This window comes from Protomyctophum parallelum, assembly GCF_964188405.1.
Source record: "Protomyctophum parallelum genome assembly, chromosome: 17".
NCBI lineage: Eukaryota > Metazoa > Chordata > Actinopteri > Myctophiformes > Myctophidae > Protomyctophum > Protomyctophum parallelum.
In genome coordinates this window covers 12,171,122-12,242,910 of record NC_139719.1, presented here as the reverse complement: position 1 = coordinate 12,242,910, position 71,789 = coordinate 12,171,122, and the positions used below count along the sequence as shown (strand labels likewise).

General features: G+C 43.9%; 3 protein-coding genes across 4 annotated transcripts in view; all 3 read left to right on the top strand.

Moving 5' to 3' along the window:
* LOC310874602 (ankyrin repeat and SOCS box protein 3-like) overlaps nt 1-4,078 on the top strand; it is a gene marked incomplete at its 3' end in the record, with an annotated part of 5,725 nt that extends 1,647 nt beyond the window's left edge. Inside the window, exons 3-9 of the mRNA XM_083787461.1 lie at nt 558-728; nt 833-945; nt 1,032-1,164; nt 1,465-1,642; nt 2,021-2,245; nt 3,349-3,645; nt 3,913-4,078. Coding sequence (XP_083643587.1) covers nt 558-728; nt 833-945; nt 1,032-1,164; nt 1,465-1,642; nt 2,021-2,245; nt 3,349-3,645; nt 3,913-4,078 — 1,283 coding nt within the window. The remainder of the gene's footprint in view (nt 1-557; nt 729-832; nt 946-1,031; nt 1,165-1,464; nt 1,643-2,020; nt 2,246-3,348; nt 3,646-3,912) is intronic.
* A 14,545-nt stretch (nt 4,079-18,623) lies between these two features.
* Nucleotides 18,624-26,924, top strand: LOC310875198 (ankyrin repeat and SOCS box protein 3-like). The gene is made up of 10 exons (XM_083788342.1): nt 18,624-18,692; nt 19,888-20,093; nt 20,787-20,957; nt 21,058-21,170; nt 21,257-21,389; nt 21,706-21,883; nt 22,261-22,485; nt 23,600-23,896; nt 24,165-24,298; nt 26,310-26,924. The coding sequence occupies exons 1-10, from the start codon at nt 18,673-18,675 to the stop codon at nt 26,510-26,512; spliced, it is 1,680 nt and encodes a 559-aa protein (XP_083644468.1). The 5' UTR covers nt 18,624-18,672; the 3' UTR covers nt 26,513-26,924.
* Nucleotides 26,925-27,386: 462 nt separating this feature from the next.
* Nucleotides 27,387-67,197, top strand: abca5 (ATP-binding cassette, sub-family A (ABC1), member 5). Of its 2 annotated transcripts, XM_083787148.1 has the most exons (38): nt 27,387-27,510; nt 29,194-29,354; nt 34,942-35,131; nt 35,383-35,556; nt 36,092-36,189; nt 36,899-37,125; nt 38,053-38,194; nt 39,667-39,855; nt 40,378-40,525; nt 40,611-40,791; nt 41,243-41,301; nt 42,853-43,139; nt 43,535-43,654; nt 44,039-44,180; nt 44,419-44,509; nt 44,820-44,959; nt 46,071-46,190; nt 51,124-51,337; nt 52,026-52,198; nt 53,838-53,965; nt 55,657-55,794; nt 55,922-56,035; nt 56,659-56,829; nt 57,574-57,687; nt 58,219-58,356; nt 59,181-59,249; nt 59,475-59,566; nt 60,007-60,130; nt 61,033-61,150; nt 61,255-61,346; nt 61,700-61,875; nt 62,438-62,513; nt 62,947-63,041; nt 63,141-63,260; nt 63,911-64,063; nt 64,184-64,263; nt 64,464-64,519; nt 64,894-67,197. In XM_083787148.1, exons 1-38 carry the CDS (start codon nt 27,498-27,500, stop codon nt 65,032-65,034), a joined length of 5,064 nt encoding a protein of 1,687 aa, XP_083643274.1. In that variant the 5' UTR covers nt 27,387-27,497; the 3' UTR covers nt 65,035-67,197. The 2 variants fall into 2 exon arrangements, with proteins under 2 accessions (XP_083643274.1, XP_083643275.1); XM_083787149.1 differs by lacking the exons at nt 27,387-27,510; nt 29,194-29,354; nt 34,942-35,131; nt 35,383-35,556 and adding an exon at nt 35,589-35,616.
* Nucleotides 67,198-71,789: the final 4,592 nt, after the last annotated feature.

Sequence of the window (71,789 nt, the reverse complement as noted above, 5' to 3'; positions counted from 1 at the left end):
TTTGTTTTACATCACGATTACATCACCGTCCTAATCAACATGAGTTAGACTTTAATATATTAGCGCCCCTCACTTCACACAGGTGTGATTTTTATTTGTACGTATGCCCCCAATTATGCCTGTTTATTCTTCCCACTGCTTGCAACTGCAGTTGAACCACCATATCCTACTTTACCCCTGTGCCACGACACGAGTACCCTATGGCCACCGGGGTTGAACCGGTTCAGGTCTTTTTTCCCCGCCTAATATTGAACCAGTTCAGAGTGTTTCCACTGAAAATGAATTGGTTCAGAACCCTAAAAGCTGAATCAGAACTGGAACCGAAAAATGGCCGCCGGTTCCATGAAAGCGCCACGGTTCCAAGAATCTAGAACGGAACCCGTTCTAGAACCAAAGTTATTTTGGTGGAAAAGGGGCCTTTTATTATCAATAGGTGGTCTCAAATACTTCCGCAAATTATTGCTCATGGCTCATGTCCGTCGTATGGCACAGTATTAGGTTTCAGTGGCTAAAGACGGCCTTTGCTCTTACTGCTTTTTTTCTGAATTGCTAAGCAGCAGGCTCATCGCACGGCCATCGCGGCTACGTGAACTCTTTGACTCACGAGGGAGAGTCTGCACTGTACCTGGCGGCACGGCAAGGGAACCTGCCGGTGGTACGAACCCTTCTGAAAGCACACGGCAACATTAACCAGCCAACCAACGATCTGTCCTGTCCTCTTTTTGCAGGTACTGTATGTAACGAACGCATTCAGTCATTGTTATTGTCATTGTGGTACTTAAATCTGTATATATTATGTGATATTTATCAGTTGTGTTCCTATATACTGTAGCTGTGGATGCTGGGCATAAAGGGATTGTGGAATTGCTAGTCCGTAAAGGTGCAGAAGTCAACGGCACACATACTGCCTCCTGTTGGTCCTGCCTTCACCAAGCTGTTTATAAGGTAATATTTTAACACACACACAGAGATGTACAGTTTACATTTTATACCATGAATCATGTCACACTTTTATTATTTTCTTTCCCAAGGGTCACAGTGACATTTTACGCACACTGGTTGGTGTGTGTCACCTGGAGGCACTCGATGACCACAAGATCACTCCTGTGTTTTTAGCCTCACAGTACGGACAGCAACAGTGCCTGGAGATTCTTATTGATGCAGGTCAACCAATTTTCCTTAATGTGTTTTTGTGACGATCATCATCATCGTCTTATTGTTATTATTACTAGGGTCGGCCCACAGGCTGGTCCTCTCTTCTTTTTTTTTAAGATATTTTGGGGGGCTTTTCTGCCTTTAAAGATACACACACACACACACACACACACACACACACACACACACACTATTTCTATAATATAAGACTCGCGTCAGTGCAACCACACGCAATTCCCCAGAATTGCACCTTTCTAGTTTATTACTGTTGTTATTAGGTGTTCACATGTGTTTTCCACTGTACTGTAGGAGCCAACGTGAATGCCCAGGTAGAGGACTTGGCCACGCCGCTGTTTATTGCAGCTCAAGAGGGTTATGAAGGATGCGTGGAGCTTCTTTTAGAGCGTGGCGCTGATCCTAACCTACCATGCAGCTCTGACTGGCCCCAGCTCCCCATTCACGCTGCCGCTCAGTTGGGCCACATCAGGTACCTAGTACTGATCCATAAGATGTTTCTCTGTGATATATAACTGTATATACACAGTACACTGCAGTACGCTGCATGTCATTATAAAACGTGTTGTGAGATTGTAGATTGGCAATATTCACTATTCAAACTGGTGAAATTTTAAATTGATTTAATAAAAATCACACCTGTGTGAAGTGAGGGGCGCTCTTATCATCGTACATCATCATACATCATCTCATTCCGGCCAATCAGAATTTGCATCCTCACCTTCGTCTTCAATGTTTGTTACACAATGTGTGTCGTAGCGTGATCCTAATATCGTGATTTGAATCATATCGTGATTTTTAGTGAATCATTGAGTATACTGAGAAATGTTTCTCACTTCTGTGCTTCCAGCATCCTCAAGAGGCTGATAGCTGTGACGGAGCGTGTGTGCGACCGCGGCGAAGCCATGGTGAGTCCTCTGTACGTCGCTGTGAATCAGAAGCGGCAGCAGAGTGTGGAGCTGCTCTTGCAGGAGGGCTACAGTCCAGACGCTCAGGACTGCAGTCTCAAGCTGGGTCATCAGTCACCACTGGTCTATGCCATGTCTATAGCGTGTGACGATGACCACCCGTGCAGGTTTGTACACAAACTCATTTAACAAAAACAAAAAAACCCCGAAGTGGACTGGCTCACTAGTAAAATACAGAATAGATTCTAAAATACTGCTCACCACCTATAAGGCCCTGAACAACCTCTACGACCTCATACATCACCATGCCCCTGGTGGTGCCCACCACCTGGTGGTCCCCAGGACAAAGCGCTGAACCTGGGGGGGGTCAGGGCCTTCTCAGTTCTCACTACGAGCTGCCTGTCGGCTATTTTCGTCACCTTGCGCTATTGAAACGCCAATGTACAAGATACAATATGTACAAGATGTAGGCTAACACAGATAAAGTAATGCGTCACTCAGAAAGTTAACGTAATTTCTGATACAGATGGATCAGAATTGGATCAATTCAAGACGCTCATCAGGGCAGGCTAATCTTATCATCCTATCCTTGTTGATATTGATATATAACGCCATTTAGGTCGAACTCATGATATAACTTTATGTTATGATGATAATATAGCAGCAGCAGAGAGACCTGCGGATGGCAGATTTAGCCACGGTTAACCGCAGTTTAGGGTGGATTTGGGTCATTCAATTATATTATAAATTAAAAACATTGAAAACATGCGGGAAATAAATTAATGGCATCTATCTATAGGCTTATTATAGCTTTTAAATCTATAAATTGGAATAATGAATTAATGTGGTCGGATAACAGGCAGATTATTAATATGCACATGCATATGGTCATCCGCAGGTTTCTAATGCCAGTCAACTGCCTTCCCTCTTCCGTGTGCGACCCTCCACCACCACCACACCACAGTGACCACATGCACATGCGCTGTTGGATGAAATAAAGTCAAAGATAGCGAGCGGTGCCGGCGATACGAACGGTTAATGGGGCGGGCAACGGGTCCATTATTTGACGGGCAGGACGGGCCTGTTTTGCATTTTTATATAATCGTGGGTAGCGTGTCGGAACGCGGTTCTGATTATTGATCGTTGTTAAAATTGGACCCGTGCAGGACTCTGCCACATGCTAGAGGAGTCTAACGCCTGTGTAAATTTTAAATACAGTTTTTCTCCTGTATGACATGGCTGAAATATACAACTAAATCTCTTCTTTCAGTGAAACGGTGAAGTTGCTGCTGGCCGCAGGAGCCACTTTGACTGAGGGTGTGTGGATGTTTGCCTTGCCCATTAAACCAGAGCTGCTGCCGCTGATACTGCAGCACAGACGTATCCCCAAGATCCAGAATATGAGCCGGGCCCTTTCTTCCATACCGGACCAGAGAAGAACGTTGAGGCACGCTGAATTGAGGGCACTGCTCTGTGTAGCACTCGACAATGTGAAGTTTGCCTCCTGCTGGCTGCCCGTGCTCCTACAGGCTGACCTGGAGCCGTCTTTACTGCTGCAGCCCATCATGTAAGCTTTTAGCTTTTTCATTGCATAAATGTGTCATGTTTAGTTTAGTGATAAAATTTGACACTGTACAAAATCTACAAATGGGTTAGAGCAGTGATTCTCAATCCTGGCTCGATATGACCTTTTTTTTGCATCCCTATGACTTAATTTGTACACTGTTACGGTAACACTTTGGTTCATACTCCCTAGCTATCAATTATTTAGCTGGGGACCCCCTGTACTAGCTCCGTCAAGGACACCACATTGAGCTTGTGATTGTTTTCATAGGCTGGAAAAGGCAGACAGCGAGGTGTTGAACTACCTACTGGCATTCGTGAACTGGTCGACCCTGTCACAAGATCTGAGAAACATTCTGCTCCGGAGACTGGATGAGAAGACCTGGACACCACTGGCCTGTTTTGGTAAGGCCACGCATGATCAAGTCAGTCATTAGGACAGAATTAGGACAAAACCACGGACAGTGCCGTAGAATCAGAGTAAACTAGAAAAAGTGCCCTTCTGGGCACAGGTCTCCACCAGGATAGGAATGTAGGACATTGCAGCTTGCCTAGGAGTTGGCATACAAAGTTATCCACAGATCCGTGCAGTTAGAGGTAAAAACACTTTTCGGCCAGTTATAGCGCCACCTTGAGGCTGAGTTGAAATTGTTCATGTGGCATTTCGTCCTCGGCCTAGTGGGAATGTGGGTGCACAATTTCACAGAAATCACGCGATGTGTTCATGATTTGCTATATATTGCTACAATTCAGATAAATCTACTCACTTGGATATTATACCCACTTCTCTCTCTCTCTCTCTCTCTCTCTTCAGGGTTTCTGTGGAATTGTTAAAATCCTGGCACCACTGTGTTCTTTAGCTCGCTACGACACAAAGGAGAAGACAGCCTTGTATCTGGCAGCAGAGCATGGTCATGACCATTGTTTGAAAATATTAGCTGAAGCAGGTATTAGTATTAGTTAGCTTTTTTAAATACAGTATATATAAAACAATCCAGAATGAAAAGACAGGTGCTTGTCAAACAAGAGTGAAATACAATGAAGAAATCCTGCTTGGTAATCAGAAAATACATTTTCATGTGTTGCCAATTTTCTGCCAATCAGAAAAGACTACCCATCTATCACCTTTGGATCAAAATAGGTACTGTACATCACTTCCTGAAGATGTATTTTCTGTTTCCTAAAGAGCTGGAGAGATGGGGAGACTCCTGTTACTGGACAATCTATAGCAATGATTACTAGTATCAGCATGTGAAGCCCAGTTTTGGTTTGTTTTTGAGGGGCGCTAGCCCCTCTTATATATAGCTTTTTGTCATAACTCTTGTCACATTTTCCAATGACAATGAAAGGAGAATTTACGTCATGTGTCTGAGCAAATCGGCTTTATGTGCCAACACAACATGAAAGGCCATTGACAATGAAAGGAGAATGTATGTCATGTGAGCAAATCAACATGTTACGGTGATGGACGATGATAAGAGCGCCCCTCACTTCACACGGGTGTGATTTATTTTAAACTGGGAGGTTTTTCATCCAAAAGTTGAAAGAGTTGACAATGAAAATACAGTCGAATGGAAAGAGTACTATGCATTCATCCTACCCGGTTTCATCAGTGCATACCAATGTGGGACCGTCAGTCAGATTATGTACATTATTGACAAAATAATTTGCTGGGCCAGATATCATGCCCAGCCTGATGCCTAGTGCCTAGTACCAATGGTCTAGGATAATGGTCCACAGCACATACAAGCAGAACATGCTTACAGAACATTTATCAGTGTGGATGTTCACATCATTATCGATATACCGGTCCGGTTGACATCTTTATAGTTCTCATTCTTGGTGTTGTAGTAGAGTAGACAACCCTTTATTACTATAATATATAGCGTAACCCATTTTAAGACTTGACTTGCAGGTGCATGTGTGAATACCCGGGCAGCTGACTTCACTACCCCGTTGATGGCTGCTACAAAGAACGCGTGCGACAAGTGTGTGGAGGTGTTGCTGAACCACAAGGCCGACCCAAATCTTCACTGCAGCCGTGTTTGGCCACAGCTGCCCATTCATGCCGCTGCCAAGGGTCTAAACGAAAAGTATGTCCAATGTATTTGTATTTGGTTGATAAAGTTAACATAACTATAACGAAATGCATTTGAAATTAAATAAAAACTTTTCAGGATTCCAATTAAAAAAGAGCGCAAAAGAAATCAGGATTTCAATTCAAATATAGCAAAAATAGCTACAAGCTCAAAACGCGTCGCACTGCGACGGGTTTTGAGCTTGTAGATATGCAATTTGTCAAAGATGTCCTCCACTCTGCCAACACAGTTTTGTTGTGGTATAACTTTTGTGTACTTTCTTCTCGCCAGCATCCTTAAAAGGCTCATTGCTGTGACAGACCGCGCTGTTGACCGTGGTGAGGGAATGGTGAGTCCAGTGTACGAGGCCGTGGACAATCCACCCATGCTGAAGGTCCTGCTCAGTGAGGGCTTCAGTCCTGAAGGCCAGGACTGCAGGAACCTCTACGAGATGGACTCACCACTCGCCTTAGTCCTGTCTCAAGACGATACATATGAACTGGAATCCGTCAGGTATGAACCACTTGGCATCTGTATTTCATCTATATCTATAAATGTCTCCACGTAACTTGAGAACCCACATGTTCCACACCACCACAGGGTGTGAAACCATAGTGCCTGGCCTTGAGTTGGTGGGATACACTGTTGTCCAGAAACACCACAAAAGCCTCTGCCCAGCTCTGGACAGGGCCCAAATTTGCCAATTGATCACACCTGATCACCCCAAGATTATCCATATATGGGGCTGGCCTGTTCTGACAAACATGACATCACAATGTTGTTCTGACATCTGTATAGACTTCATATTTGGGTATGCCTATATGGGCATAAAAGGTGGGGCATTCATTACATCATTCCAAGTAGGCCAGTGCCCAACGGGCACCGCTCTAGTTCATTCATAAATAAAATAGCCTATCTGGCCAGCTCACAACGTGATGTGGTGTGTTAATGTAGCCTGGTTAATAAACCAGACCGAATCAGCCGTTAGTCTGGTTTATTAACCAGGCTAGTGTTAATGAGCTCATAGAATGGCTGTTTTCACTGCGCAACACCATCCTTAGTATAAGAATCCAAAGTACAAAATAAGCATCTAGTCTGCATTAAGATAATCTAGCAGGGCCTCTAAAACTAAAGAAGATATTTTAGTGAGTAATGCAGTTAAGTGAAATAATGCAATGACACTGACAAGCCAGCCCCTAATTTGTCCGATCTGGTGCCCATACCAGGCTAATCATGTCCAAAAAGAATTTCAAAGTAGCGCCATTCATTACAAACCAATAACATATTATACTGTAACTGCAATTTAATACAGAATGATATTTTTTTACACTTCATTGACCGCTCTATATCGGCTCTCATTCACAGACATCCGTTGCAAATGTTGCTGGCTGCAGGAGCAAGCGTGACCAGGGACTCCTGGGACGCGTGTCTAACAGACACCGTGCTTCTGTCACCACTGATCCACTATAGAGGGTATACCAGAAGAAAACGCCAATGGCGGACTGAGGGGCTTTTTGGCCCCAGTGAGCTCCAGGCGTTGCAGAGTGTTGCCGCCCAAAACGCAGAAGAAGCAGAATTTTGGCTCCCCACCCTCTTGAGGGTTGGACTGGACCCCTCTGTGTTCCTGCTGCCTAACTTGTAAGAGAGATTTTTGAGGGGCTCCTATATACAGCTTTTGTCCCCACAAAATGTCTGCAACACAAACATTAAATGCCATTAATAATCCATCGCGTTCATATTTTGAACGAGAGGCAGTTGAGAAGTCAGAAATGAAGAGCTTAGTATATCCATCAGATCAAAACCACGGAGAGCGCCCTAGATTAGGAGAGACGAGATTCTTTCTGCAGCGGTAAACAGGGAAGTGACTGAACCGTGCATGAACGAAAAGTGAAGCGTATGGTGGCCTTGGAGTCCAACTCAAAAATAAAAAAAGGAAAGAATTCAGAATATTCGTCTCTCATTTGATATCTTTGAAGATGCGCTAGGACGTGTACACACGTCCTTTGAATCCGTCGGTTGGATTGCTTATGACGTGTGGGCACATCGGATGGACTGAACCGGTTAAACATCTCCATTACCTAATTTACTTAATTAAGACTACACATCTGAGGACCCTATAGAAGGAAAGATTACCTGTCATCTCTCCTAATGGTACCAACATCAATCCAGCACGGAATTGTGGACAAAATCCTATCCAACGACAACAAAATATTCTAGGTTTTGGGTCTGAGAGGCTAAATCTCATCAAACGGTGGTTCGGCTCTAATGCAGAATAAATAAATAATGGACCTTGATGTGAAAAAGGTTGAAAGCCACTGTGCTAGAGATGATGTTGATGTTCATAATCGTGACTCGACTGATAAATCGTTCTGATCGCTGCTGTGTTTTTGTCGTCATTCATGCCACACAGTTTCAGAGCGGCAGACGACAAGGTTCTGAACTACCTGCTGGAGATGGTGAACTGGTCGACGCTGTCGCCGGCCCTGACGGAAGTTCTGCAGCAGCGTCTGAGAAGCAAGACCTGGATACCTGCTTGTCCCGTCGGTGTGTACGACACATTCACTTATGATATATTTAAACGTTTTATGTTCTGTCGGAAATGAATGCCCTGTTTCATCGTGATGCACAAAGGTACGCAATGCATAATGTTGTGAGCTCTTCAGAATACGACGTGATGGACAAACACACATTGATTAACATTTGTTACTTTGTGGAAATGCACTTAAAATATGCACAACATAGGGATTGTTTGGGATTTCCTGCAGTAAGTGGTGATCACCACAGGGTGTCAGTAACTCACCCAGGTTTGGTGTTCTAGGGTTAAAATATTTTGGGCGTGAAAAATGGGTTACAAAATCGTGGGATAAAAAATATATTTAAAAAAAAATATATATATTTTGGGCGGGAACCCCTTTTGGTGTTAGCATCATGTTATGCTTTAGCTATAAACTAAAGAATGACTGAGATAGAAACATAGCTTTTTCAGAAAGCTGTCAGGATGTAGAAGACACTTTAAGAATCTGATCTCAGGTCAAAATGGGTTAAGATATTTTTGGGGGGCTTTTGCCTTTATTGATAGATCACAGTAGACTGAGAGGTAATGGGGAGAGTGAAGGGGACTGACACGCAGTGCAAAGGTTGTTCGAACCCGCGACACGCCGCGCCGCCAGGCTGGGTGCCCGGACCGCTAACCCTAGCTGTCCGGGCCATAGTTTACTTTTCTTTGTGTATGTGTTTCTGGAAAAAATCAATAGGTTTGTGTGTGTGTGTGTGTGTGTGTGTGTGTGTGTGTGTGTGTGTGTGTGTGTGACGTAGATGGTTTCCCCTCTCTGCTTCACCTGTGCAGGCTGAAAATCAGGGACATACTGGGAAGTGACGTCCTTATGAGAACCAATGCTGTTGAGCGGCTGCCGGTTCCAACTCTGCTCCGTACCTTCCTCACGTTTTCCGACATCTCATCACCTCGATCTTGATCTCAGGTCTACTGTTTATGGCACAAATTTGTCTGCTATTATTTTTTTCATCACTTCCAATTGCAGTGGTGGATAAAGTACTACTTCTTTTTTTGACTTAATTAAAAGTATCAATATCAAATGTAGAAATACTCCGTTACAAGTAAAAGTCCAAAGATTCTAAATTTACTTCAGTAAAAGTACAAAAGCATTGGTATCAAAATGCTAAAAGTACTAATTATACAGAATGTCCCATTTCAATGTTTTTAATTGTATAAAATGTCTTACAATCCTTTGAAAATGTGACACATTGTGTTGTAGATTGGCTATTTTCGAATGGCTAATGTTTTGTAATATTAATCAAAATCTGTAAAGTAACTAGTAACTAAAGTTTTTGAAAGTATCCAAAATTGGAAATACAAAAAGGGCCAAATAGTTTAGCAACTTCCGTCACCTCATACTGTAGCTGTCATTGTTATTTTTCATGGCTGTGTTGTTGAACACATACAAAGCTTAACGTCGGGAAAGGTACACGTCTGAGCCACCCAGGTGATGGCAATAATACCAATGACCGTACTCTTACCGTGCAACATGAAAACTCCCGTCGTACGGTCATTAAAGTTGATTGTTGGATACTGTTTCCTCGTATTTCTAGCTTATTGAAATAATGTCATGCACATTTGCCCATGAGTGCATAGCCTACTGCAGGCCTGGTTGACTAGATTTAGAAGACATTATGAAGGTTTTTTGAAGTGGTATGGAAAATAAAAATTAACACAATAATGAAAAACGGGAATTGTTTTTATTCTTTTTAAGCTGTAGTATATACATGATTACAAGAACGATATCTGACAATATGAAAATCACATTCTGATAATTCTATTCTATTCTAGTCCAGCAGCCGGGGGTGTGGCCGCTGGCGAGTGCGATATTTGGGATATAGTTGATTTTTATTGGCCTAAAATATTGTCAATAGATATACATACTTGAATCCACTTGCTGACCGGCGGTATTTCTTTTATAGGGATTTATGTGACCATACCATTAACATCCTATATAAGGGAACATTTTAAAAAGGTCATTATGCTTTAAGTAGCATGTGACAAAAAGGGGGTTTTCATGATTCCAAGCATTAGTTTTGCACAACAAACACTCATTGGGTTCAAAACAGCCATAGCCGTCATCACAAATGTGATGAGGTCAGCACATTTTGGGCAAGTGGTCCAGAGTGACTTAGGGCCGATTCATACTCCTATTTTAGAGCCGAATAAAAGTCGGTTCGGCGCTGTAGAGCCTACTACAATGTGACGCCATTTGAGGTTCGGGGGGGCAGGTACCGTCCAAAAGTCGGCTCTATTACATAACTATTTACATTTCATATTTCAGGCACCACTTTACAAACACATTAGGCATATAATTAGAAAATCTGCAATATAAAACAGGAACAAACACTACAGCACTTGGCACCTCCCAATCAACAGGAGGATTGCCAGCACTGGAGAGGAGTCAGGACAGGTGACGTGATGTCATGTAAACAGTAAACACACCACACCACATGGCTGATGGAAATAAATAATTTCATTGCGCATTACGGATTGTAATTACGGTAAGATCTGCTCAGTGGCCCGCAGTGGTGGTTCAACAAACGTAACGTATGTCACTTTAATAAAAGTAAATAAACGAGCGTTCGTACCTTTAAACTTAAATATTTTCTCCTAAAACGGACGTGTCACTTAATTAAAACAAAAATAGCAATTGCAACACGAAAATAAAAACACAAAACAATTTGTTACATTACGCGACGATAGCTACTGTTGAACTTTTGAACTATGGCATCTTACGTTGACATTCAATCTGACCAATCACCGGCCGGTGTCAGCTCACAGCTGACCAATCAACGACGAGGGGCTCGAGCAGACCACTGCAGGTATTTAAACCTCACCGCGCGGAGTTTCTCCTCTGAATGCTTCCAGACCTTGATCGGACCAGTCGCATTCTACTCGCTTCACAGCATCAATACCTGCCTAACAGCAAACCAATAACCAACCTACCAGACCATCGCTAAACAGGATACTGTACATCGCCAACTAGAGGAACCAGCGTTTTGCAGCAGTATTATTTGTTGCTCTTAACCAGCTTTTCCTCTACAAACGGTGAGTTTATTTTCGAAATTCTCGTGGAGTCGTGCAACGGTAGCTCCGTTTGGAACATCTATCTACGCTGCTAGTACGCTTTAGCTCCGAGCGTAGCAGCCTAGATATGAGGTCCGTTGGGGGTTCAGGGCCAACTGACATTTCAATGCTATGCAGTTTAAAATGCTCATTTATTGATGTGTTCTTAGCGTGGGTTACCTGCAAGGTCGGTCGTCGGTTAGCCCCTCTCGGAACCCCCTGGGTCAGCCCAATCCGAACCGGGCTGATGTCAGAAACTTCAGTACCATTGGGTTCTGCTTGTGGGGTAGTCGTCGGTGTGGCTACTCCGTTACCGTGGCTGTCATCGGTACATGATGTGATGATGCAACTTAATTGCACCGTTTATGTAACTAATGTGTTTTTCAAAAACCCCAACGGTGGAAATGTCATTTAAATAGGCTGTCGGTTGCCGTTGTAAGTTGTAGTGGGCCATCACGTAACGTGATGCCCGGTTATGTATAGTTTGATTCAAACGTGATTCACATTTGAATCAAACTAGTAACAACGGATTGAGCAGTCGTTCAAATTTCAAATCGGTCAGACTCACCATGCATCTAGTCTCACTGTTGTGAAAAAAATCATAGAGATATTACCAGCAACCAATTCGTTGGAACTTGGGAGATTTAGTTTTTTTCAAATTTGGCTCGCTCATCTGGTCACTCACTACTACATGACCTAGCTCTGCTCCAGAGCTAGCCCCTTTCGGGACCCTACATAAAGCTTTTCTGAAATTTTAGCATTGGGTTCTGCTTGGAGGGCTACTCCAGAGCCTTACTGCCCTGCAGATGGAAGCAGTAAGGCTATGGACCAGAGCCCAATAAGGACCTAATAAGCCAGAGTGCATGGGAGCAAATCAACAGTTAAAGTAATTATATGCAAAATATGCATGGAATTATTTGAATTTGTGTATAAAGTATTTTACTACAGTGGCCTACCTCAAAATTGTACTTAATTCGGCTACAGTTAGTAATAAATGTTTAGTTACTTTCCTCTACCACTGACATAATAAACTGACCTCTCTCTCTCTCTCTCTCCTTCACAGGTGCCAGATCTCTGCAAAGCTCTCAGCTCTCTCACTCTCTCTCTCTCTCTCAGAACCCCCCCCCCCTCTCTCTCTCAGCACCCCCCTCTCCCCCCTCTCTCTCAGCACCCCCCCCCCCCCCCCCCCCCCTCTCCACAACAGCAGAATGGAGCGGTGCCACATCACGTTGATCAACGAGCTGTCTTCAACCTCTGGGCGTGCAAGTAAGTTATTGATCAATTACTGTATTGTTAGACTTTTAGCTCATTCACCTCACTGGATCTGCAAAATATTTCAATCCAATTTGGAATTTAACAATCACACCCGTGTGATACTATACTATTCATACATCTCATTCTGGCCAATCACAATTTGCACCCTCACTTTTGGCTTCCATGTTTGTGTTTACACAAACACTCAAAGCTGGGCATAGGAGGGGCTCCTCAACAAACATTTCAGTTAAGAACGCTAACGGTAAACTAACGTTGTGTTTTGCATTGCAGGAGCTTTTTCCAGAAGGCAGATCAACGTCCATGTGGACAACCTGAGGAACCGCCCGCTGACCGAGGACGACATGGAGGCCATCGCAGCGTGTGTCCCTGAGCTCTACCGGCGTGTGGATCAGGAAAGTGACCTTTCCTCTCTGACAGTAGTCGACGAGCAGCTCCTGAGACCTCCGAAGGACTTCACACCTGCTGTTCACCTGAACAGACCCTGTGAGTGTGTCTATGACCGTCTCACTAAGGAGTGGAGGCCGATGTACCGACGCTATGACCGGCGTACTAAGCGGTTGAGCCCGGCGTTCAGACCCGAGTACCGCCGCTGTGTCTGTGTGCAGTATGACCCCCCTACTAAGAAGTTTGTGCGGGTGCGCCGTCCTATTCCACGCCCAGCAGTAGTGACAACCCAAAACAACATTCTTTTCCAGGAATTCTCCAGGTCCCTGGTGACTCCGCCCCACCCTGACACCCTAACACCCCCCTTCAGGTAGGAATTTGTCCACCATTTATTTGCTACATTTCCATTTCTTTATTATATCATGATGAAGCATCATACTCTGATGAAGGCTGCATAGCCGAAACGCATATACTGGATTTGGGTTTAGCACTCCACTGAAAACCATTGCTGATGCGTAACCTCTTTTTCTCATTTACCCCCCTTCAGGTGTTATAACGCCCGCAGCGGCAACCAGCATGACCTCGTGGAGGTGAACGGTCAACAGCTGGCCAGAGTCATCTCCGGTGTCTCCGCCACATGGGAACTGGGTGGACGCGTCGTCCCACGCCAGTGGAGGGTGACCGTCTACAGGACAGATGGACAGATGCAGCTGTCGGTGTTCTGTAGCTTCCCTGAGGAGAAGGTACGGAGGTGTCTCACCTTCACAGACGGGCCGACGGAGCGCCTTCCCCTTCAGACCATCGCCAGAGGTCCTCCTCGAAGCATGACGGGTCTAAGACTGTAAGATCAACGAGCCGTTGTCTACCTCGGACGTGCAAGTAAGTATTATGGCAAGTAAGCTTAATTGGTAAATTAATATTTTGTAACTAATGTATTGTAATGAGATGTATAAAGTATTTTACTTACATATTACTACAGTGGCCTACCTCTAAACATTTACTACTAACTGTAGCCTAATTAAGTAAAATTTTGTTACTTTACTCCACCACTGACATAATAAACTGACCTCTCTCTCTCTCTCTCTCTCTCTCTTCACAGGTGTCAGATCTCTGCAAAGCTCTCTCCCTCTTTCTCTCTCTCTCCACAGAACAGCAGAATGGAGCGGTATCACATCAAGTTGAGGAACCCCCTGACCGAGGAACCGCCCCCTAACTGAGGAACCTGAGCCCCCTGACCAAGCAACCTGAGGAATCCCCTGACCGATGACATGGAGGCCATCACAGCGTGCATCCCTGAGCTCTACCGGCGCGTGGATCAGTAAGTAGTATGGCAAGTAAGTATTATTGATCAATTACTGTAATACATTTTGTTAGACTTTTAGCTCATTCACCTCACTGGATCTACAAAATATTTCAATCCAATTTGGAACTTTACAATCACACCCGTGTGAAGTGACGGGAGCTCTTCATTTCAAATGATGATACATTAAACTAAATTCAATTTGAAGTTTTATAGTCTTCATGAGGACGACGGGTGTGTGTGGAACCTGCAGTTTTAGAGGATGCCTGTGATGTCGGTGATAGGATCAGGTTGGCTGATACCAATGCGTGTCCTCGCCTCTGGGGCACACCGCTGCTCCATTGTTATAATATTGATAAGTCATTTTAAGGTTAAGTTAAGGGGTGGTTGACTTTTCTTTTTTTCCTATTAGCTGACTACTTTAGAAATGATGAAAAAAGTGGGGAGGGTGATCTATGTTGTGAGGGTTGGTTTGGTGCCTTCAGCAGGAAGTGGATCTGGGAGGGATTCCATGTTCCTCCACATGTGCTGGCCCTCCCAGAGAGACTTGACACTATCGCACTGTTTTATAATAATAATAATAATAATAAAACTTTATTTGTATAGCACCTTTCATGACATGGCAATATTTCTAAGGTGAAAAAAGGCAATCTTGGTAACATGATTAATGACGTGTGAATTAAAATTCAATTCAGAATCAATAATAACCCCCAGGTTCTTTACTGTACTGTTACTTTCTACAGTCAGGTTGCCAAGTCTGCTTATTATTGATTCTTTCTGCTCACTAGAACCGATTATGAGAACTTCTGTCTTATCCTCATTTAGCTTGAGAAAGTTCTCCCTCATCCAATTTTGACTTTTAATATAAAGTAATGATGACTGAAATTAACGAAGTGTCTTGTTTGCCTTTATCTTTTCTGCAGTATGTTCAGTTCACAGGTTTCTACCGACTGAGTCTTGCGTGCTGCTGCTCTGTGTCATCTTCACCAGTCAGTTGGCCTTGCATCTGGCGGAGGTGCCATTCAACCCTGTGAATGCTCTAGGTTGCGTCTTGCACCTGAGCGTTTGTCTGTTGTCTGTCTTGTCTGTCTGTGGGGCGTCTGGGTGTGGTAAGAGGTAAAGTACTCGCCCACCACTGCAGCAGAAAGCTGGGTTCAACGCCCAGGTGTAACTGCAGTGCTTCCAGCTTGGCCTGGCGCTCCATCACACAATTGGCCGTGTGTACGGGTGGGAACTTAAGCTGGCGATGGATCAAGTGACCGTCCCTTTTGCTGCACTGCAGAAGCTACTTGCAAGTGTGTATGGGAGGATGCACACAGTAGTTTATACCTCCCCAGCTGTGGGGGTGGTGGTCCCAGCAACAGGGACTCAAAGGACACTTGGGGCAATTGGGAATTGGCGATGACTAAATTGGGACTCCTCCCATGGGTGGTCACCTTGACGTTGGTGGAGGAGCTTGCGAATCGCTTACCCAGAGAGCAGGTCTTGGCAGGGGCCACCATGCCGGACAGCTCAAAGGGTAAGGGATCAGACTAAGGACCACCCGTAGATAAAACAAACCTTTTACAGAAATCACCAAGGATCCAAAGTACTCCAGGCAGACGTCCAAGGAGATGCCACCATGGAGCATGCTAGGAGGTGTGTGGTGGGAGACCCTTACAACATACACAACTGAGCAGGGACCCCAGGTAAATCACACACACTTGTCACTCTAGCCCTACAAAATGTCTTCTAAACCACGTGTGTGTGTGTGTGTGTATATAATATATATGTATACTTTTTACTACATGATGTGACTAGGGTTGTCTGTCACAATCATGACATTTTACTTGACATGGAAATTATTGTATTTGGCTTTTAGGCATTGTAAACACAAATTGCACTAGGCAGATTTGACAAATAACTTAGATGCAAAGAGTGCCAATCTAAAGGCTCACAAATCTGTGCAACGCATTGTGTGCTATAATCTGACCTGGTGTCTTGCAGCAATGTAATGCAGTGTTTTGTTTGCACAGGTAAAGCATGCTGTGTGACCCGGGTACGTGAAGGGCTACAAGATAACGGCACACATGTGAGCTGTCTTAGTGGACTGGCTGATCAAGGTTCATCACAGTTTCCAGCTACATCAGGAGACCCATCTCACAGTTGCCATCTTGGATTGTTTTCTGGAGGTAAGAGCAACTTAGATTGCCATTTTATCTGCTCAGCATTTCACAACATGATGAGGCTCACCTGAAACCAATTATGCAGCACATCGCTAAGAGTGACAGTGAGGGGAATGAACATTTCCAGCTGAGTTGGCAGTAGGGATAGGGTTAGTATAAATGTAGGTTAGATGGCATGTTATTTAACCCATTCTGACCTGAGATCAGATTCTAAAAATGTCTTCTATGTCAGTCGCTCTTCGATTTTTCAAAAATAGCAGACCTACAAGCTCGTAGCGCGCCACTCGGTGGCGCTATGAGCTTGTAGATCTGCTATTTTTCAATAGCTAAAGCACGACATGATGCTAACACCAAAATGGGTTCCCGGCCAAAATGGGGTAAGATGGATGCTAGGGTCATTTCTTTACCAGGCATCCTATAGTTTCGATGAACAGATATGTTCAGACCAATTATTCTAGATTACTGAGACACTCTGCATATGATGAGCATCTGCTTAATTCTAACTTGGAGTGAGTATAATGCAGTAAGATGGTGATGTTTACGTGGATAAATATTGAATACTAAATGTCTATACTCCACTAGGGTTAGTAAAATGTAGTATGGAGTTAGATGGGTATGTTTAATACACAAGTTCCTCTCCACTAGGGTTAGTATAATATAATGGAGTAAAATATGTTTAAATACTATAATTCTAATTTAGTTTTCCCTCTCAACTAGGCTGTCAAGGAGAAGTACTCGGAGAGCAAGCTGATGTCACTGGCCTTTCTGAGCTGCAGTCGTCTCTGAAGAGTCTATCTGCTCCCCTGCTTGGCAATCCCTGAGGTGGAATTGGACATTTCATCGACCTTTATATATATATATTTTTTTTTTCTTCTTTTTGATGGGGTGACTAGTGAGAGCCTACTCAAAATGAGAGAGTGATGCAGTTTGGATGGGTGTGACTCGACAGCAAATGGTCAATCTACAAGCTCACGTGTTGTGTTGGGACCTTGTAGACAGCTTTTCTGTCTACTTGTCATGTAGGCTACATAACATACTACATGTTTGTTGTGCGAAAGACAATGTAACTTCAATTATGTAAATTTTCTGTGTACCATCATTATGTTTGACATGAGACCTTTGCTATTTACATATTTATGAATTATCAATGTAAATGGAAAGTTCTCACATTTTTGTAAATATCTGCATTTTGTAAATAATAAATATAATACGTTTTGAATTGGTGGTATAATTTCCTTTCAGAAGTATGGTAATGTTTAAAAGGAAGTTGTAATGCCCTTCACCTGGTTTATTTACTAATGTACTTTTTCTAAGAAATTGATTGAATAGACAATTGGTTCCTGTTTGTGTGACAGGCATGCATTATTGCAATATACTGTACTATAACATTTTCATGTTTACATAAGTATTTTCTGCACACCCAGTTTCCCCATGCAGAGGCAAAAAAATGATATACCCACAAAGAATTTTAACAACTAAGGAATTTATTTTCCACCCCAGACAAAAGATCTACAAGCTCATTGTGCCATACTGAGCTTGTAGATCGTCTATTTCACTATAAATACAGGTATGAGATTTTGACTTGTCTCTTGGTGTTGGCCACACAGTGAAAAGCTCTGCTCTGGAATAGACTGCAGAGGGCAACCAGATGTGTGGTACAGTATAGGCTACTGTCTACTCTGTACCACTTGCATTCATAGTACTCGGGTTCTCAACACCAGGGGTCCAATATATGAACCCTTACCAGAGTTTATGAATAAAAGTGTAGATTTGGGGACTAGATGACAAATTGTATAACTAGAGTTTTTTTTGGAATGAAAAGTGTTTAGAATCTGGTATAGTGAACTCTCACTCCTCTGAGGATGCAGGTGGAATTTGTGGATGTAGCAGCATTAAGTTAAAACTGACAAACCTTGAAAGACCTTTTAAAGCTGACCTTTGCATCATGACTTGAAGTTAACGGTATTTGCCAATTGCCATAGTTGATTTAAATCTGAAGTTGCAGTGGAATTCAGATTAGCCACTAGGGGGAGCCTCTCGCCCAATCTAGGTTTTTGCACCCACAATAATTGGTCTGTTACGGATCATGTCACAGGGGCTTTTCTGTTGACCAATCGCAGCAGTAGCTGCCGTGTGTGTACGGAAGTAAAGTGAACTGGTAAAATGGTCCTCTTTGCTGAAACTGGCACTCGATATACATTTATAAATGGACCAAATGCCCACAGGGTAGGAACCTTCCTCGTTACTACAACCGTTACCGTTACTAATCGTGTATACATGTATTTATATAAATATGTAAAATCATATACTATTAATCATCACTACAGTAGGCTACTACATTTGTTTAAATTGTGTCCTAGCGTAACACTTTAAACTTTAAAGTGTGTGGGGCTGTAGCCATGGTTCATGACTCTCGTATTCATAATAATCATCATGGCAGTCTTGTTCCAGGGCTAGTGGGGCTGGTGGTCCATTGCGTTGGTGAATTGATGAACACCCTCTTGTAATTAAGTGTAATGCTTTATTGGGTCGTCAGTGACGTGAGTTGTGCTTGAATTGTACTGTAATTCGGCAAACTGTTAATACATATATTTCAATCAATTGGACATTTATTTTTATGTTTTCTATTTAGGTTTAAACACGAATGCAGGAATCTATCTTTGCACTGTATTGTATGAACTCTCTCAGTCACACTGTCACAGTCACACAGCAATGACAGAAGAATGCTAGCCTTGGCTCAAGACTATCCAAGTCTGACTAATACTTTCGTATTTCTCTATGCAAATGTCAAAAGACATCTATGATAGTCTTGAATTGATCCAATTGAGGCTATGCAAGCACCCCTTCCTTGTAAATTATCTTCTGACGGTCCTGGCAAATGTAGGGCAAGTTAATTAGCTAAATGTTTTTCACAATTAACGTGTATATCCACGGCTTCCCAATTTTGGAAAGGTTTTATCACAGTCCAATCACAGATCAGCTGGGTAGCTCTGATCCATAGCCCTAATGCTTCTCATAGAACCATTACCAGAGCTAAGATCAGGGGTGCAGCAAGAGAACTAATCGATTTAATCATAAAAGTAATTGATATCAATAATTTAATAAAACAGTCCCTATTTTGTGCATGTCATAGGTGAGAAGTTTCAAGAAACGTTACAATTCTTCAAAAATAGTGACAATATCAGATCAACAAGCCGACAACACTTTGCTATGCAACTCGTTGTGAGCTTGTAGATCTGCCATTTCCATTATTTTTTTGCACAACATGTGCGACAAAGTATACAATTATGCTTAAGGGTGGAAAATTACTCTAGTTAAACTTGTTGTTCCCTCTCTCCATTAAGGTATTCATAGGTGAGGGAAAAAAAACATAAACTTCCCAGTTCCTGTATGTATTATTGTACATCTTTCCAACACTTAGAAAGGCGATGGACTTCACTGAGTGTTACGGGGACACTGTGTCCAGCATTGCGGCAGCAGCTCGCTCCGGGTGCAGAGAGCGCGTTCGGAAGCTGATCCACAAAGGCCTCAGCATAGACAGCAGAGACAACCGTGGCTGGAACGCCCTGCACGAGGCAGCGGCCGCTGGCCACAAGGAGTGCGTGCAAGAGATCCTGTCTGCTGCTGGTAAGCAAGGATTGTATGGCAAACAGTTATGTTCATACATACTTGGGGCAGTTGGGAGGGGGACATAATGTGTCATTTACAGTACGTCATATTGTCTCTTTATTGTTAATGGCGTTTAATGTTTGTATTTGCACCGTTTGTTTTAAATCACGATTACATCACCGTCCTAATCAACATGAGTTAGACTTTAATATATTAGCGCCCCTCACTTCACACAGGTGTGATTTTTATTTGTACGTATGCCCCCAATTATGCCTGTTTATTCTTCCCACTGCTTGCAACAGCAGTTGAACCACCAGATCCTACTTTACCCCTGTGCCACGACACGAGTACCCTATGGCCACCGGGGTTGAACCGGTTCAGGTCTTTTTTCCCCGCCTAATATTGAACCAGTTCAGAGTGTTTCCACTGAAAATGAATTGGTTCAGAACCCTAAAAGCTGAATCAGAACTGGAACCGAAAAATGGCCGCCGGTTCCATGAAAGCGCCACGGTTCCAAGAATCTAGAACGGAACCCGTTCTAGAACCAAAGTTATTTTGGTGGAAAAGGGGCCTTTTATTATCAATAGGTGGTCTCAAATACTTCCGCAAATTATTGCTCATGGCTCATGTTCGTCGTATGGCACAGTATTAGGTTTCAGTGGCTAAAGACGGCCTTTGCTCTTACTGCTTTTTTTCTGAATTGCTAAGCAGCAGGCTCATCGCACGGCCATCGCGGCTACGTGAACTCTTTGACTCACGAGGGAGAGTCTGCACTGTACCTGGCGGCACGGCAAGGGAACCTGCCGGTGGTACGAACCCTTCTGAAAGCACACGGCAACATTAACCAGCCAACCAACGATCTGTCCTGTCCTCTTTTTGCAGGTACTGTATGTAACGAACGCAGTCATTGTTATTGTCATTGTGGTACTTAAATCTGTATATATTATGTGATATTTATCAGTTGTGTTCCTATATACTGTAGCTGTGGATGCTGGGCATAAAGGGATTGTGGAACTGCTAGTCCGTAAAGGTGCAGAAGTCAACGGCACACATACTGCCTCCTGTTGGTCCTGCCTTCACCAAGCCGTTTATAAGGTAATATTTTAACACACACACAGAGATGTACAGTTTACATTTTATACCATGAATCATGTCACACTTTTATTATTTTCTTTCCCAAGGGTCACAGTGACATTTTACGCACACTGGTTGGTGTGTGTCACCTGGAGGCACTCGATGACCACAAGATCACTCCTGTGTTTTTAGCCTCACAGTACGGACAGCAACAGTGCCTGGAGATTCTTATTGATGCAGGTCAACCAATTTTCCTTACTGTGTTTTTGTGACGATCATCATCATCGTCTTATTGTTATTATTACTAGGGTCGGCCCACCGGCTGGTCCTCTCTTCTTTTTTTTTAAAGATATTTTGGGGGGCTTTTCTGCCTTTAAAGATACACACACACACACACACACACACACACACACACACACACACACACACACACACACACTATTTCTATAATATAAGACTCGCGTCAGTGCAACCACACGCAATTCCCCAGAATGCACCTTTCTAGTTTATTGCTGTTGTTATTAGGTGTTCACATGTGTTTTCCACTGTACTGTAGGAGCCAACGTGAATGCCCAGGTAGAGGACTTGGCCACGCCGCTGTTTATTGCAGCTCAAGAGGGTTATGAAGGATGCGTGGAGCTTCTTTTAGAGCGTGGCGCTGATCCTAACCTACCATGCAGCTCTGACTGGCCCCAGCTCCCCATTCACGCTGCCGCTCAGTTGGGCCACATCAGGTACCTAGTACTGATCCATAAGACGTTTCTCTGTGATATATAACTGTATATACACAGTACACTGCAGTACGCTGCATGTCATTATAAAACGTGTTGTGAGATTGTAGATTGGCAATATTCACTATTCAAACTGGTGAAAATTTTAATTGATTTAATAAAAATCACACCTGTGTGAAGTGAGGGGCGCTCTTATCATCGTACATCATCATACATCATCTCATTCCGGCCAATCAGAATTTGCATCCTCACCTTCGTCTTCAATGTTTGTTACACAATGTGTGTCGTAGCGTGATCCTAATATCGTGATTTGAATCATATCGTGATTTGAGTGAATCATTGAGTATACTGAGAAATGTTTCTCACTTCTGTGCTTCCAGCATCCTCAAGAGGCTGATAGCTGTGACGGAGCGTGCGTGCGACCGCGGCGAAGCCATGGTGAGTCCTCTGTACGTCGCTGTGAATCAGAAGCGGCAGCAGAGTGTGGAGCTGCTCTTGCAGGAGGGCTACAGTCCAGACGCTCAGGACTGCAGTCTCAAGCTGGGTCATCAGTCACCGCTGGTCTATGCCATGTCTATAGCGTGTGACGATGACCACCCGTGCAGGTTTGTACACAAACCCATTTAACAAAAACAAAAAAACCCCGAAGTGGACTGGCTCACTAGTAAAATACAGAATAGATTCTAAAATACTGCTCACCACCTATAAGGCCCTGAACAACCTCTACGACCTCATACATCACCATGCCCCTGGTGGTGCCCACCACCTGGTGGTCCCCAGGACAAAGCGCTGAACCTGGGGGGGTCAGGGCCTTCTCAGTTCTCACTACGAGCTGCCTGTCGGCTATTTTCGTCACCTTGCGCTATTGAAACGCCAATGTACAAGATACAATATGTACAAGATGTAGGCTAACACAGATAAAGTAATGCGTCACTCAGAAAGTTAACGTAATTTCTGATACAGATGGATCAGAATTGGATCAATTCAAGACGCTCATCAGGGCAGGCTAATCTTATCATCCTATCCTTGTTGATATTGATATATAACGCCATTTAGGTCGAACTCATGATATAACTTTATGTTATGATGATAATATAGCAGCAGCAGAGAGACCTGCGGAAGGCAGATTTAGCCACGGTTAACCGCAGTTTAGGGTGGATTTGGGTCATTCAATTATATTATAAATTAAAAACATTGAAAACATGCAGGAAATAAATTAATGGCATCTATCTATAGGCTTATTATAGCTTTTAAATCTATAAATTGGAATAATTAATTAATTAATGTGGTCGGATAACGGGCAGATTATTAATATGCACATGCATATGGTCATCTGCAGGTTTCTAATGCCAGTCAACTGCCTTCCCTCTTCCGTGTGCGACCCTCCACCACCACCACACCACAGTGACCACATGCGCTGTTGGATGAAATAAAGTCAAAGATAGCGAGCGGTGCCGGCGATACGAACGGTTAATGGGGCGGGCAACGGGTCCATTATTTGACGGGCAGGACGGGCCTGTTTTGCATTTTGATATAATCGTGGGTAGCGTGTCGGAACGCGGTTCTGATTATTGATTGTTGTCAAAATTGGACCCGTGCAGGACTCTGCCACATGCTAGAGGAGTCTAACGCCTGTGTAAATTTAAAATACAGTTTTTCTGCTGTATGACATGGCTGAAATATACAACTTGAAATATACAACTAAATCTCTTCTTTCAGTGAAACGGTGAAGTTGCTGCTGGCCGCAGGAGCCACTTTGACTGAGGGTGTGTGGATGTTTGCCTTGCCCATTAAACCAGAGCTGCTGCCGCTGATACTGCAGCACAGACGTATCCCCAAGATCCAGAATATGAGCCGGGCCCTTTCTTCCATACCGGACCAGAGAAGAGCGTTGAGGCGTGCTGAATTGAGGGCACTGCTCTGTGTAGCACTCGACAATGTGAAGTTTGCCTCCTGCTGGCTGCCCGTGCTCCTACAGGCTGACCTGGAGCCGTCTTTACTGCTGCAGCCCATCATGTAAGCTTTTAGCTTTTTCATTGCATAAATGTGTCATGTTTAGTTTAGTGATACAATTTGACACTGTACAAAATCTACAAATGGGTTAGAGCAGTGATTCTCAATCCTGGCTCGATATGACCTTTTTTTTTGCATCGCTATGACTTAATTTGTACACTGTTACGGTAACACTTTGGTTCATACTCCCTAGCTATCAATTATTTAGCTGGGGACCCCCTGTACTAGCTCCGTCAAGGACACCACATTGAGCTTGTGATTGTTTTCATAGGCTGGAAAAGGCAGACAGCGAGGTGTTGAACTACCTACTGGCATTCGTGAACTGGTCGACCCTGTCACAAGATCTGAGAAACATTCTGTTCCGGAGACTGGATGAGAAGACCTGGACACCACTGGCCTGTTTTGGTAAGGCCACGCATGATCAAGTCAGTCATTAGGACAGAATTAGGACAAAACAGTAAATAAGTAAATAAGGAAGATTGTCTGCCATAAACCAAGGAAGCTTACAGAAAGAAAGGACATGGTCACGTGACTGGGCTGCACTATTTCTGAATGACTGTGGCCTTTTGTAAAGTAATCGCTTCTGAAAAATAACAAAAGACTTAACACATTATTGTCTGCTGTGTTGCTTTTTGATGTGTGTGTTTTTTGATGTAGCAACGGCCGCTCACGTTTTCTATCATTAAAAAGAACCTAAACGTTTGCCAACAGTATGGAATTGTGAACAAAATCTTATCCAACGACAACAAAATATTCTTTAGTTTTGAGTCTGAGAGGCTAAATCTCATCAAATGTTGTTCTGTGGCTCAATAAAGCAATAAGCCACAAGAGGTCTCAGATTACCTTGTATTTTATAATGGCTGAGAGGTGTGGTGAGGCACGAGACGTGTCTAAAACGGTTACAAACAATTGGCAATATTAAACAATATTAAACTGGAAACTATTCCTACTGGAGAAAGTAGTTACACTTTACAGCTACTTCCTTGTTTACTCGGCCATTCCAGTCAGGCTTTGTTAGTTAATTGTCCATTTTTGCCAAACGAAGTTACATTGACAAACAACATTTATGTGGTGGCAGATTTAGTACAGTATGTGAACATGTCACAAACTCTAGCATGGCTACTTAGCTACATTACGAGGGTGGTCAGCTGTTCACAGGGGAATAGGAGAATCTTGCTGTCTTTACACGCCCGCCCGGAGAGACTCATTCACATGAGCGCGGGTGGTGCTTAGAAGTGTTTTTTGACCAATGACAAAGCTTCTAGGAACATCTTTGAATGGGGATTGTGGCCCCTAGATGTGTCACAGAGACAAAACAAATGGGAGCGTTTTACTCATTGATGATGGCTGTCTAAATGCCAAAAAAACTAATCTAATTCAATCATTCAAATTTTGACATTATTGCTTATAGCAGCTTTAAGGTGTAGATTATTTATCGTGACATTTAGTATGTGGTCTAATCATAAACCAGCCAATCAGAATCAAGTATTGGGAGTTGGGACTAACTGTTTTAGAAATGGCGAATAAATAATGGGTTTTGAATTGAAACAGGTTTATACCCCTGGTATAAAGGGTTGGATTCGGGGTAAGGCCTTGCGACATACTAGCGCCATGTCCAGGGCACGTACAGGTACATCTAGCTCTGGTCCATAGCCTTCTCCTGCTTCTACGATTCTGCCCTGCAGAATAAGGCTATGGGACTTTCGGTTTTAAATCTCAAATCGAAATCAGACCAGCCTCTCCTCTTTAGCGTAAATAAAAAGAACGTTTTTGCTACTCACCAAAACAAAGGCGGGTTGTGTCATTAGAAAGCCTACTTTCCTTAGTGGACGCACTCTGAGCCCCCCACCACACGTATAAACTGTACTTTTTGGCCAAAAGGGGATTTTGTTTCCACCGGGGAAAAAATACTTTTAGTTACTCCTGCGCCCTCTACCGATACTGCCCAGAGAATTGCCTCATAGAGAATATTTTTCCTCCGGTGAAAAAAAATCCCTTTCTGGCCAAAAAGTACCATTTATACGTGTGGTGGGGGGCTCAGAGTGCGTCCACTAAGGAAAATAGACTTTCTACTGACACAACCCGCCTTTATTTTGGTGAGTAGCAAAAACTTTATTTTTATTTACGCTAAAGAGGAGAGGCTGGTCTGATTTCGATTTGAGATTTAAAACCGAAAGTCCCATAGCCTTATACTGCAGGGCAGAATCGTAGAAGCAGTAGAAGGCTATGGACCAGAGCTAAGGTACATCCATCTTCCTCATGCTACAGAAACAGAAGATAGGCTCCCGACCCAACGTTGGATTGAATGGACATGTGCAGAAACAAAGCAGCATTAACGGATTCCACAGTGTGTTCTGAACAATGGAATTTTAACAATCCATCTCTGTTCTCTCTCTCTCTCCCCTTTCCTCTCTAGACTGTGTACCGTCTCTCTTCCACCTCTGCAGGCTGAAGATCAGAGACGTGCTGGGGCATCCGACGCTCATCCAGCAGCTTCCAGTGCCCAACCGACTACATGGCTACCTCCACTTCTCAGACATCCCGCCAATCCCGCCTTTGACAGATCAAAGGCGCACCGATATCGTACACATACACCACCTTCACAGACATGTTCTATAAAGACCCCTCTGCCTCTCTTTATAGTACATTTATATTATTTTGTATCCATGCAATATGACTAAACCTTTTGTACATTATTTCCAACTTATTTTCAAGTGCTGATTACTATTTTTGCTTTCCTTTGAGTTGAGAACACCTGTTCCCTTGTTTCCTGCTCAAAACGCCAGGAGTGGAAAGATTGTTGGTTTGTTTGTTTACTATAGAGGGTATGTGCATGCATTCAGTGAGTGGCAATACAAGTGGCAAAATTAGTTTAACATTGTTTAATTTAATTTAGTATCAGCTAGGACCTTTCTGTTTGAATGTATGGGCTGTCAAGGCCACAAAGTAGTTTATTGCCACTCAGTAGGCGTTCCCCTTTGGGTTTTTTTTATGTCACACGCATACCACTGATGAAGGCTGGATATCTGAAATGTCTGTCATGTTATGGCATTTCTAAGAATAAAAAAATGAGTGTCACCCTACCATGTTTTGATATGTTGAACACTTTACTTTGACAGTGAATATACAGTACCATAGTGGTCAGAGCGCAAACCAAGAGCGGGTCCATTTGGTTTCATATTACACTCCCAAGAGTTAAATTATTGTTAAACATCTGCATGAAGTCTACACAATTACAGAATGTAGAAGAATTCTTATTTTGATCAACGTTTGCCTGTTATCTCTTCTATGGTACCACCAACATCAATACAGCATGGAAATGTGGACATATTCTTTAGTTTAGTTCTGAGAGGCTAAATCTCATTCACCACTTATAATACATTTTAATTACATTGAAATAATAATAATAAAAAACACGTACGCCTACGCGACCAGTGATTGGCCAACGTGACCATTCTGGGGCGTGACCGAATCTGACAGGCGGAAGTAAAGCAGAGAAACAATTTTTACATCTGTTTCATTTACTGACACAAACATATCACCTGAAAGCTGAAAATAAATGCGTGCTCATTGAATCGGACATTTACCAGAAAGACATGGCTTAATGTATTTTATACGTGAGTACCATGGGCGTTTCTTCCATATACTGATGTTATAATAATTATGAGAAGATATTATTGGTGATGGTTGTGTTGGTTAGCTTATGCTGCTAGCTTTATAGTCGATGCTGCTGCAGCTGAAAGCGTCACATTCTTCTCAAAATGTTGACTTTGTGTATTTATAAAGTATAAGGAATATAAATGTATGCGTGGAGCCTGGAGGAAAATGTCACGGCTGATGGCGTGCAGTTGTGTTAGTTAACCCATGGCCACCAGCATCATGCATTCATCGCATATATCGGCAGGTTTAGGTGGTTGGCTATACAGTATAACGTTAAGCTAGCAGCTCCCTCTTAAGACATGTTGTATGGTCGTACGTGGTGCAGATGTTTATTTCTATTTTAAATGTATTTTGACTTTTTGAGGATGAGCCCGCCTTGAGATGCATTATCTCTTTTACGAGGGGGTCCTGAGGGCACAACACAAAACATAGACAAAGCAGTACATCAAACATGTCAAACATCAACTTGACGACATCAACATGGACATACATAATATGAGGCTATCCCATCCACTTAAAAACACCTGCTACCAGTAACATCTGCAATAAACATAAACAATAATATTCAGTAGATTGTCAGTGAGAAAGGGGGGCATCTGTCATGGTGTTACATGTTAATTCTATTGAGATTCTCTGAAAAGATAAGTTGCTCTGCTGGACATTTCTTTTCAGTAGCAAAGCAGTAGCAAGGCCAATCAGTGAACAAAACCTGCAGGGAAAACATTTTCAGAAAATAGTTTTTTGATTGATTGAATTATTTATTAACAGTTTGCAGAATTACAGTACATTTCAAGCACAAACTCAATACAAAGACTGTTAACTGTGAGTGGACGACCCAATAAAGCATTACACTTGTTTACAAGAGGGTCCACCTTGTTCAATTCATCAAAACATTTAGAAACGTACAAATAGACACTTCTATATAGCCAAAGAACAGAACAGGAATTCATCATAAAGGAGGTAAAAAGTGTAAAGAAACATATAAAGTGAGGGGAAAAGGTGGTGGGGGGGGGGGGGGAATTCAGATTTTACGGGGGCCAGTTTTGAATTGCAGCGGTCCGTAGGTGCCCTTTGAGAGCGGTTTTGAAAGAGTCAAGGGATTCGCATGTCTTAATGACTGTTGGTAGGGCGTTCCACATTTTTGTGGCATAAGAGCGAAAATAATGTAGTCCCTTGTTCGTGCCGAATCTGGGTTGTACATGGTTCGTTGCACTACCTCTGGTGTTGTGGGTGTGGACTTCGTTAACATTAAGGAAGTATCTAGACGGGTACATGGTTAGCCCCATATGTGCCCTCCGTCAACTTCTTGTTTATGCCCCCAAAATGACTGGATAAAGTGGATATAAGGGTTTTGTATCAATTGTAGAAACATTAGACCTTAATTGTTGAATATTTAAGCATGATCTAATCATGTATATTTTACTTAAAATTAAATTTCAAATATATATATTTATTAACATTTTGTTAAAAGAAAATGCAATTTAACACTGAGGTGCAAACTGTTCCCTGGTGCCCACTGCCCACATATCTATACTAGGGATGCTCTGATTGTTTTTCTCACGATGGACCGATACCAATCTTAGCGTAACCAGGGGGACGCTTTGAGTATTTCCAAAATGTTGTTTGACTTTACGTTGCAGCATCAGAGAGCTCATCTCTTCCACACCCCGTCGCCCAGATGAGGGAGGCTGGCAGCATGCAGCCCGTCTACAGGAGAAGTGCAGGAGTATGGCACCAGACCAGAAGTCTTCTCTACAAGAACCTGCTGATCAAATGGAGAACCAAACAGCAGAGCCTGCAGGTGTTGTTTCTTAAACCCATTCTGACCTGAGATCAGATCTAAAAGTGTCTTCTACATCCTGACAGTTTTCTGAAAAAGCTATGTTTCTATGTCAGTCATTCTTCGATTTTTCAAAAATAGCAGACCTACAAGCTCGTAGCACGCCACTCGGTGGCGCGCTATGAGCTTGTAGATCTGCTATTTTTCAATAGCTAAAGCATAACATAATGCTAACACCAAAAGGGGTTCCCGCCTAAAATGGGTTAAACCCATTATAAGACCGTAGGACCCGATTCTGCCAAATATCTTCTAAATGCTATTCTGAAAAAAGCAGCGTAACACAATTTCACAGGTGGTTTGTTAGAGTTTTATTAAGGGATAGCCCCTTGAGATTCAGTATCTCATTTTCAACATGAACATAAAACATGAACAAGATACATAGAAACATACAGTACACAGATACAGATACATACATGTGTATTGTGTACATATACACAGATAGCTTGCTCACCCTCTTCCAGCCACCACATCATCAGCTGTTAAACAACAGAGGAAAGAATGGCACAGTGCAAATACATCAGTGTATATGTCATTGCTGGTACTTCAGTCAGTTTAGAAGCATAAACAAGGTGAGACAAGATGTGAGGGATGAGTAGGGAAGTCCTAAGTTTAGTTTATTAAAAGTCGACAAATTCCTATGAACAGCACAGCGGAATGTGTAGAATTGTAGATTTTGCTATGTGTTTAATTCTTTGTAGACCTACGTTTTTGATATTGCAACTCGTGTGCCAGTAGCCCAGTACTTTTGGAACCAGTTGGCACAGTATCTATCTAGTCTAATTGACTGGAATGTGGGTTGACAGTTTACACATTGTGAGCCTGTGAGGTGTGAAAGATGGCCGCAGTAAACCCGGACAATACTGTAGCTTTGTGAGGTGTGAAAGATGTCGGCAGTAAATCTGGACTATACTCTATCTTTAAAGTCATAAGGTCCTTGCAATGCAGACTGCTGCCGTTTTTCAGAAAAATGGCGGAAAAAACGCAGAGACAAATCTTAAAAACGCAGCAGTCCGCAGGGACTTTTAATTGTGTGCAAATTAACTTCTATTATGCGATTTTCGTGTATTTTGTATTCCTCATGTATTATTGTTGGTCTCCCAATAGTAGTATGTACCTCTTACAATAACTATCCCAATAGTGTGCTTTGTGTATTTTTATTGAACAACTTAAAATCCTATACTTTGTTGGCCGGTGTCCCATAGAGGTCTATAATTGGCCGCCTCTTTTTCCCCTTCACACCAAATCTCTTCCCTGGAAATAGCCAATCTTCCCTGAAGTAGCCGACCTACAAGCTAATCGTGCCGTTGCGTTGTGTGATGCATTTTGAGCTTGTAGATCGATTATTGTCATTAAATGTTCACCAATGACCAGAACACAGATTGTTAGTGTTCGTATGGTTAAAACACTGCTCCCAAATACTCCCAACAGTTGAACCAGTATTTAGATGCCCAATTCAACTCACGGCTATTTCACATTCGAAAACGATATTAAGTGTATGTCATTAGTGATATGCTAGTCTCATACGGTATGTGTCATTTTGAATCTAGTGCATTATCATATCTGTTTGTCCAAGTCATCAGTCTCTCTTTCTTATTATGGCTATACCTATTTCTGCTGCAATTCCATGTTAACTAACACACATGTAACCTGCAGTGAGTGAGCAACAGGGGAAATAAAACCCTGATCGATTGATTCTCTCCTCCCGGCAGAGCACTTCAACTGATTTAGGAATTTAGTAAACACTACCATTATGCCCCACCTACCCCCTTTTCTGTCTTTGTAAAACCATGCATTTTTCATTTGGATTTAAGTTGCACCAATGCATATTTAATGCGCGTCTCTGTTTCATCCTTTCTTCCTGGCGGCCTCTTGGACTGTAGCAGCTGAAAAGAATAGTGCAGATATTAGCACTTTTCTGTTCTGCCCTTTCTTCCAGAGATGTCAGTTGCGGTGCAACTGACATTTGATTAAATCAATTTGAAGAAAATTACCGATAAGCGATAATCAATAATTTAATAAAATTATCAATTAACAATCCATCCCTATTTTGACTATTTTTGCATGGCACCATCGTTCGACACATAAGCTTCGAATAAGTGTAAAATAACACCAAGTGGTTAATCAATTTGTTGATATGTGCTTGTGTATGTAAAAAAACAAAAAAACACTCTTATTATTCCAATAATCCAGTAATTAATAGAATAATCTCTAAAAAGAATAATGGCTATTTGCAGCCCTAGATGGCAGTTTGTCATCAGAAGTCTTGACACTGATGCATGTCATCCTTCCAGAAATTGTTAGGTGGGAGTCAGATGAATCATGTCACATGCTCTTCCACAGCACTGTCAACAGCTTTGACAGTAAAGCTATTGATTTGTCTGGGCAGGCTAACACAGTGTTTACCAGATGCAGTTTTGGGTCTGTTCATCATGAGTGTATGACTCATCCCTGCCTTGACCTAAATCTCTAAGAGCCTAAGACCTGTGCTTTTTTGTGTTATTTAGTCCCCGGGATGCTTTTATTTTTTTATACAATTAATTTATAGCCGTGGTTTTCAACCTTTTTCATATCAAGGATGTCAGCTACAGACCACCATTTGATGAGGTTTAGCTTCTCAGACCCAAAACTTAGAATATTGTGTTGTCTTTGGATAAGATTTTGTCCATAATCCCATGCTGTATAGATGTTGGTACCATAGGAGAGATAACAGGCAAACGTGACCAAATAACAATTATTCTACAATTGTGTAAATCATTCTGAAGTAATGCAGATGTTTAACAATAATTTTACTCTGAGAGCGTGAAATGAAACCAAATGGTTTAAATTTACACTCTCAAGAGTTAAAAGATCTATAAGGGTCCATTTTGTTACCAACTCTCCATCATTTAGCTGGTGACCACCTGGAATCCCCTCAAAGATTTATAGTGTACCTAGTAGGTAGAGAGAGAGGTCTTCTGCCTGGGTATAGGAACCCAAAAAGTAAAAATACAGAGATGCAAGATTTCTGCTTGACGGCAATATTATGTCTCAGAAACGCTGAGGAAACGCATCCGTTTCCTTCTGCATTATTTAATGTGACATAGCGTAATTAAGTGCTGATGACTTTAATTTGCTTTCTCTAGAGTTGAGCACAGCAGTGTCCTTGTTTCTTGCTCAAACTAGATTTGACTGTATCAGGAGGAGAAAACAAAATGTGTTTTCTATACAGGCCAGAGAGCATTTGGCAGAAGAGATGCATATCGTTAACCTGACGCTGCCAGATGAGGGCGGTATTGGGTAACCATGTTCCTCAACACAGAACTCATCTGGGATCTCTCAGGGAGTTGAGCTGACAAAAATCCGTTCCGTACCGAACCAATCAGCGTGAGCTAAGGGCGGGATATGTGCGAAACCGGATGTGAAGCTATATAGACACGTCAATATGATTGGTTGTGTTTGCACGCCCACACGGTGATAGACAGACGGTCCCATCCAATCATCTACCAAGTATCTTGAAAAAAAGGGAACAGCCCCGTCATCGAATTTGCTTCCGCGATCCCAGATCCCAATAAGCTGTGAAACAAATTTGTGTAGCAAGCTTCTTGGATCTGGCAGCGTCAGGTTAGCATATCGTTGCTGTCGGGCAGAAACGTCATACTTTCTTTTATTTCTAAATGAATACCCTACAGCAGGGGTTTTCAACTGATTGTGAACCAGGGACCACCACCCTGACTTATATCAACCTGGGGACCACTATTGTGTTGGGTGGGGATATGGGCTAAGATTAGTGCTTTTGTAAGTTAACACTTGCTATGCATCCCATGTGTATACATCCCACTGTTTCTCAACCGTTGACTACTACTGGTAAAATGTCCTAATAATAATGACCAGACAATCCGGTGCACTTCCCCCTTCTTGAGATTCTAACTCCCTTTTTCTGTTGAATTTCTTGAGCTCCAACTTGTCAGTAAATGACTACATGGATGGACTCATCATAGGTCACCAGGTCATTCAGTTCACGGTTTCTCAACTAGTGGAAAGAACATTTAAAACAAATCAACAAATCCTACATTACTAAATGCATGGTCAGGGACCACATGCATTACCTCCACGGACCACCAGTGGTCCACGGACCACCTGTTGAAAACCCATGCCCTACACAGAATCAGAATCAGAATCAATCTTTATTGTCACATCACATTACAAGTAAGGTGGGTGAAAAACGTGGTTGTGCAGGCTCATATTGCAGTTAAAGGTAGAGAGAGAAGAACATAAAGTGCATGACATAACAAAGTGAGTGCAAAATAAATAAAGTTCATCATGGTATGTATGTATACGACTAGGCTATAGCAAAAAGTCCCTACTGAATCAGTTCAGACTGTGCGACAAAACTTAGCTCTTGTTCAGCAATCTGATTGCTGACAAGTAAAAGCCTCGTAGTACAGCTCCTGATGCTCCTGAATCGCTTGCCTGGCCGTGGGTGCGGCAGCGGCTTGAACAGGCTGTGGCTGGGGTGGTGAATGTCCCTGATGATGCTTTCCGCTTTAGCCACGCAGCGTCTCTCATGTATTTCCTGGAGGGGGGAAGCCCCATGCTGTAGAGCTACTTCGTCACTCTACAGTGTCGCACAGAAGTAGCAAAAATCGACGATCTACAAGCAATGCATTTTCCTCTGCTAGTTTTTAATTTGAATCCTGAAAAGTAACAGTTTTGGACATATGAGGTTTCCACCCGACATCATCGACGAATCCAATACGAGAGAGATCTTGTAGGCATGACAATGGGCACTTTCTCCTACGAAGGGGAGGCACTGGTTGGCTGCTGTGTGTGTGCGACTGCACGTGGCTGTCATTTATCATGGGATTTAATGGTGGTGACAGCTGTGTTGGAAGTCCTTGAGCAAGGCCAACATTGGGCCATGGTTATTGTAGAATGGCATAGAAATTCACAGGAATCCTTTCAGGCTCTGTGTGGTACCAGATAAACTAAAGGCAGCATAATGCAGTCAATCTAAAACACTGCATTATAGGGCGGCTGTGGCTCAGGAGGTAGAGCAGGTCGTCCAATGATCCCTGGGTCGGCGGTTCGAATCCCGGCTCCTCCTGTCCACATGTCGAAGTGTCCTTGGGCAAGACACTGAACCCTACATTGCCTCCAATGAGTCGGTCGGTGTAAGCTTTGGTGTGGGTAGTGAGGACGCTGGCGTTGACTGTTCGCCTCTTCACCTCCCAATGTATGAATGAATGAACCATTGTAAAGCGCTTTGAGTACTTGGAAAAGCGCTATAAAAAAACAGTCTGGCCTTCTTGGCTGCTTCCCAAGAGCCAAGGCTACATCTCTGTCGTAGATGAAAAGGGAATTAATTTGAGGTTTTATGCCTGAACCACCTAAGCTGGGTCCTTTCCAGGCGAAGAAGCAGCGATTTACTTTCTGATTATCAGGCAAACAGAAATGTATTCCTTATCAACATGTTCCATTGTTCAATGCCAAAAACAGAATCCTTTGTGTGACAATGAATGTGTAACGGTGACCAGCCCTCCATGTCTCCCTCCCGTGGTGTGTCCTCCAGGAGCTGATCCTGCCGCTGCTGCTGCTGGGCCTGCTGATCCTCATCAGCACGCTGAACCCTCACGTGTACTACGGAGGAATCAGCACCCTGGAGCTGGAGCGGGACGACTACCACTTCCTCAAAGGCCTGGGCTACACGCCCATCACCAACGTCACCACCCACATCATGGAGGAGGTGGCCCAGGAGATGCGTGAGTAGCAAGCGTCACGCCGTTCGTCGTGGACCCGGCATATTAAAGACACGAGGTCGATTCCACGACTACCTTCAAAATCAGTAGTTCTCACACTTTTCAAGATTGTTCAAAAATAGACAGACGTGCCAAGCTCACGGCAGAGATGAAAGGAAACTACCATATGCAATCAGACGGGCGATAAGGGCGCTCGTGTGGAGAATATGTCCTCCGTGTGTACTCATGCTGTCCTCTGTGTGTTCTTTCTCCAGACATGACCGACCGTCTGGAGATGTTCTCCAGCGAGGAGGACCTGGAGAACGCCAGCCTGTACGAGCCGTCGGGCTACGTGGGCGTGGTCTTCCTAGACGCGTCCGCCACGTCCTACCGGCTGCGCTTCCCCTACAACCAGCTGCCCCTGCCCAGCGACTACACGGAGTCTATCGGTAAGGCTTCCTTCCCCTACAACCAGCTGCCCCTGCCCAGCGACTACACGGAGTCTATCGGTAAGGCTTCCTTCCCCTACAACCAGCTGCCCCTGCCCAGCGACTACACAGAGTCTATCGGTAAGGCTTCCTTCCCCTACAACCAGCTGCCCCTGCCCAGCGACTACACAGAGTCTATCGGTAAGGCTTCCTTCCCCTACAACCAGCTGCCCCTGCCCAGCGACTACACAGAGTCTATCGGTAAGGCTTCCTTCCCCTACAACCAGCTGCCCCTGCCCAGCGACTACACCGAATCCATCGGTATAACGGTGGCTTTTATTGTCGTTTTAGTGCCCTCTTCATTGTTCATTTCACCGCTTATTTCTAGGCCTGCGTGATAATGGCGTTTCATTTTTCAGAACACTGGTTGAGAACGGGGTTATTATTACAGAAACAACTGTTTGTACGTTTTGAGGGTTTGTTACTAAAGTAAGGCCATGTTGAGAGGTACAACAGAAGTGTAATAGAAGTGGTCACTGTGTTTCCTCCCCCTCAGCCAACTGCTTTGCCAGCTCAGTGAACTGCAGAGCAGCCAATTACTGGTACTCTGGCTTCATCCGCCTGCAGTCTCTTATCGACGCCGCCATCATCCAGGTAAGATGGGCTGAACGGCAGCAGAATCCTGCTGTCCGGGTGGGCCAAACGGCAGCAGAATCCTGCTGTCCGGCTCACACAGAAATTGTGTATAGCACAAAATGGTGTATAACTTATGGTCAAATGTATGGTCATTTTTGGGGATCTTAGAAACCGCAATATACGCAAGATATATGTAGTTCCCAGCATTCAAACTTTGGAACATGCTTTTGGGCTTCAGGCAATACCACTTAGTAGTGGTCCTTGCTGACCACAGGGTCCACATCGCTTGCATCGTGTATACGGTTGGAGACCACCCACTGCAGATGTGCTATAGTTAAATTGTATTTTAACATAATCTACCATACAGATTGGTCAAAATAGTATTCATTTTTATTGGGACATCCCTAGTATCAATATTATATCCATATCATGATTAGACTGGATATTGTCTGTAATTTTGGATATTGTACATAAATATCGGGTCGGGAAAAATCGGAATCAACAAATTAGATGCTCAAAATCAAGTAATCAGATCGGGAGCAAAAAACGTGATCGGGACAGCCCTACTTAGAGGCCAGCTAATCAGGAATATCTCGTCGCCACTAGTGAGTAATTGTGTGTGTGTGTGTGTGTGTGTGTGTGTGTGTGTGTGTGTGTGTGTGTGTGTGTGTGTGTGTGTGTGTGTGTGTGTGTGTGTGTGTGTGTGTGTGTGTGTGTGTGTGTGTAGATGCAGACCAGGCGTTCGGTGCGTAGCGAGATGGACCTGCGTGTGGTGATGATGGGTCAGCCGGGCTCCGTGGAGGTGCAGAAGTTCCCCCACGCCCTCATCTCCATCTACCTGGTCCTGGCCTTCACGCCCTTCGTCACCTTCCTCATCGTCAACGTGGCGGCCGAGAAGGAGCACCGCCTCAAGGACACCATGAGCATGATGGGCCTCTACGACACCTCCTTCTGGTAAATCAAAGGGTGCATTTATATAGAGCTTTTTGTGCATTACATTGACCATATTCACACACACATTCATACACCGATGGCTAACGCAAGTCAAAAGAGCGTTGTCTCACTGAAAGATGACTACAAATATGGGTGCTTCTGTTCTTTTGGTTGGCGCCACGACCAGCTGAAAATGATCATTATGATTCTAGATAGATGTCATTCCCGCTCCTGCACGCTCCCGTTGACTTTCATTCCCGTCCCGTCCCGATCACGGGATTAATAAAAATGTTAATCCCATCCCACGGGATTCCCGCGGGAATCACGTGACCCACGGGAATCCCGACAAAATGTCACTCTCTAGTGTGTACCTGTATCAGTGAGCACGAGTATGTGACTTATTAATACCAGTAGGGGGCGCCAGAAAGAGAGAGGGGTATTGCTGTGCCTGCTGCCTGCTAATATGAGAGAGAGAGAGAGAGAGAGAGAGAGAGAGAGAGAGAGGGGTGTGGATGGGGGCGGGAATTGCACCACTCAGTTCACACGGGTGTGATTTTTTTTCACCCAGTGTCAATTATCTAATGTAATCCTGGGTGCTACACTTCCTCTGCCAATCTGGGGGGGGGCAGCGGACTGACCTCATGCTTCCTTCTATGCATGAGTAGTCCAAGCTGCTTCTTTTCACCCGACCTTCTAGCTATGAGGCGACGGCACTACCGACTGTGCCACCGTGCCCCGTGTCAGCTATTTCTTTGTATATTTATAAGTTATTTGTCATATCTGCACTGTGCAATTTGTGATTGCTAATGGTGACGTTCCAATGTTCAACGCAAAAAAAACCAATTAAATCATTCATCGCAATTATTTGCGTGACAATAATCTGTAATAACATTTTAGTTAGGTGCCTCTAATTGGTGCGTTCCGTGCATGCGTGCGTGCTCCAAACAGGTTGTCATGGGGACTGCTGTATGCTGCCTTGGTGACCACCATGTCCGTCCTGATGTCCATCATAGCCACCTACACCGCCCTCTTCCCCAACAGTGACTTCTTCGTCGTCTTTTTCCTGATCTTTCTCTATGGTATCTCCTCTGTGAGTATAGATTTTAATTAAGGGATAGCCCCTTGAGGTGCAGCATGTCATTTATTTATTTATTTTTAATATTTTTTATCCCACGATTTTGCAACCCAGTTTTTTCACCCAGTGCCAATTATCTAATGCAATCCTGGGCGCTACACTTCCTCTGCCAACCTGGGGGGGGCAGCAGACTGACCTCATGCCTCCTTCTATGCATGACGAGTCCAAGCTGCTTCTTTTCCCTGGCCAGACGTAGCGTGTGGAAGGAACACGTTATTCCGACCAGTTCCTTTCCCCTCCAACAGGCATCCCGGGTGGCCAGGGGGTTTTAGAGACCAGGATTACTGCATGTTTTTGTGAGGTTACCAACCCTAGGGGACACGGGGAGAACATGTAAACTCCACACAGAAAGGCCCTTTCGCCAACCCCACCTCGGGTATGGGCACTGATGGCGCGGAGGAGGGAACACGCCCACAGCGTCCCCAGCGGGAATCGAACCCAGGACCTTCTAGCTGTGAGGCGATAGCACTACGGACTGTGCCACCGTGCCCTCCAGCATGTCATTTTCAAGAGGGACCCATAAAACATGAACAAGATACATAGAAACATGTACGTACACAGAAACATACATGGGTATTGTGTACATATACACAGATAGCTTGCTCACTCTCTTCCAGCCACCCCACCAGCCATCACATCATCAGCTGTTAAACAACAGAGGAAAGAGACAGTGCAAATACATCATTGTGTATGTCATTACTGCTACTGTCAGTTTAGAAGTATAAACAAGGGTGAGCACACGCAGATCCGACACACCAAATGTCCGACATGCGGAAGCAACGGTCGGACATGTTGTCGAACATGCTGTGCTTGCGGTTATTATTATATTATATTATATTATATTATATTATAATATTCACAATACAATCCTCGGGATTAAAGGAAAACCTCAATGGCGTCGCTAAGTTGTGTGAGGAGATCAATACCAACGATCAGTACTAGCCTACATTCCGTACGCTCAGTGACGTGAGACGCGTAGTTTCACACATTTCACTACATCATCATTTTGTGGAGAAATACATTTAATCCACAATATTCTGTACTAGTATTTTTTGACAAACTATATCACTGATCTCCTCACTTCAGAAATCAGAACAATGGGATATTTTATTTAGGTTGAACATTGGCAGCTTTTACCTTTTAATTTACCTGAGAAACCATTTGGACCTGGGAGGATTTGACCACATTTGTACACTCTTGGAGTGCAAGGCCAGTACTATGCAGCCCTTGGACTACATTTGATATGCCAATACCACAGGCCAGGTTTGAAGTGCCCTGGCCTATGTGGAATCTAATTTATATGTGCTAATTTATCAATTATGGCTAAGAGTGCGGCTAATTTAACTATTTTAAAAGGTGACGTTAACATGGCACAAGTCTTTCTATAATAAAGTGTGTTTTGTTATCTGTGCTCTCTCGGCCAACAGATCTTCTTCTCCTTCATGCTGACGCCTCTGTTTAAGAAGCCAAAGTTTGCCAGCACGGTGGGCTCCATGTTGACGGTGGTGTTTGGATGTCTGTCTCTGTTCACCGTGCTGATGAGAGACTTCCCACAGCCTGCCGTCTGGCTGCTCTGCCTGCTGTCTCCCAGTGCCTTCTCCATCGGCATCGCCCAGGTACGCACGCACACACACACGCACGGGTCGCACGCAAGCACACACACACACAGTTTGTCTTCACTGTTGGACACGCAGAGGCGTTAGAAATAACAAACACACAATGTTTTACCGTTTGCCTTGCTGTGGCCTTGAAGATGTTTTTATCCATTGAAATCCAGGCACGTTTATTTAACGCGTGTCCCTTGTTTGTACCCCTTGCAAACAGCCTTTACATCTCTTGGTAAATGGTGCATTTATATAGATTGTACAACATTGCATTCACCCATTCACACACACATTCATACACCAATGGCGGAGGAAACAATGCCAGGCGCCAATCTGCACATCAGGAGCAATTAGGGGTTCAGCGTCTTTGCTCAAGGACACTTCGACACCAACTCTGGGGGAGCCCGGTATCGAACCGGGAACATCACGGTTCCCATCCGGCTGCTCTACCGGCTACTCTACCCCCATCTTGGACCATGGTGTTTGATCACAGCTGTGTGTGTGTGTGTGTGTGTGTGTGTGTGTGGTCATTAGGTGGTGTACCTGGAGGCGCAGGGAGATGGCGCTGTGTTCTCCAGCCTGACCAACGGACCTCATCCCCTCTACGTCCCTCTGTTCATGTTGGTGTTAGACTCTGTTCTGTACCTGCTGCTGGCTGTGTACCTGGACCAGGTGCTGCCGGGTACGCACGCCCGCACGCACAAGCTTTCATACAGCCATTGAAGTGTATTTTGAATCACATTTTAAAATATTTTTTCACTCTTCAGGTGAGTTTGGGATGAGGCGGTCTCCGCTGTACTTCCTGAAGCCGTCCTATTGGTCCAAACGCAGTAAGCGCTACGTGGAAGTGAGCTCGGTGTACGACGCAGAGATGAACGGCACTAACTCGGGAGGTGACGAGTCTGTCGAGCCCATCTCACCAGAGTTCAGAGGGAAAGAGGCTATCCGGTGAATACCTGCTTTTACACACAAATGACAAATGACTCGTCCAGACTTTTAATCTGTAAATATTAATCGTTTGTTGTGAAAGAATATATGTTTAAAGATTTGCTCACGTTTTCACGATTTTTCAAAAATCGCAGATCTACAAGCTCATAGCGTGGCACTCGGTGCCGAGCTATGAGCTTGTATATCTGCTATTTTTCAACAGCTAATGTGTGGTTAAAATCTAAGGTGACACAGATGCGTTAAAGTGTCAAGTGTCAACCTGATAGAAGTACAGCCCAGTCCAGTTCCACTCATCACATCACATTAGCCTCCTTGACCAGCAGAAGCTCTGTCTGCAGCCACAGTTTCGTTAACTCTTTCATTACATTAGCCTTGACCAGCAGAAGCTCTGTCTGCAGCCATGTTGCAGACCCTGTTGTTTACTCTCCCTCTCCCTCTCCCCCACCGTCAGCATCAACAACATACGTAAGGTCTACAAAGAGAAAGACAGCATGGTGGAGGCTCTGAGAGGTGAGGCCTGTGCACTGCACGTTCTATTGAATGGTTGTTCAGTTCAGGTAGTGCTTTCTCAAATTGCACATAAGCGGTGATATAACAACAAATCAATGAGTTCTTAGAGGAGGACGCCTCAATCGAGTTCATGCAGTAGATAGAGTTGCACTTTGGTTCATCAGCCCAGTTCCTTATTGATCTTAGAACCAAGGTGGAGATGTGTCACTCTGTGGCCTAGAACCTCCCTGGGATGTAGCCAATAGTGACACAGTTTTCTCCTCCACGAAGGGAGGGACATTCGCCCTATAGTTTTACACTGTGACTTGAGCCACGAGAGACGCCACCGAGCGAGTTGCGGTGTTGAACGTTGCGAAGTTAAAATACTAGTATTGATACAATACAATGTTTCCTTCATACTTTTCAGTCATTGGAGAACCTATTATTATTATTAACTTATAATCAGTCAGTAGTTAATTTGGTCAGTGTATCATGTGAGTACATTACTGTTTCAAGTGAGGCAGCCATAATGGGTGCTGATTGGTTGGCTGTCTCCCCCAATGTACCAAACGGTCAACCACTGTGGCCTGTCCATATATGGACTATAGCCCACGGACCGGTACAATTACTTGATTGGCGGATACCTTCCACAGAGACTGAGTCATTCTGCACTTTCTATAGAGCCTTTGATTGCACTCATCGAGTCTGTCACATCTAACTACTGTATAGGATAGTTTGGAACCAAATGTAACTCTGAGAGTGTACAAATGGTTCCATTTTGTACACTCTCATAGTTACATTGATTTGACAATATATCAATTGGGGTCCCCGAGATAGAAATGCCATTAACAGTTTGACTGCGGAAAACGATTTACCAGACTTTTAATCAACCCCCCTTCACTGCCGAGATTGTTGTATTACCTTTAGAGCATACGCTGAATTATTTGGGCTTTTAATCCGCGAAAATCGAGCGAAAAAAGCTTCCCCCGGTTGTTATGAACGGCCGGACCACCCGCCATCTTGGTACACCCGGAAGACGCAGCACAGGACCCTCCTCCATGAGGCGTTGAACCCCATTCGTTTGCATTGGCCTCAATTTCCCAGAAGCCCTAGCAGCCCACAGCATGTGACGATTTCCGGTTTCTTCGTCAAAACAGATGCACCTATTCTCTTTCTCCGCGGCGAAGAAGGATTTTCTATTTATTTTTTACATTGCGGCGGATTAAACACATAAAACAAAAGTCGCGTATGTCCGATATGGCAGCGACATTAACCTGGAGTAATCCATTCAAAACACGGAAACTGTTAAATGGGGGCCTGTAGACTAATGCATGTCAAACTGGGGGTCCTTGAAATTAAACGGGTTGAGAATCACTGCTAGAGCCGTAAAGATCTTCTATCATGGGGGTCCCTGACATATATTTTCAAATGGGGGGGGGGGGATCTGCGGGCTAATTAGTGTCTATTTGGGGGTCCTTGACATGAAAAAGTTTGGGAACCACTGATCTAGAGAGAGAGGTGCATCCTCCCGTTTCGCTCCCCTCTCTGACGGACCCACCGCTGCCCTCTCAGGCCTGACCTTTGACATCTACGAGGGCCAGATCACGGCGCTGCTGGGCCACAGCGGCGCCGGCAAGTCCACCCTGATGAACATCCTGTGCGGCATCTGCCCGCCCAGCGAGGGCTCGGCCACCATCTACGGCACGCCCGTGTCGGAGTTGGCGGACGGCCAGGAGATGAAGCAGCTGGTGGGCGTCTGCCCGCAGTTCAACATCATCTTCGACGTGCTCACCGTCCAGGAGCACCTGAGGATATTCGCCGCCATCAAAGGGATACTGCCGGCGGACATCGACGGCGAGGTTTGTATACTTAACCCCCGTTGAGAGCTGAGGCCAGGTTCTACGAAATGTCTTCTAGGTCACAGTTTTCTGAAAAACCGTCCTACAGTATGTCAGTGGTTCTCAAACTTTTTCATGTCAAGGACCCCCAGAATTTATTTGGCCGCAGACCCCCCCATCTCAAAATATTTTGTTCCAGAACAAATATTTTCAGATGGTGGTCGGCAGGCAAATACATATAATTGCGGGGGTCCTTGACATGAAAAAGTTTGAGAACCACTGATGTAGAAACAGGATTAGGTTTCAGGAGACCTGAAACCTAATCTGCCTCAGGTCTTAACAGCACAATACACAGGATATTCACCATGATGGATCAATGGCTCACTGTGTGGGGGTTTTTTTCCTCCATCTTTTAGGTGAACAAAGTCTTGAAGGATCTGGACTTGGAGAAGATCATGCACGCTCAGGCCAAGAACCTGAGTGGAGGTCAGAAGAGGAAGCTTTCTGTGGGAATCGCCATTTTAGGAGATCCTAAGGTAACGGGAGGGAGCGGACCGTGTCTCTGTGCATCATACAGTAGGAGGAGTCATCTTGGGCTGTAGAAGTCCCATGGAGTTGCCTCGTAATGTATTGGCGTGTGTCAAGAAGATTAACCCATTCTGGGCGGGAACCCCTTTTGGTGTTAGCATTATGTTATGCTTTAGCTATTGAAAAATAGCAGATCTACAAGCTCGTAGCGCGCCACCGAGTGGCGCGCTACGAGCTTGTAGGTCTGCTATTTTTGAAAAATCGAAGAACGACCGACATAGAAACATAGCTTTTTCAGAAAACTGTCATTTTCAAACAGACAAATTTAGAATCTGATCTCAGGTCAGAATGGGTTAATACTAACGTGTCTGTGTGTGTGTGCTGTGCCTTAGATCCTGCTCCTGGACGAGCCCACGGCGGGCATGGACCCCTGCTCCAGACACCAGGTCTGGTCTCTGCTGAGGAGTCGCAGGGCGGCGGGCAGGGTCATCGTTCTGAGCACTCACTACATGGACGAGGCTGACATTCTGGCTGGTACGTATGTATGTACAGTATGTACAGTACAGTATGTCCCTCTTCATGTCAACCCATTGAGACCTGAGGACCACGTTTATTTATCAGTGGTTCTCAAACCATTTCACATCAAGGACCACCAGAAATGATATCACCGTCCATACAGCAAAAACCCATTGTACCTAATATTATTGACTTTGGTCAACTATGCACACACGGTGACCTTTTAAACCACTGACTCTGGTACATTTCGGTCTAGATCGCAAAGCTGTGATCTCTCAAGGTCAGCTGAAGTGTGTTGGCTCATCCCTGTATCTCAAGACCAAGTGTGGCGTGGGATATCACCTCAGGCAAGTAGATAATTAATACCTTGTGGTAATGTGGTATTTCCAAACTGGCGTCCCTGTTTTGGCCTCTGGGCATGTCATTATATGCGAAAGTGTTGCAAAAATAAGCAATTTTCACTATTCATCGTAATTAATTAATTAATTAATAATTATGACAAACAGACAAAGTATAAATATGGGGCTTAAGTGGTTGATTTCAATTATATGATCTTTATCAGATGAAGTTGAGGGAATCTTAATATTACAGAGAATAAAATAAACAGTGTTTGCATGCCTATTTGATGTACTCCTTTCTTCTTTCTCCTGAATCTAGAATGTCTGTCAAAGAGGGATGTGAGGCAGACACAGTCACATCACTGGTCAAGGAGCATGTTCCCAAGGCCCAGCTGTCCAGGCAACAGGAGGCAGAGCTTACGTTTACTCTGCCTTTTGAAAGCATGGACACCTTTGCAGGTCAGATCACAGGAATGCCGCACAATCACAGCAAAGTAATTGTGGTCTGAATGGCTGTAGCGGACAGTACTAAGACCAGAAATGAGTGCATTAGATGTAACTTGGAATTTGTTTTATAACGCCAGAGTGCCAGATGAGAGGTATTTGCCATGTTGCATAATACAATGAGTGTCAAATAGTTTAGGCGAGGACAGCAAAGCATTTTGAAGTCAATCATCCATCGATCAATATTCATTGTCGCATCACAATTCAAGTAAGGCGGATGAAAAACTTGATTATACAGGCTCATCACTACAGTTAAAAAGGTTAAGAGAAGAGCATAATATGATTAATCTACATGATATAATTGTGGGTGCATAATAAATAGATAGGTCATCATGAATAGGAGTGCCTATTAAAACACAAATTCAGTCTGTGCAGTGTCACCAGACTTGGCTCTTGTGCAGCAGTCTAATTGATGACATGTAAGAACTGTTCAAGAGTCTGTCCCGATGCTCTGGTGACGCTTCCCTGGCTGTGGGCGCGAACAGGCCGTGGCTGGGGTGGTGAAGGTCCCTGGTGATACTTTCAGCAGATTGAACAGGCCGTGGCTGGGGTGGTGAAGGTCCCTGGTGATACTTTCAGCAGATTGAACAGGCCGTGGCTGGGGTGGTGAAGGTCCCTGGTGATACTTTCAGCAGATTGAACAGGCCGTGGCTGGGGTGGTGAAGGTCCCTGGTGATACTTTCAGCCTTAGCCACACAACGTAGGAGAAAGAAGGGACACCCGCACGGCGCACACCGCCACTTGCCAGGTTCAAGAGCATTTATTTTTAAAGAGCAGAGAGCAACGTTTCGGTCTTGCGAACTTCCTCAGGCTTTAAGCCTGCCTACCGGGTGTGCAGAAGTCATCTCTCTACAAGCCTTACTAGTCACACAACAACTCTCGTGTATTTCTGGGGAGGGAGCTTCCCTCCCACGATGTAGGGAACATTTACATATGATGGATAAATAACCTTATAACTGATATTATGCTAAACCTCACCTTTTTGGTGACCATAACATCTTGAAACTAATTATTTCACCTCACACCTCATCATCATCATCACATTTAATATGTCCCCTTGCTTCAGGTCTGTTCTCTGAGCTGGACTGCAGGCCAGATCTGGGTATTACCAACTACGGCGTCTCTATGACCACTCTGGAGGACGTGTTCCTACGTCTGGAAGCTGAGGCTGAAGTAGACCAAGCTGGTGAGTGAGAACAATGCTTCCAAGACGCATCCCCAATCAGTGTATAACTGGAGGGGGGAATGTTTGCTGAAGAAAGATGCAAAGAGATATGGTGCAGTATAGGGTTATAACTTCTTGGTGTGGCATTAATTTCCAACTTGCATCATTCCAAGTAGGCCCCAACAGGCACGAAAGTTGTTTGGCATGAGGAGATGCAAATGTTTATCAAAGTTTCATTGCCGACGGTCAAACGGTTCATGAGCTATGCATTTTCAATTGAGTGCTATAGCGCCACCATTTGGTCAATTGTCGTGGGCTTCGCGTCTTCACCGTTTGGCATAGTACTTTACCATATTGCCACGTTTCGCGAAAACCGACCACACGGTTCAGCCAGAACTGCTATTTTTGGCAGAAGGAGAAGAAGAAAACTGGGACCAAGTCCCTTCTGGACTGCTTGGTCCTTTAAAGTAGGGTCAGGCAGTTTGATGTACAAGTGCACCCCTGGACACTACTGTAAAGTTCAAGGTTACTTTATTTTGACATCATCCCAGACGGCAGTCAGTTGGAGCAACGTAATTGGGTGATTCTACGTAATGACATCATCATGTCATGTGACGACATCACAACGTCATCACAAAGATTTATCCCTTAAAATAAAACGTTGACTAAACCAAAAATGTCATTGTGAATAGGGCTGGGCGATATGACAAAATCTCATATCACGATATAGAATTTATTTTATCACGATAACGATATACTCACGATATAGCATATTTTTTACGATACCTATTTTTTTATCTAAAATAATTGATTTTTGTTCAAGTCGAGTACTTTACTGTACTTGGGCTGTACTGTACTGTACTGTACTGTACTGTACTGTACTGTACTGTACTGTACAAGCTCTCCTCCCTGGCCTCTGTCTGTGTTAGGCTGCACAACAGTGACACTTGGTGGTGACAATAGTTATGCTATTTCCGTGCTCGGATACAGGGACAGGGACACACATAGCTGTCTATAATGGTTGCACCACTCAAAAAACAATTAAATTCACATTATCCAGTCTACTTATATGAATATAATACTGATGCCCTTCCCATGCACAGACAGGCCCAAAGCAAGTACAAAAATATTACAAAATAAAATGTATATAATAATAATTAGAGGCTGAACTCAATTGTTCAGCCTCTGTAGACATTTTTAAAGCACAGCTCAAGACCCACTTCTACAACATTGCTTTTAATTGATCTTTTATTTTTTGTTATTCATGTCCTCACTGTATTGCATCACTGCTTGTTTTTTAATGTCGTTGCCTTGCTTTTCTTTTTTTCTCCATTGCTCTGTAAAGCACTTTGAGAGCTGCATTTCATGTCATGAAAGGTGCTATACAAATAAAGTTTTATTAGTATTATTAATAATAATTATTATTATGACAATTAAAAAGAAAAAAGAAAGAAATAAGACGTTGCCATTCAGAGTTCAGACACAGAAGTACAGGCCTGTGTCTGCATTAAATTGGCTTAAGGAAAAAATAAATATCTCATGTCACAGTTTGTCACTACAGTTGTTTCAGTTCATTTAAGCTCTGTATAGGGAATCAACATGTTCTGTTGTAGTTATAGTTTAGTTTGTTAAAGACGTTGGGCAGCTTAACGATGTTTAATTGACTACAGGCGATAGAGTGAGAGAGAGTGAGAGAGAACGCGATCTTGTCGTCACCTCTCCATGCCCAGCTGTGCGTATATGCGAGTCTGGGACGAGTGGGGCTTTTTCTTTTCCTTTTTTTTTGATGATCACAACAAAGTCAGCGTCTTGTGTTGTTGTTGTAAGCTGTTGCTGAATTAAGGACTTTTCAAATGGAATAATTTATTTGGAACAATAAAACAAGACAGGACTGCACAGGTAAGAGGAACGTCTTCGTCTTGGAAGAAGTTTGCAGTGCACCCGACGACGGACAAGCTTATTGTTCAACTGTGTAAAACATGCGTGGCTCACGCAATTTATCAATTTGACCCAACATGAAACCTGCATTTATAACAGTGAATGACCGGTTACTTTAGGGCGCGTTCGGAAATAGCGCACTAGGCGCACTGTGCAATGCAAACTGATAGATGAGTTCGCTCCGGTGTGGTATTTCCGAACGTGCCCCTTACACCGCTCTGAATCTCGTCAGCCATCATCTCCCTTCATGTAATCAAAACCACTTCCATATCCATACAATGGAAGACGTTGCCCCTCTTTTAGGTGCAAGCACCACCTCGGCTTGTGTTGTGGTCGTGTTAGAGTATATAATAGAGAAGACATCCGAAAGGTGTTGGCTCACTGTTTTCAGTGCGCGCGGTGGGCTGCTGGGCATGCCGTATATAAGCGCTGTGACGTAAAATACTGCCGTAAAGCGAAACGGCGATATAGCTTTTTTTTCGTGATAGACATTTTCTATCGAAAATACGATATATATCGTCATATCGCCCAGCCCTAATTGTGAAACCTTTTAACAATAATTCTGTCTGCTTGAAGTAACTTCTGAAGAGTAGTTGCAGACACCACTGAACCGGACCGTCTGCCATGAACCAGAACTTGCGTGGGGCGTGACTGCACTGTCCATCAATTCACCACAACAACCGTTGTTGGCCAAACCCAACTCATCAGCTGTGTGGATTTGCCAGACTTTGGGAGGCATCTGTGCCACCAAACCAACATAAGCAGCAGAGCACACAATTGGGACTCTACTTGTCTATTACGGAGAAAGGCTTAAAATATAGTGTGAGAAATGTTCTGCTGGACGCTGAACTTGAGTGGAGAAAAACTGTGCATAACTTCTGCGGTAGCAGTTGGATACAAGGTGTACTGCTTTACAAGAACGTTTGAGAATCGTATAACAGAGTATAATATACGACATGTGCACATATTATGTGCACATGTCTTTAACACAGTGTCATTGCGCTGGAGGATGCTGCCTTCCGTGACAACGGGTGGAGGAAATTTTTACCACACAGCTGTTCTGATAGAAGATGTCGTTTACCTCTGGGGTGGGTTTCACATCTCTAATCGTGTGTGCCACAACTCCCACAACGTTCTCCATGCATTTGATGTCGACACCCACAGATGGTTTCAACCCAGGGCCTCTTGGACTGTTCCAGAGGGGAGGTGCGACCACTCAGCCTGTGTCTTGGAGAAGGTAATGTTTATCTATGGAGGATGGAACCAGCTGGTTGGACCGCCAGAATGGACTAATGCCATGCACAAGTTGGACACCACCACGATGGTCTGGTCTTTAATTAACCCCGGAGGAACTCCATTGAAGATGAGTCACTGTAAAACCACCATAATTGGGACAAAGATGTTTGTATTTGGGCGTGTGTGGAACCCGTGGAAAAACATGCTTGACAACATCATCCGAATGTTTGACACAGAGACCAACTGCTGGCTGAGAGGGCTTCCCGCACAGCCTCTTCTAGAAGAACATTCAGACTTTGTCTACAATGGAGAGCTGTACATAGTTGGTGGCTACAACAACACCTCCAGTGGTGCGTGGAAATTCAACCCAGAGACCTTCTCCTGGAAGAAGGTTGGGACCAAAGGGAAAGGCCCATCTAAGATGTACGAGATGTGCTATTGCATGGTGGGAGCTTGTGTCATCCTATTGGGAACACCCAATGAACTGTACATCCTAGACTTGAATCCTAGTCTCAAGACGCTGTCCAAGCTAGCAGTGATTCAGTACGGTCTGGAGCAGTCTGGACTCCCACACAACATCAGGTGGGAACTGGCGGCCATGTCTACCAACAGCAACTGAAAACAAAGTCCACAAAACAAGCAACAAACAAACCCATTGGCCCAGATTCATAATCCACAGATCACCCGAGCACAGTCCATGACGTCTGTCTGTATTCTACTGTGGAACCGTGCGTAGCTTATTAAATATATTTTTTAATTATTTATGGAATTTCCCAGATTTGTATGTTTTTAAACCTACATAAAAGTATAAAGAAACATTAATGAAGTGTAAATAAACTATTAAAACTATTGTTTTTCTTTTTTTTTGTATGTATGTGACCGAGTACAGTGGTTTGATAAACAAGGGGGCCATGGTCATTTTTCAGTTTTTTACATATTATGTAAGCTTTCATATGATGTATTGTTCATCCTGGTCCCACGGTCCCCGACATCATTGAAAAGTTTCCAGACATAGTCCTCTCTCCAACCAAAGATCTTTAAAATTATATTCCATGTGGCTACAAGCCACTCTGAGCTTTTGAAAATCCACTTCAAACGCTTGATCGATATGACCAGCAGTTGTGGTAAATCAATCCATTTGTCCTGGCTGAATGGGTACTTTCAGTAAACCTCAATACCTGGCTTCTCTCCTTCTGCGCTGCTCAAAACTTCATAGATAATTTCAACCTGTTCTGGAATCACTCGCCCCTCTTTTCCCCGAGATTGGGGCATCAGCATGCTCCAATATGCTATCTTTTTTTTTCTTTTTTTTTTTACATTTCTTCACATGACATTACACATGTACGCAAGAAAACACACAAACATATACAACCCCCCCTCCCCCTAGGCTAAAACAAAAATCACACCCGTGTGGTGCAACTCCCCCCCCACCCCTCTCTCTCTCTCGGATAAGGCACCTTCCTCTCGGGCAGAGACGATGCACTCTGAGCCATTTCTGACTGGAGAGATATGCGGCCGCTAGAGGCCTTATCTGACCTCCAAAACAGTAACATCTCTTGCACCCTAGAAAGCGCAGATGTTGTACTACATGCCCCCTTAAAAAGCAAAGAATAACAGCCAGATCTATGCTTCAGCTAAAAAACAAGGCCTGGGTTTTAGCAAAAGAATCGGTTGATCCCTCTCATATTGTGTTCATATTGTCTGTGTGTCTCAGACTACAGCGTGTTCATATTGTCTGTGTGTCTCAGACTACAGCGTGTACATATTGTCTGTGTCTCAGACTACAGCGTGTTCAACCAGGAGCAGCAGGTGGAGGAGGAGTGCGACGCGTCCTCCATCTCCACGGACGACACGGACCAGCGGCTGTTGGCCTTCTCGGACGGCCGGGCGTCGGACGCGGCGTCGGGCCACGCGCTGTGGAGGCAGCAGTTCAGCACCGTGGCCTGGCTCCACTTGCTCAACATGCGACGGGAGAGGAAGGCCTTCGTCTACACGTGAGTAACTCTGAATCTGGCTCCACATGCGCAAGGAGACGAAAACCTTCGTCTACACGTGAGTACCCTCGGTGGCCTCGTTCGCATTCGGCTCAAAAATGTAAAGCCTGGGGAAACGCATTCAAAACTCTGGCATAGGAAGTGGGAGTTGACTTGTATTTTGCGAATCAATAACAGTGCAGAGGCACGTTGCTTGTCTGTGTTCTCCGCTGTTTTCTACCGGGGAGGGGACGGGACGGGACGAGCGAGGCATGGCCAAAGCATTTTCGGGGGTCCCCAGCCAAAAACGTTGAGAACCCCTGCTCTAGACCAGAAATCACACAGGCTGGGCCACGCTAACACGTGAGTGCTCTGAATCTATCTATGAAAAAGTGAAATCTCCAACAAAATTGTATACACTATGTAGTGGGGGTCCCTGGCTGCATCATCTCTCTCTCATCTTAGGGGTCCTTGGGCTGAAGAAAAGGTCCAGCAAAGGTCTCTCAGTCCACAAGTGCACAGTGGTGGGTACCGTAACTATCACCAGTAGTCCACCTTAAGGCAGAGTGGTAGACAGTATATAGGCGCTTTAAATGACGTTTTAAAGGGATGGAGCAGCAGACCTATACATAATGTCACCATAGTCCAGGACCGAGAGGAAAGTGGGCTCAAATCTCTCCCCCCTTCCCGTACCTCCCTCTTTTCCCAGGCTGGCGTTGTTGGTGGTGTTTGTGGCCGCTGTGCTGGTCCTGTCTCTGGCCACGGGCAACATCCAGATCCACTCCCCGGACAGACAGTTCCTGCCCAATGTCTACCTCCTCAAACGCCACCAGGGGGCGCCCAGGAAGTACTCCACCAGCTTACTGGTTTGCAACTCCTCAGGTTAGGCTAACATTTAGTTTACCCCCCACCCATCCTTTTTTTCTAGAATCATTTGACCGTGCTATGGAGGCAAATGATCAATATGAATCCTTTGCCTTTGTATTGACTAATACCTTGGTAAGGATTCTATACCTTGAATTTTCTGTTGTGGTTCTTCAAATGACGTTCTGTTTATTAGATTTTAAAGATTTTTTTAACAAATGCAGAAACAAACTAGAAAAAGTGCCCTTCCGGGCACAGGTCTCCACCAGGTTATCCACAGATCCGTGCAGTTAGAGGTAAAAACTCTTTTCGGCCAGTTATAGCGCCACCTTGAGGCTGAGTTAAAATTGTTCATGTGGCATTTCGTCCTCGGCCTAGTGGGAATGTGGGTGCACAATTTCACGGAAATCACGCGATGTGTTCATGATTTGCAGCATTTTGTTTGAAACTGAGCACTCCTGTGAACTTTGGAAGCCAATCTTAACCAATCAGGATGGAGTCTGATAAATCTGAAAGACCCGTTTCGTTGAATGGCTCTAGAGAGACTGTGTACCAATTTGCGTGATGTTTGGACAAAATCTGTAGGTGTACTGTGCAAAAACTTGTTTTGCACAAAGCGGCCTCCTGGTGGCGCTATAACAGGCCGTTCTGGAAAGTTTGGGGCAGAGGTTCATGGGTGGCATCCAGGGAGTGTGTGTGCAAAATATGGCATCGACCGGGTTAACGGTGGCCGAGATTAGCTGTTCACGGACACACGGACGGACACACACACGGACGGACGGACGGACACGCGGACGGACGGAGTGCAAAACATACTCTCCCCACATGCCTTCGGCCTGGTGGAGACAACAACAAGAAAGGTAAACAGTGTAACAAAAACAAAAAAATAAAAATAAAAAATACAATATACAAATATACAAATCAGTTCATGGTCACAAACATCATCCAGGCAAGACAGGCAGGCTAGTCAGGTAACTGCTATTCAGGTTCAGTTGGGGGTACGAGTGTAAGGCGGTCAACATGTGATAGAAAAGGCCGCCATACTTTACTGAATTTGGAAATGGAACCATGCAGAGTATATATTTTTTCCACATTTTAAAAAGTATAATATCCAGAGATCCAACGTGAATTTGACGGAGAGTATGTTTTTTTCCCCCAGTGGATCAGAATAAGACGTCTTGCCAGAAGAGTCGAGCGACGAGATCTGATTGATATTTAGGCAGGGGGATGGTTTCAGGAAGTACACCAAATAAGGAAATAATAGGGGATGGATCTATGGGCAACTGTAATACATCTGAAATAGTATCAAATATGGATGACCAATAAGACTGTAAGGCAGGACAGGTCCAAAAGACCAAAACATATGAAGAAGATTAGCTGTAGCCTGGCGGCATCTTGGACTTCATCTATCTGCTTTAAATCCATGTTTGCTGTATTTAATTGAGCCTGGTTTAAAACTTTGCTGATGAATGGATAATCATGACTATTTAGTTTTGTTCCCTTCTCTGACACAGGTCTTTTCTTCTTCTTTTTTCAATCTCCTTAATTCGGTAGCCCATTTTTTTCCTCCCATTGTTTTTTTCTTATGAAGCTAATTTGTTTAAATAGTTCTAGCTACAGTGTACAGATAAGTGTAACTGTCATTTCTCGACGACAGGCTCGGATATCTCTGACCTGGTCCACAACCTGGAGTCTCAGGACATCCTGGTGGAGATGATGAAGCAGGTGGACTACATGGCAGCGGCTCCTCACAGCGCTGCCCTCAACGTGACGGGATCCAGCAAGGTAATATATTCTTTAAATCGTGAAAATGTGGCGTGAATTTGGAATATATATTCTTTCAGAGCGAACATTTTTAACTCAAATCTTTGCTTCTGGGGGGGTCCCTGGAACAACATAATTACATATAATTCTGGGGGTCCTTGACATGAAATAGTTTGAGAACCACTGACATAGAAACATAATTTTGCATAATCGTTTTCATGTTGAAAACCTTTCATACATTTTCCAAAAACATTGCAGAAATAGCAGATCAACAAGCTCACAACAGAAGTGAGGTTTTGTCGAAGCTTGTCTGCCAAAGCTTGTAAGATCGGCTATTTGTACTTTTGTAGTATAAAATTAGAAATGATGGGTTAGGGTCATTTCTTTGTATATTTAGGTTATTTGCAGTGAACATTTTTAATAGAAAATAAGCCTAACAGGCAAACATAAATTAGGTTTGTATTCATAACGTTCCAATGTTGAATGCCAAAAAGCACAATTAAATCGTTAATTGCCATCATTTCGTAAAATGTCATAATCGTGACAGCCCTAGATTGATACACACAGTTTATTTGATGCTATAAGAATGTAAACGCCATGCGATCCCCTGGCTGTTATCAGGGATAACCCTGAAGAAGGCAGTTGTCTGCCGAAGCGTTGGTTCGTTTATTCTCTCTGTGTCCTAAAATAAATAAACTTTGGCTGTATCAGTGTGTGTGTGTGTGTGTGTGTGTGTGTGTGTGTGTGTGTGTGTGTGTGTGTGGCCACTTTCTTGTCTCTTGAAGACGAGACTTTTTATGTTATCAGAGATCTAACCTTAGTCATGGACTGACATCTTTCCTCGTTGCATTTCCATTTATGTAATCATAGAGTGCACTCCCTCTGAGGGCTACTAAGAGGTCTATTGAAAGCCAGACGTTAAATTCTTTAAAAGGACACTTGTGATCATTGTCCTGGCATGCAGAATGGGCACTGGTGGTGCCCTTTTTTCGTTGCCGTCGGGTCGAAAACGTGTATGTCCAAAACCGTTCCTTTTTCAAATGTAAACGCATTTAGGACTGAGGCCGATTCTAAAAACGCATTCTAAATACTGACCTACGTTTTCGGAAAAATTATTCAAAAAAGTTTTGTTGCTATATACTGCAACAAGAACACCAAAAGGGGTTCCCGTTCTGAAGGGTAAAAACACCAAAAGGGGTTCCCGTTCTGAAGGGTAAAAACACCAAAAGGGGTTTCCGATCTGAAGGGTAAAAACACCAAAAGGGGTTCCCGTTCTGAAGGGTAAAAACACCAAAAGGGGTTCCCGTTTTGAAGGGTAAAAACACCAAAAGGGGTTTCCGATCTGAAGGGTAAAAACACCAAAAGGGGTTCCTGTTTTGAAGGGTAAAAACACCAAAAGGGGTTCCCGTTCTGAAGGGTAAAAAACCCCAAAAGGGGTTCCCGTTCTGAAGGGTAAAAACACCAAAAGGGGTTCCCGTTCTGAAGGGTAAAAACACCAAAAGGGGTTCCTGTTCTGAAGGGTAAAAACACCAAAAGGGGTTCCCGTCCTGAATGGGTTAGTGAGAATAGCCAATCTACATGCTCACAACACGTCGCAATGCACTGTACTGTAGATCGGCTATCTTCAATACTTTTGTGTGACACTGTATGATGATGCATACATTTATATAAAACAGAAAAAAACCTAAAACCTTTTTACTACATTTCAACAGGGTTTCCGGTACAGTGTGGCGTTCAACAGCACCACGGTACACTCACTGCCGATGGCGGTCAATGTCCTCAGCAACGCTCTCCTGCGAGGCCTCAACGGCACCGGGAAGATCCGAACCTGGACCAAGCCTTTTGACTATGTGAGCATTCCCACACACAGTTTTAACTAAGACACATCATGATCTATCAAATGTCAGTTTTACTTGTGTTACTTATGCAGACCTTGGTTCAACGCGTGATGTGTTATGGAAATGATTAATTCTCCAGCAAATCCCAGAAGCCACGTCCTACGCCCTGGTGTACATCGAGGCCATCATACTTGGCATGCTGGCGGCTGGAATGCCAGCTTACTTTGCCATGGAGCACACCCGGGACAGAGAGGTACGTTCATGATCAAGTTAAACACTTTGTTCCTTTCATTGGGGTGGTTTTCAACCAGTGGTCCTTGAGGGGGTTCCAGGTGGTCCCCAGCTAAATGATGGAGAGTTGTTAACCAAATGGACCCTTATGGATCTTTAAAGGGACATTTCACCGCTGGAAGAAACTGCAGTCACTCAATGTTAATAGTATTTGTACTAGTAGATAACAGTAGCATAATTTGAAATTTGTACCCAAAAACAATGGAAGTCTGTGACTGGATTGCTGAATTCCTACAATGCCCATAATGCTTTAGTGCACTTCCCCTCCTTGTGGAGAGGGGGGAGGCTGTATGGGGGTGTGACTGTAGTCCAGGAAGGAAGTGAGACCAAATTTTCATGACAGGTGTTTGGTCATGAACATGGCGTCATGACTAAAATATAAAAAAATAATAAATATTACACACATAAAAATCCCAGGAAAGTTTTTCTTGTGTCCTAAACATCATTAAAATTGCAAAAGGAGTGAAGTGGCCCTTAACTCTTGAGAGCGTAAAATGAATCCAGGTGGACCCTTAACGCGTCCACGGTGCCCTCAGCCTTCCGGCGTGGTCAGATTGAGTGACCTTAACCTTGTTGTGTTTGTAGATCAAGTGTCGCTCCACGCTGCGCATCTCTGGCATGGTGCCGTCAGCCTACTGGTGTGGCCAGGCAGCGGTGGACATCCCCTTCTATTACCTCATCCTGTCCGCCATGACCGTCATCCTCTTCTGCTTCCATACGGGCAGCCTGCTCACCTCCAGCAACCTCACCGCTGTGGTGAGTAGCAGCACCTAGTGGCGGGGGTAAAGCACTGACCAAACAATACTGCAATGTAGAAGGAACTCTGTTAATTTAACAAGATAAAGTCCGGAATGAGTAAAAGTGCCAAACCTATTGGTATAATAAAGAAGCTACACATGCAGAAATGTGTGCATTGTTTAGACATCAAGGGAGAATATAAACAATGGATTGAGCAGCCTCAATTTTGACCTGAGATCAGATTCTAAAAATGTGTTCTACATCCTGACAGTTTTCTGAAAAAGCTATGTTTCTATGTCAGTCGTTCGATTTTTCAAAAATAGCAGACCTACAAGCTCTATGAGCTTGTAGATCTGCTATTTTTCAATAGCTAAAGCATAACATGATGCTAACACCAAAACGGGCTCCCGCGCAAAATGGGTTAACAAGATAAAGTCCGGAATTCAAATTTCACATGAGTAAAAGTGCCAAACCTATTGGTATAAGAAAGAAGCTACAGATGCAGAAATGTGTGCATTGTTTAGACATCAAGGGAGAATATAAACGATGGATTGAGCAGCCCCACAGGTTATTATTAGACATCTTGACTGTGATGAATTACGTGTGTTAACAAAAAAAGTGAGGCTCATGCTCATGCCTGGTAGCTTGCAGCCGCCAGTTAGGCAATGAGTAACTAAACTCGCCGAGCGAGACGCCAAGACTGACGTGAGACACTCATTGATGGGTGCATTGCCATGATATTGCCTCCTCCTCCTCCCCCAGGTGTTGTGCACGGTGGGCTTCGGCCCGGCTATGATCCTCTTCACCTACGTGGTCTCGTTTGGCTTCGCCCGCGTCCAGAGCAACAGGGACTTCTTCTCCGTGGTCTCCATGATGGTGAGACTGCAATTTATGACACGTTCAGAAATGCCTACAGAATATTGTTAAAGAAAACATACACTGGGGTGACAATCCACTGAATACTTTCCGATGTTTTAGGTGTGCGTAGTGTAGTGTCTGCTTCCCTGGTCCAGCTGTCATTAATGAATGTGTTGTCCGTCATGTTCTTTTAACCCATTTTGACCTGAGATCAGATTCTAAAAAATGTCTGTTTGAAAATGACAGTTTTTAAAAAAAGCTATGTTTCTATGTCAGTCGTTCTTCGATTTTTTTTAAAATAGCAGACCTACAAGCTCTTAGCGCGCCATGAGCTTGTAGATCTGCTATTTTTCAATAGCTAAAGCATAACATAATGCTAACACCAAAAGGGGTTCCTGCCCCAAAATGGGTTAAAGGTGTGTGTATTGTCTGCTTCCCTGGTCCAGCTGTCACTAATGAATGTCCTGTTCTTTTAAAGGTGTGTGTAGTGTCTGCTTCCCTGGTCCAGCTGTCATTAATGAATGTGTTGTCCGTCCTGTTCTTTTAAAGGTGTGTGTAGTGTCTGCTTCCCTGGTCCAGCTGTCGTTTGTCAACGACAACCCGAGCCTGACGCGGAACCTGCACAACGCGCTGTGTTTCTTCAACCCTCTGTATCCTCTCATGGGCTGCCTCAACTGCATCACCAAGGTAGGCCCGTTTCTCCGTTCCTCCTGCACCGTTCTACAGTGTATTCATCACAATCGACACACTACACCTTATAGTCAGTACTTTGTTATACAAGGAGTATTGAAAATAGCTAGGGATGCACCGATTCTTGACCGATACCGATGTTTAAAATAACTATTTATCCGATAGCCGATACTGATATATTCAAATACATATTCAATACAAGAAACGAATGTTCAGCTTGGTAGGCTGGGATAAACAGCACTCCAACATAGCCAACGCAAAATGCATGCTTATCAACAACAGATGAATATCAGCTACTGCCATCGGTTAATGTCAGTTCCGATAACGGCAGATATCGGCAGATATGTGGCCGATACATCGGTGCATCCCTGGCACCAGCACATACGCCTAATTTATGCCTCGTCGTATAGAGAGGAAAAAAATATCGGCCAGTATTGTTGTTTTTTTGGCCAGATTTCCAATATCGGTGATATCGCCGCCGTTGAACGGCTGTTGCCGATAATCGGCCGATCCCTAGCATAATGTGTTCAAAGCAAAGATACATCATTTATTTATAAGTATTTTCATACAACTGTTTTTCTTCATAGTAGAGTATTTGTTAACTAAAGCAAAATCAGTGTGGCCAAGTGCAAATCTGCCAAACGCATAATGTAGCGCTTAGAAATAAAGGACAGAGTCGATTTCCGGTGGTCCCCCAAACTGTTATTTGACACGTGTGTGTGTGTGTGTGTGTGTGTGTGTGTGTGTGTGTGTGGGAGTTAGAGAGATACATTCCCAGACTGTACTACAGACCCTCTGTGACGTCTGTCTTTCTCCTCCAGGCTACCTTCCTGCCGTCACTCTACGAAGAGAACTTCCTGTGGAAGAACCTGCTCATCGCTGTCGTGGCCGTATGTACAGTACTAGTACACTACATCAAAACATAGACAACACGTGCTGTAGACGGACACTGTGTGTGACTGTGTGTGTGTGTGTGTGTGTGTGTGTGTGTGTGTGTGTGTGTGTGACTGTGACTGTGTGTGTGTGTGTGTGTGTGTGTGTGTGTGTGTGTGTGTGTGTGTGTGTGTGTGTGTGTGTGTGTGTGTGCGCGTGTGCGTGTGCGTGTGCGTGTGCAGCCCTATCTTCAGTGCATCCTGCTGCTGTTCCTGCTTCGCTGGCTGGAGATCCGCTATGGAGGAAGGACCATGAAGAACGACCAGTTCTGCAGGTGATTCTGTACATGTCGTTTAGACAAATCTTAACACATTTATGAATGTACTTTTAAATGGCTGTTTATTTACCAATGATTATCACTTCACAGCCGACAAAAGCAATTTATTAAGAATAAAATAACTCTAAACCAAATTAGAGTGCTTATTTCCCTTTTTGAGGGGTGCTAACCCCCCAGATGCTTTGTCTGTATGTGTGAACACAAACATTGGCTGATGATTGGCTGATCACCCCATAGCATGCCATTTGATTGGCTGAGAAAAGTACATAATGAGGATAAAGGTGAGGGCAGAAAAGAGAAGACGCCAAAAAGTGATGGGCCGAATGACATTTGGGATGATTTGATTGGTTTAGCACGGAATGTGATGTATGATGATGTATGACAAGAGCGCCCACTCTCACTCACTCACTTCACACATGTGTGATTGTTTTTGTAAGGATCTCATCGAAGGGGAAGACCAAAGTGGAGAGGAACCCAGAGGAGGGGCTTAAGGAGGATGAGGACGTACAGATGGAGAAGGCCAGGGTCAGGGAGGCCATCTCCTGTCAGTGCTGTGAGGAGGTAAGGCGTGCTTGGCAAATGACAGTTTTCTGAAAGTCCTATGTTTCTACATCAGTGGTTCCCAAATAATATCTGTGTTTGGCCACCGACCCCCATCTCAACATATGTTGTTCCAGGGACCTCCCAGAATACATTTTAGAGTTAAACACGTTCGCTGTGGAAGAATATACATTCGAAGATTTGCACCACATTTTCACGATAAAATAACAAAAAGCAGATCTACAAGCTCATAGTGCGGCACTCGATGCAGCGCCATGAGCTTGTAGATCTGCTATTTTTCAATAGCTAAAGTATAAAATAATGGTTAATGTGGTTAAAGGAGCATTCAGTGATTTGGGTGATTTGGAAAACCACCCAGTCCGCCCCGGTAACAAAATGTGCACATGCACACACTCTACAGTAGGGGGAAGTGCAACAGGCCAACAGCATGAGCACCAAGTCCCGCCCCCACTCGATCGTTATTGGAGGAAGGCCCCTCTCATCCTGATTGGATGAAGGCTTTGCCACCCGCCACCAAAACTGAAACTAGGGCTTTTGACCCCAGGGGCTCACTGGGGACAGGTATGAACTCCTTTATATGGTCAGCACACTCTATAGTAGGGAGGATTATCAAAAAAAAAGTGAAATCACTGAATATACCTTTAAACGCTAAAGTGACACAGCTGCGTTCCAGTGAGTTTCTCAATTTCATACGGCTTGTGCACTCAAGACAAGCAGTCAGTTACTGTGAGAAAGTGTACCGATCTTAATGTTTCTCAATACATGCCCATGCACTCGATTGATCCGACCACTTCTGACACTAGACTTTTTCACCTCTAAAGCGGCATTACAGTGTGTGCAGGCTGTGCTTTATCCTACAATCTAATCTAATTCATGTAATCTAATATATCTCCTTTTCTCAGAAACCCGTGGTGGTTGTGAGCAACTTGAGGAAGCAGTACAAGGGCAGGAGGGAAGGATTTTCTTTGACCAAGAGGAGGAAAGTGGCCACGAAAAATATCTCTTTCTGTGTTCGCAAAGGTACGTTCAGAGGACCACACTGTCGTTAGCTGCCTGATAGACAGACATGTTGCGCACATTTCACAATTCCTGATTCACCAATGTTGTCCCTGATGTTCCTTCAGGTGAAGTTCTTGGTTTGCTGGGGCCAAACGGAGCGGGGAAGAGCACTGTTATGCACATGTTGGCTGGTGACACAGACCCTACGGCTGGTCAGGTATTGTCTTTTCAAAGATTTGCGCTCCATTTTCACGATTTTTCAAACAATAGCAGATCTACAAGCTCGATGAACCTCCCTCCCTCCCTCCCCACTAGGTGCAGATGGGTGACTAGTACAGTACAGAGTTGAAATGATGAACCCTCCCTCCCTCCCCACTAGGTGCAGATGGGTGACTAGTACAGTACAGAGTTGAAATGATGAACCCTCCCTCCCTCCCCACTAGGTGCTGATGGGTGACTAGTACAGTAGAGTTGAAATGATGAACCCTCCCTCCCTCCCCACTAGGTGCAGATGGGTGACTAGTAGTACAGTAGAGTTGAAATGATGAACCCTCCCTCCCTCCCCACTAGGTGCTGATGGGGGACTACAGCACAGAGTTCCGTCCCGTGGACAATCCCCTGGAGCACGTGGGCTACTGCCCACAGGTCAACCCTCTGTGGCCCAGGATCACCTTACAGGAGCACCTTGAGATCTACGCTGCCATCAAGGGCATCCGGGCACAGGAGGTGCCAGGTATCATTGAGCGGTATGTTGTTAATGCCCCGCTCACTCACTGGCACTAATGGAACTATCCATTTTCCTCTGCAAAACTGTCTTCATCACAGGTCTGTCTGTGTCAGTGGTTCTTAACCAGTGGTCCAGGGACCACCGTTGGTCCTTGAGGGGGTTCCAGGTGGTCTCCAGTTAAACTTAAATGATGGAGAGTTGGTAACAAAATGTAACAAACCCTTATAGATCTTTAACTCTTGAGAGTGTAAAATGAAACCATTTCATGCTCTCAAGAGTCAAATGATTGTCAAACATCTGCATTACTTCATTTAAGTAATTAGAGAACGTAGAAGAATTGTTATTTTGATCAACATTTGCCTGTTGTCTCTCCTATGGCAGCGACATCAATACAGCTTGGAAATGTGTACAAGATCTTATCCAACGACAACAAAATATTTTGTGTGTAAGAGGCTAAATCTCATCAAATGGTGGTCTGTGACATCTAATGTTGAATAAATAATGGTCCTTGATGTGAAAAGGGTTGAAATCCACTGGTCCATGTGGTTTGCACTTAGTGACAGGTGTTCTTTTCTCTCCAGTGTTGTCAATGCTCTAGAGCTGAAGGACCACCTGAACAAGCAAGCCAAGACACTGTCTGCAGGGATCAAGAGGAAGGTGAGAAGAGCTTCTTCCCGCTAGCTCTTCTGCATAGATTGTCACTTCTTTTTTTGCTCATCAAGGTCCTTTTTTTAAGGTTTTTGCATTATACACAAAAAACGACAAAATGCCCTCAGACCTGTAAAACAAAACCCATCAAAAACAAGACGAGAACAAAACATGCGTGGTATAAATAAAATGTCCAAGTTGTGCGACATCTGTGGACATCTAATAAAACATTATTTTACTCCCACGGCCATCCAGACACCTTTCAGCTTTTGACCTCTAGAGAAGACAAAATAATTTATTTTATTTGTTCATTGTGTACAATTCATTGAGTTCTTTTGAAATTGTTTTTATTTCAGCTCATTTCCCATGTGCAAATTCACACATTCACAGATTAATCATTGCTGTATTTCTGTGGCTGACCCGCCTGTTGTCTTGTTTCCAGCTGTGCTTTGCTCTGAGCATGCTGGGTAACCCTCAGATTGTGTTACTGGACGAGCCCTCGACGGGCATGGATCCCAAGTCTAAACAGCGCATGTGGTGAGACCATAGAAGTTCTTTAAGGAAGGTGTCCAGATGTTGACCTCTGTTGTTACCAACTCTAAAAACGGCTGTATTATCTCTCCCTCTTGTGTGCAGGAGGGCAATTCGTGCTGCTTTCAAGAACAAACAGCGGGGAGCCATCCTGACCACCCACTACATGGAGGAGGCCGAGGCCGTGTGTGACCGTGTAGCCATTATGGTGTCTGGTCAGCTGAGGTTAGAGCATCATTGCATGTGTAACAGAGTGGCTCACAGGTCTAATATCTCCCCTACGGTGTCTGGTCAGCTGAGGTTAGTGCATGATGTGTAACAGAGTGGCACATAGCCTCAGCCTGATGTCTAATAATAACAAGTCTAATATCTCCCCTGAGCCATAATATGCAGGTAATTGCTTTTGGCTTAGTGGTTAAGACGTTGGCTTTCCGACGCAGGAGACCCGGGCACGATTCCCGGGTGTTACAGACGCACACAAGCGTGCCGAACACAGCCGATCGAGTATAGGTTAAAGTATCTGAATCGGGCTTAACAGTTGCAGGCATGCTTTTGTAAGATGGAATGAACTCCCCATTGCAATCAGAACTGCAGACATAGCGCTCTATAGTGTATACTCACTGTACAGATATTCTACTGTTAGACAGATGTTAGGTTCTTAGCTTGTTTATGATTCTTGATGACTATGTATTTGATGTAATTACCATGTGTTGTTCTTGCTTACTGTAAATCGCTCTGGATTAAGAGCGTCTGCTAAATGCTTAAATTGTAACATACATGCTGTAGCTCTCGGTTGGTACGTAGTTAATTTGGCAGCATGTTAAACTTGTCGTGGTTTTAACAGAGATAACAACATGAGCATTTCTCTCTGTCAGGTGTATTGGCTCCATCCAACACCTGAAAGGGAAGTATGGCCGAGGCTACAGCCTGGAAGTGAAGCTCAGAGAGGAGCTGACAGGTCTGCAACAAGTGGCACTGCTGCACAAGGAGATCCTCCGAATCTTCCCTCATGCTGCCCGACAGGAGAGGTGAGACCAAGTCCTAATTTATGTCATTATATACTGTATATAAATTAGATATAACTTTGTATGTGTGTGTCTGTTTTCTAACCAAAATTGTCTTCACTTTTATTCGGCACCGTGTTGCAGCTTTGCCACGCTGATGGTTTACAAGATCCCCATGGAAGACGTTAAATCACTGTCCACGGCATTCTCTCAGCTCGAGAGTGGTAAGTGCTCTCTCTCTCTCACGCACACACACACACGCGCACGCACACGCACACAAACACGCACGCTTGCTCGCACTCACACAAATGTACACACATACGCAAACACATTCATTCACTAGTCATCTGGCTTATGCGTACCGACTCAATTTAATGGATATTTTGATAGCTAAATCATGTGTGTCTTTTCTTTTCACCTCCAGCAAAGCAAAGCTTCAACTTTGAAGGGTACAACTTTTCACAGTCTACGTTAGAGCAGGTACGTTCCAGTTGTTCGGAGACGTCCGATGTGGCGTTGGTTGCGTTGTCCGACTATTACTAACCCTAAATCTAACCATAACTGTAACCCTAATCTCATTCTTAACCGGCCACGTAAGTCCCCTAACCTCACATCAGTCTTAACCGGCCACGCAAGTCAGTTTCACAATGTTTCCTAATCGCAGCTAGTATACATGCAGTAGCCTGCTGGCTCCATTGCATTCGAGTGATAATAACCTACTGGTGATTATCAGTTGTTAACAATAAAAGCGGGTGTTTCAATTAGGTCAACATCACCTGCTGCAACGCTCGCTAAACCTCCTCTCCCCCTTCCTTCCGCTCCTCCCTCCCTCCGTCCGTCCGTCCGTCCTCCAGGTGTTCATGGAGTTTGCCAAGGAGCAGGACAACGAGGAGGAGGAGGTGGGCTCTCAGAGCACCACCTTCCAGTGGCAGAGGCTGCGTCAGGACGGCCCCGCGCCCACCAACCACACGGACAGCATCGTACACCAGCTGTGATCCCCGTCCACCCACCAGGGGGATGGCGGCGGCCATCAACTAATACTGACCAGCCGGGTGCAGCTGCCTGCCAGCGGGGCACGACCACATGCTAGCACTACTCGCCCCGCTCCACACGCGCCTAGCACCCACCACCCCCTCCGTGTGGACGAGACACACCTCTTCTTCTACGGGGCTGGACCCTGGCTGGAGGGGATGGTGACGGTATCACTACATGGGGCCGATCTGTGTGTGTGTGTGTGTGTGTGTGTGTGCGTGCGTGTTGGGGTGGTATTAAGGCTCCCTGTCTGCGGGGCTGAGGTGCTTGCGTCGTCTATAACCCGTGTATTTGTGTGTTTTCTGACTTGCACTGACCGTGGAGCCTACAGACGATTCACTAACTAACGCGATACCTACTTTTTTTATTATCTACACGCGGAGTTGGGTAAAATATATCTTTGCTGTCGTGCGTGCAGAAACCTCATATCTACATATTTTAGGTTTTTGAGAGTTTTTCTTCCGTAAATTAATGCCCTACTACTTGATCATCCTAAGCATCACACAAAAGCTGCAAAAAACTGTTTTCCACCCGATCGAGAAAATAAATATATATATAAAGTGTACAGTACATGTGTGTATGTATATAAATACACACGCGATAATTTATAATTTGTAAACCTTTCCATCCATTCTCCACATTACAGTAAGCGTGTCAGCCATTGTTTTTGTGAAACTCTATAGTGGTTTATTCGTAGGTGTTTATTAAAAAACTACCAGTAGTGGGAACCGTTCACTATGGAACCAAAGCAGCACATTTCTAAACTACACACTACACACTCATACACTACACACTCATACTCTACACACTCATACACTCCTGTGCACACTAGTGTGAGAGGCACTTTTCTTTGTCGTGTCGGTAGCATGTGGATAAAACTGCGTAATATCTCTAATGCGTTCGCACGGGCAGATGCAAAGATACAGTCTACCATTCATTGTCAATGGAAGCCAGCGACGTGAAGCTACCAAGCAAATCTGACGTTTGTAGTTGCTGCAAAAGATACAAAGCTAAGCTGAGCTGGGGTCAACTTCCAGATGCAAAGCTACAACTGTAGCTGCAATTTCATTTTTATAACCCCTCCCGCATTTTTTCACCCTGTTCCGGCTGACAAAAAACTTGACTTCTAGTCCGTTTCCATTGTTTCCAGTGCATATTAATAATGCCTAGGTCCAAAAGGGCTCGCAGTTGAGACTCCATGCTAGATTGTTGTCGCTGATTTTCAATCATTACGGACGCACGCTTGATGACCTCAAAGACCATCTGAGCAACAGATGTACAAAGCAACAAATATGCTGTGATATTTGCATCTTTGCATATGCCTCGTGTGAACGCCCCGCCAATGGGAGGAGGCAGAGTGCATATGCCCCTTTGCTGCACAGATGCATGAAGCATACTGTTGTGGAGGAGAGATGCCATTTTATGTTGTACAGGAATAAGAGTACCCCTTCTCACAGTACCCCCCCCCCCCCCCCACCCCCTAGAGTGTCCCCCAAATGAAGTACTGGTGAACGCCTCACGGCTCAGCAAAGATGTCGCTACTTCTTGTTTTTCTCTGAGCTTGGACATAATTTCCTCTCCTCTTTCATTACTCCCAGCATGCATGCTGAAGAAGGAAGTCTTTTAGAATGTGACAGCTGGACATTCATTGGGTGATGTTTTATTTTGGACATGTGCCCACTGCCCCGTGGCCTTTCTCTCTGTAGGTTTAAGCTTCAGAATTTAAATTGCCTGATAATGTACTAGTCTAGATAGAATAATGCACTCCAGTAGTACATGTAGCACGCCATTCTCATCAAACACTCGGCACGGGCACTGACCTCAGACGTGGCAGGCAGCTGTGTCACATTTGAATCAATATATGTATGTATGTATGTACATATGGTAATTGTATGTATGTATGTATATACATACGGTAATTTTCTCAAGACAATATTTTAAAAGTTTTTTTTTTTCTCAATCAAGTTTTATGGGGCTGTGGATATTTCTGACCTTAGATTGTGAATGTATATGTTGGGCCTCCAAAGAGAAGGGCGGGAGTGGAGTTGTTGTGGCTATAACTGCATAATAATACTGGTATGGAAAGAAATCTATGGAGCTCCAATGTCACTTAAACCTGATTTGTGTGCCGGTGCCGTGCACCGAAGATGGCAGGGCTACAAGCTCACAACGTGTCACGTTGAGATGCGTTGTGAGCTTGTAGATTGATGTTTTTGGTGCGTGACACCGTAAAGGCCTATTACTCATACTCCAGTTTTAGGTGATAAGGTGACCACCAAAAGCTACAACATGACACTACGCCGCGGTGACAAGCGACTCGCAGCTCACCTTAACGCATCACTAACCAATGTTTCGGTGATCACCTCATCACCTAAATGGATTTATAACACAGGCTTTACACTTTGGTGCCACTTTTATTCATAGAAAGACCATTTGTTAGATTCCTCTCTAGCCTATTTAGTATTTAGTGTGTTTATTGTATACAGTATGTATGTGTTTGTACAGGTGGCGACTATTTGCGTGGGGGGTGAGTGGGATGGTAGGGGTATACCATATATGCCTGTATAGGCTAGTACTGCCAGCCTGTATAGATACCGAAAATGCATTTTTGGTGCAATATCTGCAACCCGTTGAATTGTAATTTAACCTAACCTATTATTATATGCAGGTGAGAGGAGGAGTAGGTGTTGTTAGGAATTTCAAGTGTTCAGTATTCACTTGAATGAATCTGTTTTTTTTACACGTGCTGCATTTGCCAGTCCTTAAAAAGTATGACAATTATTGCCTCTGGCTTTCCGCAGGAAGTTGCAGCAGAGCAGACACGATTTACATTATGAAGTGGCGTCCATTTGGTTCCATTTGTACACTCGGAGTGAGTGAATTTGGAAGCTACAATCAATACGTTTTACGTCCTGTCACGACTTATAGAGAGGTAGTAATTGAAACGGTAACCTGGTAATTCGAACCTGCGGTCTCTGGGAAAACCAAACAATCTAAGAGGGAATCTGCCCTTGGCCTGCTGGGACGATATTGAGCTTATTAGCTTCAGGCAGGGCTGCTTGTGCTTCCAGACACCACCAGGGTCTACAGTACATTTCTCAATGGAGTGAATGGACCACCTCCAACCACTGCAGATGTGCTAGAATAGATATTGTATTAATGTACTCTACCATAGAGATTGGTTTCAAAAAGAGAAAAAAAAATATATATACTGTACATTCTTTTTATTAATTAATATAAGTTCCCGATCGCAGCTTTAACACTAACGATTTTACTGTGTACACACCTGTCTCTTAAAGCTAAAAATCTTTCTTCGTGCATCAAACTCCCAACATTTCAAATGCCAACACTGACTTGTACTAGTTGTCCTAGTATCCTAAAAATCATTCATTTAAGTCTGGGTCTTTTTTTTTTTAAATAATTATTACAAGTGTTTGGGTTAAGTGGTTTAGAATGTCTTTTTGTTTAATGGATTTTATGGGCTCTTATTTTTATTTTATTTTTACTGTCACTGATGAGCGAAGAGAAGCTATTTTACTACCCTTAACCACTTAACCCTTATATACTTGTTGTAGATCAAATAGTGAAAGCTATTTTAGCCGAATGTTCGATTATTATTTTCCCCCGAATGTTTGCCTATTAGGACAGGGACACTAGAATGCATGTGGTTAGGCATCCCATTGTGTCATGCTGAAGTCATGTTTTAGCACATTTTCAAACAAGTTGTCTGGTTATGAATATTCTGAGAGGGATGTTTGTCTTCAAACATATTGCTTTTTTTTTCTTCAATGTTTTATTTTCTATTTTGGAAACATTTGTACTAATTTGTCACGAGCTAGTTTGTATCAAGTTAATATAACAGAGGTGTTTGGGGGACAGTTTCCAAAAGGTCATTTATTTAACCTCACACACACAAGTGAGGAAGTTGAATGACCTTTATTTTACTTGAGATATGTATATATATTTTTGCACACATGTAGCCTTGTGCACTTGAATGTGGCACATACATAGAGTAGACCAGTGGTTCTCAAAGTGGGGTGGAGGTCCCTAGCTAAATGATAAGATAGTATAGCAACCAAATGGACCCTTATGGGTCTGTATAACTCTCAACAGGTCCATTTGGTTCCATTTGTACCCTCTCTGAGTTAAATTTACATTTATTTTACAATATAAATTGGGGCCCCAGAGATAGAAATAGGGATTTCTATCATTTCTACATATAATGGGGATTCGTAGCCTAATGCATGTCAAATGGGGTTCCTTGAAATTAAAATGGTTGAGAATCACCGCTAGAACCGTAAAAACGTCTCTAATGGGGCTCCTTGACATAAAAATGTTTGAGAACCGCTGGAGCAGACTAACTTTCTTACAGTTGGGTTGGTATTTGCGTGTGACTGGGATAGGTGAGAGATGGTTACTCTGACAGTGTACACTACATACAGATACTGTGTAGAAGATACATGCATGGGGTTATCACTACAAACATTTATTTAACATGAATGTTGTCAACTACTGCAATATCCATGTGTTTGTTGTGGTTTTAAGTGTCATTCGCAGTCAAATGTAGCCATCTAAAATAACATCTGCTTTCTTTTTGCACTTTTCTAATACCGGCTACCAGATTGGAAAAATATATATATATTTAAGCCTAGAGTCTTTCACCTGGAACAGATTTTTGGCTCTGTATATAATTATAGACATTTGATATGGCAATCTTTGTTTTTGTTTATTTCCTGGTGGTGGTATAATTGCACTATTTCTGGGAAATGTTAAACCTTTTCTGTATATTATGCAATCTTTGTAAGATTATTTATGCACTGATTTTACTTTATAAAGACTGTGTGGTGTAGCAGTGTGCTGTGATTTGCTCCTACAACGCCCCTATTGAAAATGAACACAGACAGGTCGTCATTAAATTCTCCCCTACCCCTATGCCACATTCTCATGAATAAAATATTAAATAAAATATAGTCTTTATCTTTTTATTATTATTACTTTTTACTCGGTCATAGTGAGTAAATTGTTTGAATTGTGTCCACCAGGGTCATCAGACAGGTATCCCCTATTTTATAAAAGGTAGGAGGGACTTGAAAGGGGCTGCAGAGCTGCCATGTCTCACCCTTTGAGTGTGACAGTCACGCAATTTAACCCTTTACCACGCACCACGCCACACATGCCATTTCACACGCATTATAATGATAAATAACAATTTTCTCTGCGGCTCCGCCGCGTAATAACGCACGAACGGTAAAATAGCCGATCTGCATGCAGCGCTGATATATGCAGGAGGGACCAAATCGTCAGCAGGGTCCATGACTGTGTGACGCATGGAAATGAGCCTGTTTGTTTATTAGCACTTGCCACTTATAGCAGTATAACTTAGCGGTATTTTTGTGTCAAAGACAAGAAGTCCACAAGATGATCACATATTTCGTCAGGTCACCAATTTCACCGTAACAATAGCTGCCAGCCATGTCACACACACACACACACACACACACACACACACACACACACACACACACACACACACACGGCTGATGGAAATACATAATTTCATTGCGATCAAAAATAAACCAGCAATCGTACTTTCAAACTGACATTTAAACCAACCAATCAACGACCAGCGACAGCCCACAGCCGAACCAATCAGCGACCAGCGATAGGCCACGTCAGCCTGTGTCAGCCGAGCCGACAAATCAACGACGAGGGGTGGGCCACAGCTGAGCGTAGCGGCTTCAGTTCGCCGGCTCGCACCGGCTTGCAGTTAGATGCACTGAGACTTTCACAGAACCAGTCGCATTTTCCACTTGCTTAACAGCAATCTGAAACTACCTGCTCATCAGCTATACATCCCCAACGGACCACCATTACACACACGACAACCACGAAAGGAACCAGTGTTTATTTTGCACCAGTGCTAATTTTCTTGCTTTCCTTCTTCGACAGTGAGTTTTATTTTCGAATTACTACGTTGGGCTTGGGGTAAGGGGAATACCGTTGCCGCCTGTCGGTATCGTTGCGTCGACTGTAGTTGTGTTTTTCAAATACTTTTTGTAAGCATTTGGGCTGTCGGTATCTCCTTGCATCGATAACGTCTGTATAGTTGTGTCGGTATCGTCGTCTGTAGTTTTGTTTTTCAAATACGTTTGTAAGCATTTGGGTTTTGGTATCATCGTTGCCTCGATAACGTCTGTGATTTTCATAAACGTTTGAAAGGATTTAGGCTGTCGGTATCCGTTGTAGCCTAGCTAGGCCACAACTACTATCACAGAATTGTTTTTTGCACCGTCAGGTTCCCGTCTTAATTATTACCGTTGTACTGGGTTTAAAACTTAAGTTAGTTAGGCGGCCTACATTTAAAAGTTAACTCAAATTGTGGCTCGGCCATTACATTTTGAATCAAACTAACATAGCTGCAGTCACAGACCTAAGCTAACCACTTGTAGCATAAATAATACTCATTGTTAGATCTGTTTTTCTCTTTTTTTTTTTACATTTCTCTTTCACTTTTTTTTTTTTTTACATTTCTCTTTCACAGGTATCAGCCTTATACAACTCTCAGCTCTCTCAGTACTCCCCCCACAGGCACAGCAGCACATCTCTCTCTCTCTCTCCCTCCACAGGCACAGCAGCACCCCTCTCTCTCTCTCTCCACAGAATGGAGCAGTATCGCATCAGGTTGATCAACGAGCCGGCTGTCTCTGGACGTGCAGGT

Excerpts from the sequence above, each read along its gene's own strand:
- LOC310875198 (XM_083788342.1), top strand. The coding sequence starts at position 18,673 with ATGGACCAAATGCCCACAGG. Across the intron at positions 23,897-24,164 it reads TTACTGCTGCAGCCCATCAT|GCTGGAAAAGGCAGACAGCG; the intron begins GTAAGCTTTTAG and ends TTGTTTTCATAG. Across the intron at positions 24,299-26,309 it reads GACACCACTGGCCTGTTTTG|ACTGTGTACCGTCTCTCTTC; the intron begins GTAAGGCCACGC and ends TTTCCTCTCTAG.
- abca5 (XM_083787148.1), top strand. Across the intron at positions 56,036-56,658 it reads AGCACACCCGGGACAGAGAG|ATCAAGTGTCGCTCCACGCT; the intron begins GTACGTTCATGA and ends TTGTGTTTGTAG. Across the intron at positions 61,347-61,699 it reads CAGACCCTACGGCTGGTCAG|GTGCTGATGGGGGACTACAG; the intron begins GTATTGTCTTTT and ends CCTCCCCACTAG.